General features: G+C 31.7%; 3 protein-coding genes and 4 pseudogenes across 4 annotated transcripts; 1 reads left to right on the top strand and 6 right to left on the bottom strand.

Annotated features, from left to right (window-relative positions):
• Positions 1-12,585: 12,585 nt before the first annotated feature.
• LOC146956662 (serine racemase-like) lies at positions 12,586-15,697 on the bottom strand (annotated as a pseudogene).
• Positions 15,698-25,221: 9,524 nt separating this feature from the next.
• LOC146956661 (ethylene-responsive transcription factor ERF098-like) lies at positions 25,222-25,864 on the bottom strand. The gene has a single exon (XM_085721064.1). It carries the CDS (start codon positions 25,830-25,832, stop codon positions 25,395-25,397), a length of 438 nt encoding a protein of 145 aa, XP_085577190.1. The 5' UTR covers positions 25,833-25,864; the 3' UTR covers positions 25,222-25,394.
• Positions 25,865-29,032: 3,168 nt separating this feature from the next.
• LOC146956660 (uncharacterized) lies at positions 29,033-31,968 on the bottom strand (annotated as a pseudogene).
• Positions 31,969-36,583: 4,615 nt separating this feature from the next.
• LOC146956659 (ethylene-responsive transcription factor 14 pseudogene) lies at positions 36,584-37,053 on the bottom strand (annotated as a pseudogene).
• Positions 37,054-39,949: 2,896 nt separating this feature from the next.
• LOC146956658 (ethylene-responsive transcription factor ERF096 pseudogene) lies at positions 39,950-40,703 on the bottom strand (annotated as a pseudogene). The gene has a single exon (XR_015020558.1). The product of XR_015020558.1 is annotated as an ethylene-responsive transcription factor ERF096 pseudogene (transcript).
• A 2,560-nt stretch (positions 40,704-43,263) lies between these two features.
• LOC146956657 (ethylene-responsive transcription factor ERF096-like) lies at positions 43,264-43,971 on the bottom strand. The gene has a single exon (XM_085730421.1). The coding sequence runs from the start codon at positions 43,863-43,865 to the stop codon at positions 43,446-43,448; it is 420 nt and encodes a 139-aa protein (XP_085586547.1). The 5' UTR covers positions 43,866-43,971; the 3' UTR covers positions 43,264-43,445.
• Positions 43,972-65,311: 21,340 nt separating this feature from the next.
• Positions 65,312-67,002, top strand: LOC146956656 (RING-H2 finger protein ATL16-like). Its single transcript, XM_085730409.1, has one exon. The coding sequence runs from the start codon at positions 65,745-65,747 to the stop codon at positions 66,813-66,815; it is 1,071 nt and encodes a 356-aa protein (XP_085586535.1). The 5' UTR covers positions 65,312-65,744; the 3' UTR covers positions 66,816-67,002.
• The last annotated feature ends 5,087 nt before the right edge of the window (positions 67,003-72,089 follow it).

Here is a 72,089-nt window from a genome sequence, read left to right as displayed (position 1 = left end):
TCTGTCCTTTTCTCCAAATCAAAGTGGAATGCAAAAAGGCAATTCATCAACTCCTCATCTCCATGTCGTTCAAATGCAGCAAAAAATAACTTTTGCAAATATGGCTCAACACTACTGTTTCTATCCATGGTGCTAGACTGCTAGTCTCATCCCTTGTGCTGCCTATTCTTCTACACCGCTTGTTGATGGTTATTGACTTATTGTTGTCTATATATTCTTCTACACCGCTTCACCTTCTGAGTTCTGATGGTTATAGCTGCCTTTTCCTCTCTATTGTTTCATTTTTTTCTTTCAAATATACCTTTTTCTTAAGATAAGATCTATAATATACCTTATAGTTAAGCATTAAAGCAATGCCATTGTAGAGTATTGTAAAAAAAATGCTGATTATAGATCTTATAGTAAAAAAAAATTGTCATTTGAAAAAACACAATGCTCGGGAGAGAAGAACTCCTATCATTTCCTCTCGATTTGCTAGTTTTAGTAGTATTATGATTTGTCACTCTCAATTTCATATGTATAGTTTTGCTCTAACTATAATTTATAGTTTCTTCATATTGTTTCAATGTCTTTATTTGGTTACTTTTTTTAAGTTTTTAAATATTGTTATGATCTTGCAATTGTGATTTTTCATGCCCACCCAACAATCAAAACACTTTCGAATCGAAAAATATCAATATCCATTTTGCAATTATACCAAAATATCATCTAATCTAAAACTACAAAGAGTAATAAATTGGGGTGGACCAGCGATTTATATTTTGAAGGATAAAAAAATGACATTTTTTTTTAAAAAAAATATTAAATTATGTGATTCGAGCAAACGAACTGAACCTAACGAGCTGAACCGAGCTGTTCACGAACTTGAAACGAGTCGAATTCGAGCTAAGAAAAAGATTCGTCACGAACTCGAGTCGAGTTTCGAGCCGAACCAATTCTTATCGAGTCGAGTCGAGCTCAGACAAGTTCGACTTGACTCGACTCATTTCCAGCCCTAAGATTGACCAAGTTTATCGATAACTTATTTGAACCCACTTATTGTTTCATTGAATTTAAGGATTAACTTATGTTGACACCGTTGGTCTAAGCTGACAAACAACGAGCACAACATTATTATTAGAATAGAAAACAGTGGTAGTAAAAACTAAAGTTTGGGCATAAGCCAAACATAGGCAGAAAAAATTACAAGAAAAATCCCCGTAAGCTTAACTCAGTTGGTAGGGATATTACATTTTATATGCAGGGCCGGAGTTCGAACTCCGAATACTCCAATTCTCCATAATTAAATTGTGTGAGCTCTAACTACTAGCCTACTTAACCAAAAAAAAACAAAAAGAAGACTATCCAAATTTTATATAAGATAAAGCTCCACCCATGTTAAAAAGAGAAAATCGAATATGAAATCTTAGAAATACAATATAGTGTCCAAGTCAACAATATCAACCAATTTATTAATGTAGATAAGTTTGGACCTCACAACAAAAATCATAACTTTAATCCGATATGAAAATCAAGCTCAATTTAGAGACAACCAATGTCATCAATTATATGTATTTTTTCAACAAAAATAATTAAGCAAATAATATTGTTATAGGCTTTGTTTGGGAGTTTGGAGGGGAAGGAAAGGAAAGGCTTTGAGGGGTGCAAAATATGAGGAAAAATAGAGAAATCTTTCAAAAAATTTTAAAAAGTAGTTTTTTAGAGAATGATAAATTAATGCATATGATTACTTTATTTTTAATTTTAAAAATATTATAACAACGTAAATTAAATTTGAAGAATTCTTATTAACCCTCTAAAACCCCCCAAAACCCTCCTCCAAAACAATTTTTTAGTTTCTCCAAATGAGGAGGGTTTTGTATTATGAAGAAAAGTTAACCACCCAAAGCTCTCCTTTCCCATTTTCCTCTATTTCTTCCATTTGCTTATTCCTTTTTTCCCAAGTTTTCCCCTCTCTTCCCCTCCAAACTCGCAAACAAAGCCACAATGTACTATGAGAAAAAAGAGAAGTGTTTTCATTTTTTTTTCCTATCAAAAAAGAACAAGAGAAGTGGGGTCCACGAATGGGGTTGATACTTGGTAACACACGTGGGTCAAATAGGTGGATCAGGATGGCGGCCAGGTCAGAAGTGCATTCTCAAAGGTCGTGGGTGACTTCATCATTTTGCGTCACTTTTGTCATTTTGCATTGCTTAAGGTTTTTTGTACGTTTCTTTGTGTTGTTTTATGTCTGCAGAAATAAAATAATTTAAAACTTAAATACGCTTTTGTCCCCTAACTCAAATAGTAAGATTTTATTCATTCAATTTTATACATGAGATTTTATTTTTAGTTTCATTTTTAGAGGATCAAAATTGATTTTAGAAAGGACAAATAATCATTTACTACCTCCGTTCCTTTTTAATTGTCACATTTTGACATTTTACATAAACCAAGACAATCAATAAATGTTGCTACTTTTGATACAATAATTTCTATTTTTACTATAATAACCTTATTTATTTAATGTCTCATTACATATATTTATCTCTCCACAATAATAAATAAGGGTAATATTAGTAAAATAATATTTAATGTTGCATTGAACTATGTAAAGTGACACTTAAATAGGAACAAAAAAATTCTCCAAAAGTGACACTTAAAAAGGAACGGAGGAAGTACTAGTAACACAATAGTCATAAATATAACCAAAGTAGTTTTTAACACTTGAGAAAGTCCTTGGTCAAAATAATCAATGATGACTTATCTATTTTGACTTTGTCAAGAGCTATTTTGAATAATGGAGTGCATCCATTAACTACCCAATTCGTCTCTATATTTAAGCATGTTTTGCATTGTTCACATATCTTAAGAAAAATTGTTAGTGCAATTAATGAATGTGTCTATTTTGTGTATTAATATTACCGAATTGTCATTTGTTTGTATATGTATTAAATTTGACTTTTCATATTTCAAGTCAAGTTAGTAGTATTACTTTGGGGTAAGTTTAGGAAAAATAATAATAAATGCATTTAGTAATTTGAAAAGGGATTTACATTTATGGACAAAAATAAAGTTAAACTAGATTGAAGACCCGTGCGCCGCACGGGTCCTACCGACTAAAATAGTCACCAACGTTAGTTCGGGATATTACATTCTCCTCGAGCACATATCTTCTTGGTTATGTTTACTTATGGATAATACTTCAGTGACATAATGTCACGGTGACATTAAATCTGGGTCACACAAAGATTTGTGTTGTGTGACTCAGATGTGTTGTATGGGTGACATTAAATCTAGGCCACACAAAGGTGTGTGTTGTGTGGCCCAGATTTAATGTCACGGTGACATTATGTCACCAAAGTGCCACCCGTTTACTTATAATCTTAATTTGTGGTTATGAAGTCCTGAAGCAATAATTGTGTTTAAGAATTCGGGGGTGTGAACATCATCAGTTGCATCACCGGGAAATCTCCGTGTAACAGGTGAATCATAACTTAAATAAACCTTTGCTTCGCCTGAAATCATTGTCTAACATGTATTCGTTGATTTTCTCAACAATAGAGTTTTTGTTGTTAATATAACTCTATTTTGAAAGTATAGCTCCATGGTGTTATAAATAAGGACAGAGGGGGTATTGTTTTTCACCCTCCAATAATTCACGTCTTTGGGAAATATTAATTAATTAAAATAGTTTCATAGTTTTGGATGTATGCTAACAGACTCTTATGCACCATGATGTTGTGATCAGATCAGCATTGTATTACATTTGTGCTTAATTGGCCTTTGCTTGGCGACTCTTGTGTTAAGTAAAGAAAAATGAATATAGTCGTTCTTTAATTTACGTCAAGTTATTGGTCATTTTTTAAATGAAAATCTCGTCATTTTTAAATCATTTTTCGTCAATCTTTAATGCAAGTTTTGGTCAAAAATGTCTGTATTTCGGCATCTCAAACTCAATCCAATTACTCAGCTCTAACACATCTAAGAAAATAGTGTTGTCTGATATGGATACCATCTGCATCTGCAAGCAAAATTCAAGTTCTCACAATGATGTTGGTATACATTTTTCTTTGGCTCAAGATTAATTTGTTTTCTTTATTTTTATTTATTCCATTAGGTCATTTTATAAGAAACAAATAGTATACTTTTTGTCCTATAGGTAAGAAATAGAGTCTGTTTGATTCGTGATAGAATGAATACACCTGCCATGTACAATATATATTTCCTTCAAAAAAATGTAACAATATATATTACAAACTTTTAAGTTATATGATGTTTGGCAAGACTACACAAATAAAATAATATAAAATAACAATATATCCCAATGGAGAATAGTACACCTTCACTCTGAAATTTTTCTACCTTAAGAAAAATTAAGAATCATTGACACACCCATACAATAATATTCTTAAAAAATAGAGAGGAATGAAGAGAAGATGGGATCTAATCCTATACCCAACTAAAAAATACAAAAAATAAAAACATTATATTAACAATTAAATAAACCCATAATCCTTCAAATTATTATTTTTTAAATAAACCCATAATAAGACTTCATTTTCAATACCTCATAAAAATAAAAAAGGACTCCATCTTCATGAAACATCCAATAGTGGCGATTTTGGTTTTGAAGAAATACGTGAAAAAACGTCCTCTGAATGGTATAAAGAAAGAAGGAATGTTAAAAACCCGAAAAACTCTTGCCACCATATCAGTCAAGCAAGCATGGGACATCAAGGTTTCCACTTTACGGCCAGCCATTGTACAGTTTGAAGAGTTTGAAGAAAGTTTTAAAAAAGGAGAGTAAAGTACCAAAGGACCGAATCCTGCATGTGTATTTATATAGATTGAATAGGTTGGATGAATGAGTTAATATGCTTGGGAAATAGAGGAGTAATAAGAGTGGATGGTTGTTTTGGTTTTCTAAATGGAAGACCATTGACCCTTAATTAATGTTGCTCGTTGTTGAAGCAAGGGAAACTTTGAAAAATAAATGCATGGAAAACTAAAGGGTTACAAACATCACGGTAAACAAAAATGACCACCAAATTTGCCAACGAATTTCACAAAAAGAACAAAAGGGAGGGAAACTTTTTAGGGTTAATTAGCTAGTAATTAATGCTGGATAATTAGAGGGAAAAATTAGGTTTAGTGATAAGCTAGACCTAATAAGCTTTAAGAGTAAGTGATATGTGATTAGATATAGGGACGGAGTTTGTACCAAAAAAAAAAAAAAGATATAGGGACGGAGGGAATCCTTTGTAATTTTGCTATATTGAGGAACTATTGTGTCTACTTATTACACAGAGACGAAAATGATTATTTGTCCATATATCGAATTGATTCTAACATGTTTGATTTTTTTTTTAAGTAAAATGTATTTCTCCTTAATTGATTATATTTGAAGTTAGGAGTTATCCTTTTTGATCCTATAATTAATTCAAACATAAACAATTTCACCATCAACTTTCTTTCAATCAAAATCAATTTTATAATATCAATTTATTCAAAATAAATTCTTGTCACCGCAAAAACGAACATATCTACTTAAGTATTTGTTTTGCTGTGCATATTTAGAGGCCTCATACGCTTTTGCTTGGTTGAAAGAGGATTCACCTTACTTTTCATGTGAAAGGTTTTCGTAAAGATCGCATATTGCTGCAAATTGATTTGAACTTCCTTAGTGATTGATTAGTGAATACCAAAATGAAAATGACCTTTAATTAATTTATTTTATCTTATATTTCACCAATCCATATGGTTGAATTTTCTTCAGGAATTGTTTGAGTGTGCCAAGAGTGAAGTCACCATCCTTTGCATACAAAAGCTTTCTATCACAGTTAGAAATTGGTGCATTGAATGGTCTCAAGATGCATGCCCCTTTGAACTTGTTTCCAATTCACCAAAACTAAAATTTTGGCTAAATGTTTCGAAAGTCCTCCAAAAAGAATGGACACTATAATTTTGATTAAGACTTTCCCAATTCACCAATATTAATTAATTAAGCCGTCAATACGCATCTTTGGAATTCAAGAGTTTCCCTATATATTGCAGCTTCTACGAAAGCTCATATTTGGTTTAATAATTTTAATGTCGTATTCACTAAATAGGACGATCAAAATTTAAGTCAAACTTTAGAAAGTGGCTTGTAAAGAAAAAGTTAATAGAGGACTAAGGTTTTGAAACATAGACCAACTCAGGAATATATTGTCAATGAAGTTAAAAAAAATTGACGAAGTAAATTATACTATAAATAAAAAATAATTTCGATAAAGCTTTACCATTCTTGAAAAATTTGTCGACGTCAAAAACCAAAAATGATGATGTTGGACTCAAGCATTCAACGCATAGTAAAAATTCAGTATTATCTTCATCAAACTTGGTGTTGAGCTCCTGCAATCATAAAAGTTTAGTATCTTTCTTTTATAATTTTAGGTTGGTATCGTTATAACCACATCGTGCCTTAAGGAGGTATGTTTTGAATTATACACTAGAAGTCCATTTTATCAAGAGTTCCATCTCAAACTTGTGTATGGAAGACTATATATCGAAAAAGATCAACTTTGTTAGATAAGATATTTAATTTTGATTCACTTGTCAATTTAAAAAGTTTTACAATATTAACACAGTTTACAATCATTCATATTTGTGATTTTAGAAACTTTAAGAATAAGCATTTTAAGGCTCGCATATGCTATTTTTTAAACAAAAAAATAGAAGAAACAACTCGTTTCAGACTCATCTTAAAAATAAAAATAAACATGAATGAATTTTTAGGGTTGGTTTAAGGAGTTTTAATTTAATAGATGTAAGAAAAATGAAATTTTGGTACAAGCGGACGGGTTCGAGAAAAGTTTGGGGTGAATATCAATGTCTTCATTTTCCGCTCTACCCTCGTCTTTTGAAATCGGAGAAAACATAGACTTAAACCTGAAACCAACCAATTCATATTTTCCCGGTTGAATTCAGTACGGATTCTAGCAGACACTCACGTATATAGATTTCATAAACCATCTAAGCATGTTGTGACAGAGGTCCTCCGCGCCACCCTTTATGTAGATTTTTCTAGTGAGCGGCCATGAACTGGTGGATTTGGTTGTTTTAGAGGTTTCTAAGGACATGTCTATTCTTTTTGGTGGCTTTAGCGGCAGAGGACGTGATAAGGAAATATTTGGTTCGCTCTTCAAACTCTCACGATTGAATCTTATACTTTTGCATATCATGGTGGACGGTTTTTGTGGGTGTTGGTGTTGGTTCTGGTGGTGGTTTGTGACGGTGGTGGTGGTGGTTTGTAGTGGCTTGTGGTGGTTCGTTGTCATAAAACGGTAAACCTAGTTGGGCTCTAAACCCCTCAAGGCTACTTTCATTCTGCTCATTAGTGTTCCTTTTATGGCGATGTCGTTGTCATTTGGTTCGCTGTGGATGTTTAGATCTGTGTGGGTTTGGTTCATGCTCAGTTCTCGTCAGGTTAGGCGTGTGTTCCTAAATCCCACAGTTCGGGTTTGCATTTTCGTGGTTGCTTCTTTGACGGAAGTGCTGGTTTGGTGTTCATCAATGGTTAGGCTTGCTAGGTTATTTTTTCCGCTGTCTTTCGTTGGTCTCTATACAATTAGTGGTGGAAATGGTTGCTGCTCTTTTGAGAGTATTGAAAGGGAGGAGATTAGGATTGAGTGTGTTATTTTTATTTAATGTGTGGTTGAAGAATGAAAGGTCCCATAAAGGATGCTGATTGTTAACAGAGTTTTTTTTTTTTTTGTGGTGTGGGTTTGGTTGAATGAGGAGTGTGTGGGTAGATGTTGTTTTTTAGGTTTTTCCTGCTTTTCTTCCACTGCTTGCTCGTGGTGATCTTAGATAAGGATCCATCTCCGCTTCCGCTATCTTGTGCAAGTTTGGGGTCTTCAATTGGCTTCTGGCTTAGTTTTGGGATATTTTCAAGCTAAGCCTCTTTCCAATCTGATTTGTTTACGCTACCGTTCCATCTGTCAATTGTCTTAGGGATTTGTTCCTTGAATTATGGTGGGCCGATCACGTTAAATTCGAGATCGGAAATTAGTGTCTAGTTCAATATTTTTTTTTGTTGGTTATGGTGTTTTATCCAGTAGTTCGAGAGTTGAGGGGTGCCTTAAGAATTTGTTTATGGAGTCTAGTGGGTCGATCACTTTTGATTCGAGATCAAAGTCAGTTTCTTTGACTCAAGTTCTTGGGTTTGTTATGATGTCTTCTCCGACGGACTGGGGGCCGGGTGGTAGTGGATTCCAATGGAATGTTAGAATACGTCATTGTTCGGGTGTTTAATTGATTTCCGTCGTGGTAATGTGAAGTTGAGGTTTTTTTTTCAGGGGTTTTGATCGGTTGGATGGTTTTTGGAGGAGTTTTGGTACACAACAATTGATAGATGATTGGATTTTATTTTCTATTATGACTCGCGAGGAATTGTCGGGGTTTAGCGTTGATTTAGGTGTTGACTTTGATTTTGATGTTAGACTTTTTATTGGTGTTGGAGGTGCAAGGAATTGTGGGGGGTTTAGCTTTGATTTAGGTGTTGATTTTGATTTTGATGGTTAGATTTTTTATTGGTGTTGGAGGTGGTTCTCAAGATACGAGGCGTCTCTATTGATGTTGTTATAGTGTTTATTTTTAGTGTTCAATCTATATGCGACTCCTTTGCTTTGTAATTTTTTTATGTCAATCCATGTTCATCTTGTGCTGGAACTTGATTATTAATAAATTTTGTCATTCCAAAAAAATACTCCATTTGTCCCTTATTAAGTGACATAGTTGACTCTGTCAGACATACCAATTCATATTCTTTATCTTTAATATCATTAACTATCTATTAGAAAAAATTATGAAAATTTAATATTTTGAAAAAATATTTATCGAGACAAATTCAACATCTTATGTGAAATTATTTATCTATGTATATTAGTAGAAAAATATATTCAAAGTATGTCAGATCAACAGTACAAATTGTCAAATAAGTCATCTAATACAAGACACATGGAGTAATTAAATGTACTCGTTTTTTATTCAAGGCAACTCAACTGTCACCCGTGTCTTCTTAATTCGTGTCCATGAAGCTTATTGAAGCCAAAGATGTTGCACCATATACCTTAGTAACGGTTCTATTGGTCATTAGAGCTGAATTATGCGAGGAAAGTTGAAGGAAGGTACCTTAATTTCGTCCTGCATGGCGACAAGGGTCCCATTGCAATTACAAATCAATTATTTATTTTAAATGAATTCCTCCTACTACAATGATCAAATTCAAAAGGACTTATGATTAAGGTTTTGACTATTCGTTGCTCTCATAAGACATGCTATTTATGGATACACCGTTGAGGAATTGCTTGTATTGTTATGCCTTTTATAGCTCTTTAAGGTAGGTATCATGCACTCACTTGCATGGAAGAGGAAAATGTACTAAGAAAGAGAAAAAAATAACCATGGCCAAACTTTTTTTAAAACTGCTCTCCGCTTTTTAAAATGAGTCACTTAGTTGTCTCTTTTATATATGTTAATGATAAAAGTTTTTAGGATTCAACCATTGATCAGTAGATACAAGTTATAGCATATCAGTATAAAAGAAGAAACAAGAATTTGTGTACCTTGAGTTATGTTGATGAAGGATAACTGCCAATAGATATGAGAGGGATGACTACCCTCATTCCGTTTAGGTTTGCACCGGCTGGTTAGAGAGTTTAACCGTCTGATGAGATGACGTTTAAATAGCTAAACGGCTGAGGGTAGAGACCTCTCATTGGGCTTGGCTAAATGGTCCAACCCATCACGGTCCATTTAGAAAGAATAGTCCAATCACACATATTCATCAACTAATTAGTGCTTAACACAATAGACCATAATTTATATTATAACATTAACTTATAATAATTGATTATTTTCAATCCATAATTGATTAATTGAATAATTAATCCAACAGTTAATGCACTATCTTGATCTTTAATATATTTATTTATTCATTAGCAAAAACGATAGAAAATTTACATAATAAAAATATGGGTAATATATGCATTTCATCGCTGCAATTATAGGCCATTTGATTTTTCATCCCTGAGCTTACTAATCCTCCCATTTTGCCCATGTAAAAGTTAATCATTTGAAAACTCGTCCCTCATCAGAGTTAATCATTGCCACGTCACGCGAAATGACCAAAATGCCCTTAGTTGCTCCAGTTAAACAGAAAAGGACAAAAATACCCTCCTTCATCAACTAAGGGCATTTTGGTCATTTTGCGTGCATATGAGTGATTAACTCTGACGAGGGACGAATTTTCAAATGATTAACTTTTACAGGGGCAAAATGGGAGGATTAGTAAGCTCAGGGATGAAAAATCAAATAGCCTATAATTGCAGGGATGAAAAGCATATTTTACCCTAAAAATATTCATCAAAATAAACTCAATAATATCTTATATGTTATTATTTATCTTTTTATATTAGTAGAAAAAATGCTCAAAATATATTATATTAATAGTGCATATAGTCAAAATATGTCATACTTTATTTTAGTATGGGGAATACTTATTTTCATTTTCATTTTCATTCTTTATAATAATTGCATTCTTAATTCTCGACTTATAATAGTCAGTTTGTTAGAAACTAACAATTGACTCGCCATGTTTAAATCCTTCTAGTAATTGGTGGCTCGTTATAGCTATCTCATGCAACTTGGATTTAGTATTACACATAAGTAAATACTAACATGGGTCCATGGTAATTAACATAATATAGAATGATTTATCTTTTTTTTTTTTGAGAGAATTATTTATCTTATAAGTCGTGCATTCAACTTTTTGAAAGTCAAAATATTATTTTATATCAATGCAAAATTAGTATTTTTTGATTCTTTAATATTTGCTCTTAAGACACAAGGTAGTAAGACCCTTAAACATATTTACAAAGTACCAAATTCTGATCATTTTTTATTTTTGAGGAAAATGCTAAAAATTTCCCTTAGGGGTAAGGACACTTTTTAAGAAATAAAAATTTCCCTTATTATATATATGTGTGCGCGTGAGCGCACGCACGCACGCTCTAAGATATATAAATATATTTTAAGATTTTGTAACTTACATTGTGCATTATCTATAAATGATTGACGATTTATTATGATTAAGAATATGAACGGAGATGTAAGGGATCAAACCACGTGCCTCACACATGCAAAGCAAGTGCTCTATCATTTGAAGGTATGAAAATGTTGGTTAAATAAATAATTATGAATAACAGCTTCAATCCAAAAGTCTAGTAGTTATTGAGATAATTCACACAAAATGTTTTGCTAAAAAAAACACAATACATTATTAATTGTAAAATAATATTCATCTGCAATTGAGTCATTTTCCTTTGTTCAAAGACTCCCAAAGCACGTCCATATCAACATTTCCTCCTGTATAGTACTATTCATATATGTTTGCAATCCTTCCAAGAGGATTATTAATGTAAAATTGCAATCCTCCTAAGTTTTAAATACATCTTTTTAATTTGATACATACATTTGAAGTTTTTTAAGTTTTTAGTTTCAATAAAAAGAAAAACAGAGAAGAAATAAATTGCAATGGGAGTAAATAATAATAAAACTAAATCATAATATTGCTCACATTAAAAACATATACATATACTTGACTCTCGACTTGACTCGTAGACCTTAAACTTAAACTTAGCTGAAACTACAACTTAAAAATAAAAAAACCTATACTACAACAACATAGACTCTTAGAAATAAAAAATAAGTATGACAACCTAACTAATAAGTCTTTTTGCTACAATGTCCCTCATCTCTGTGCTCATCCCTTTCAATCTTGGTATCGTAACGTCAGTCACACGGGAAAATTGCTTCATTGTGAACCTCCTGGTGATCAATCAGCCCCCCTTTTGGATTTGACTTGCTTGTCACATAAATGACACGGGAAGTTAGCCATGATAACAACTTACTTTGTGCCATACTATATTGTTTTCAAAATGGAACCTGGCTAAATTTATAGAGCAAAAGTCTTGGTTACATAAACTTATTTTTAGGTTACATGAACTCTTTTAGGTTGCGTAACTTATTTTTTGGTTACATAAACTTTCTTCATTTGAGACTCTTTATTATTTTTTGGTTAATTAAAAAACATTATTTTTTGGTTAATTAAAAAACACATATTCTAACCTTCTACTTTGAGACTCTTGTTATTTTTGACCACGTAATATACGCGAGTTACAAAAAAAACGACCTAGGATGTTAAAATATCGAATTACAAAACAAAAAAAATACAATTTTTCAACTATGGACAAATTAATTATGAATTTTGAAAGCGTCAAAAACTAAAAAATCAAAACAACAAAATCTTGACCTAGAAAACGAATTTCAAGATGATAGTTTGCAAAAATAAAAATGGCCTTAAACCAATTTGACCTTGGGGGTAAGGACACTTTTTAGGAAATAAAAATTTCCCTTATATATGTGTGTGCGCGCGCACGCATGCGTACGCACACGCGTTCTAAGTTATATATAAATATATGTTAAGATTTTTTAACCTACGCTGTTCATTATTTATAAATGATTGACAATTTATTATGATTAAGAACATGAACGGATATGTAAGGGATCAAACCACGTGCCTCACACATGCAAAGCAAGTGCTCTATCATTTGAGGGTATGAAAATGTTGGTTAAATAATAATTATAAATAACAGCTTCAATCCAAAAGTCTACTAGTTATTGAGATAATTCACACAAAATGTTTGGCTAAAAAAAAACACAATACATTATTAATTGAAAAATAATATTCATCTACAATTGAGTCATTTTCCTTTGTTCAAAGACTCCCAAAGCACTTCCATATCAACATTTCCTCCTGAAAGTACTATTCATATATGTTTGTAATCCTTCCAAAGCATGATTTTTTTTATTTTTTTAAGTTTCAGATAGCACAGCAGCAACGCCAATAGCTCCACTTGGTTCGAAGACAATCATATGAATTTGAAAACACAGTTTCATTGCTTTGATGATTTCAAAGTCTTCCACCGCGATTCCATCTTCCACAAGATCTCGTACAATAGGCCTTGCCATAGAAAACTCGACAAATTAATCGAAAGAGACCAAAAAACTTTATTTTAGTTCATAATATATATAATTGCTAAGGATTTGTTTTTACCATGTGTGTCTTCGAGAAATCTCGAAGCTATAGTATTTATCTCATGCAATTTTATTACCCTTCCGGCTGCTTTGGATTGAGGTGCATCGTCAGCTCCTTTAGGCTCAGTAGACAAAATACGAATAGCCAGATTAATGGCCTTGGCAGCAATTGCTATTCCTGCTATCATACCTCCGCCTGCAATTATCTTTTTGTTGCAAAACGGATAAGACAGTGGAATCTAAATGTTTTTGTGGGATTCATACCTGTTCCGATTGACTGATCTACTTTTATTTTATTCGATGAAATCTCATACTCTTCAAGATTATTTACACTTCTAGCATCTCCAGTTTTCTCATAATTTCTCCTTTTATACTTTGGCCTTGCACTTGAAGAAGCCATTTGATGTGAGCAAGTATTTGAAGTAAAGGAGTAGAGGAGATGAAACAAACAGGTGCCTCGCATAGGATTCTGTATAATGGTTTACTAAATTCACTTTTATAAATGCTATTCATACTTAATTTTATGAAGAAAAAAAATTCTTGTTTTAGATAAATCAATCTTATCATAGTTTCTCAACTGATTTTTTTAGCAATGTATTTTTTTAGATAAATCTTATCATATTCCCATTTTGGATTAAATGGGAATATGGAAATTCTAAATGCCTTTTAGTTTTAGCTTAGTACTAACTTCTTTGTTGCAAGAGGGTATGCGGCCATCATTTGAAGAAGGTATATAGATAGCACCTGTTTCTTGCCACACTTTATTCATAACTTCTTCCCTATGACTGCATATTAGCCTCAACCAAATTAACAATACCATCGTACTTTAATATTCTCAACTTTACAAGATGGTGCACTTTTCAATAGAGTACAATCAGGGGCGGATCTGTGCGAGGCTGAGTGTGGCTATTGTCACACCAGTCCAACCTATACTTTTTTATTTTATTTTATACAGGGCATAATTATATAATATAAATGGTCTATTTCGAAACATAATGTTACATTATTCTTCGGTCTAGTGGCGCGGCATTTGTGTTTGTGCCTGGTGGTTGTCGGTTCAACGATTAACTTTTGCGTTTTTTTGATAATATGTTCATGATAATATAAGCAACATACATAAATAAAATTACTTGTAAAAATAAACTCAGTGAGAGTCGAACTTGTGAACTCCAAACACATTGACTTGATTATCTTCCACTAAGCTATATGTGTGTGCGCGCGCGTGGACGCTCGCTCTAACATATATAAATATAGATTAAGATTTTGTAACTTAGTGCATTATCTATAAATGATTAGCGATTTGTTATGATTAATACATATGTTGTTATTTTTCTAATTTATTTCTCCAAATTTTTTAGTCTTACTTTCATAAAAAAAAAATTAGCCCCACTAATAATTCAATCCCAGATCCGCCCTTGACACCTACATATTTCAACGGATATGAAAAAACACATTAAAAGGTGATTTTTTTTTCTTATTATAATTGAGATTGGAGGAAGTATAAAACACATGACTTTGCCTTATGATATGTTTGCACGTTGCACACTCTAAATCCATTCCACCCTCTGTTGTCAAAGCGGAAAAGCGGCGCGGCGCGACCACCCTAAAAATTGACGCGGTGCGGTATGCGGGCGCGTAGCGGCCGCTATTACATGACGCGGTTACTAAAACTAAAAATTATATTATTATTTAAGGATTAAAAAAGTATGAAAAAAATATATTTAGTATCAATATAAATGCATATTTAAAGATGATTAATTTTTTTATTATTAAATACTATTTTTTTTGACAAAATTATTATTATATATTATTATAAAATGTATTTAATGATTAGTATTAATATCAATGAAGCATATACTTATTAATCTAAATGAATATTTATTTTGTATTAATATTTAGTATTAATACCATTGTTTTTTGACAAGTATTAATACCATTGTTATTTTACTCTAAATTTATGAAATATTCATAATTGCAAATAAAAGCCACAAGTCTTAATAAAATTGAATAAAAGAACTATAAGCAAGTACTGTAAAAAAAAGGTTAAAAAAGAAAGTACTGTAAGGCAAAGTACCGTAAAAGCCACAAAAGAACTGTAAAAAAAGAAAAAACTGAAGGCAAAGTACTGTAAAGTTAAAAGGAATAGCACAGTTGTACCCCACCACAAAGTGGAATACAGCTGTATTCCACTTTTTATTCAGATCTAAATACAACTGTTAGATTTCAATCTCAAAAATTCACTTTCCTCTTCCTCCCCTGTCTTTCCTCTTCCTCCCCTTTCTCTCTCCTGAAACTCGCCGGAAAACACTCGAAACTTGCCGGAAAACCCTCAAAACTCGTCGGAAAACCCTCGAAAAGCTCAAAACACAGTAATTTTGTGCTCCGACCCAAATAGCGGCCGCTTTGACCCGATGTTAGCCGCCCCGCTCCACCGTTTCGTGGCCGCGAAACCCGCTTTCTCCAAACGCGCTGCGCGGTGGCGTTGTGACGCGGCAGTCCAGTTTTGGCCGCTCCGCGCCGTGATAGCGCCGGGAGCGGCCGCTATTGACAACAGAGATGCCACCCATTCTTCCATTATGATTTTTTAGAAGCTACAAAACCAAACTTCTCTTAGAACAAGGAAAATTACCATAACATGAAAAACTCATTTGTACAAATAAAGAGACATTTAGACTTACGAAAAACTATTTTCGTGAATTGAATTTAATCGTATGTGAATTAGATAAAGGAGTTTCATGAGAAAGTCTTGCATGAATACTGAGTATTTGAATATATAATATGGAGTCTGGTGTTCACAAAAGTATATATTCTTCAATTATTGTAATTTTTTTCTCTTTCTAATTGTTTTTAAATATGTAAGTGTGTCCAAATAAAAACTCAAATATTTATGACCAATAACGTTTTTTTTGCTCTAACTAGTAACAAGATTGTGAGAAGGCTCCAAAATCACGTGACATAGGAGATGATATAGAACTCAATCAATAAACGTCCCAGCCATTTGACTAATTCGTTAGGCAGGAACGATGTTACAGGTTCATGGAACAATTGCTATATTTTCTATTCCACGACAAATCCTTTTATTTACTCCACCAAACTTTTCAATTGTTTTGAGTTACTATGACCCACACACACTCTCGTGCCCTTCCCACCAAACTGAACTTACTGCCCTTATCCAACATCAATACTTCTTCTTTATCACTTTACTGCACATGCTTTTTTTTGAAATGGGCTTTACTGCACATGCTACTTATATATATCTAGAATGATGAATGATATTTCTACAAACACTTTCCGTCAACTTTTTAACGGTTTTCTCTCTCATTTTCAACGTTATATTTTTATCCTCTCTATTGTTATTGACATATAAAAAGAGAGAAAAAAATTATCACACAAATTGTCTCAAACGGTTGTTTGAATATCACTATTTATATAATAAATTGCTTAAAATGGAGTGCCCCCCTTGCTAACGTGTTCCCTACATCCCTAGTATTAGATGTCACAATGACTATTCCACCAGCAGCGGGCCAATCCAACCAATTCTATTTTATTGTGTTTACTAGTTTAGAGACCCGGCGTTGCCCGGGTTAGATATTAAATAAGTTTTATAAGTTTGTGTACACGAATACACGTGTCAGTATATTAGATTGAATTTATTTAAATTTAAAATTATAATAATATCATAAAAGTAAATATAAATGATGAGATGAATGTCCAATGCAAGATAAAAAGTGTAACAAAATCAATAATGAATTACTCCTAGTGGTAAGAGTTTTGACTCCTTTTAAACATGTGGTCATGGGTTTGTTTCGTGGCCCATGCGTATGAGAGAGAAAAATCGATTGAAAGGAAAAAAAAAGGTTGAAATATATATATATATCAAAGTATATGTATGAGAAATAATAAAATTGGTGTTTGGCAAACCTGAAGAAGAAAAAATGTTAGATGAAAAGAAGGTTTGAGGTTTCTGCTTGTGCTCAAAATATGTAAATATGTGATTAACGAAAATTTATTTATTTATAGTTAACATTTGCATTAGAATATGCTGCTAAAAGATAACATAATAACTAATCGAACCTTTTTTTTATTAAAAAAAAAAACTAATCGAACCATTTTTTTCCTCAAACATAAAAATTAATTGAATGATATAGTGCTAAAAGATTAGTAATAATTAATTGAAGCTTCTTTTCCTAAAAACAAATAAACAAATTGGAGTCTTTTAATCATAAAATAAGATCATATATGTAAACTTTGTTGAAAGTATTATGTGTAGTTTGTTGAGATATTTCTGCTACATAAAATATTAGAATTTCAATAAAAATTTAAAGAAAATATTGAGTGGATAAGATCAAAATGTTGTTGAGATATTTATGTTAAATAAAATATTGGTTTTAAAAATAGAAAAAATAATAAAAATATTGAGAATGAATGGGGAAGTGACACGTGACATAAAAAACCTTACTTTATATATATATTATTGATTATTGATTGATATGCTATTGATTGATTGATATTAATAATTATTTAGAAATACAAACGACTGTAATTGGTTTGTTATTTAAAAACGACTTTGTGTTCCTATACACTATTGGGTTCACGGTGTCCGCTATATTGCCATGTACCAATTATGAATGGATGCCAATACCTATTGCTATAACGGCACACACCAATTATGAATGTCCACTATACTGGGTTCACGCACAAAACAACATAAAACATCAACATAAGCAAAAATACATATATTGCTAAACTACGGAACTGGTTAAATAATAATAAAATAATAATAATAAAATAATAATAATAATAATAATAATAATAATAATAATAATAATAATAATAATAATAATAATACAAAATAGGAATGGATGCCACAAACTCAATTATGAATTATGAATAAGAATGGAGAGAAGAGCGGTACTGTTGAATCGGAAAAAGAAAAAAAAACAATAGTATAGGTGTTAGTTTTCTTCAAAAAATAGTATAGGTGTTAGTCCAAGGACCTGAAACAGAAACAATAGTATAGGTGTTAGTTCAAGGACCTGAAACTCATAGGTGTTTGTAATGGATACCAGAAACAATAGTTCAAGGACCTGAAAGAAAAAAAAACAATCAGTAAACTCACTCGTAGATGTTAGTTCCATCATATATTATATATAAAAATAAAAATCTAAGCATAAGTAGAAGAAACGATAGTATAGGTGTTTGTCAAACATGAAGAAAAAAAAGCTTAGATCAAAAGAAGGTTTGAGTTTCGGTTTCTGCTAATAATATGTGATTTTGGTGATTAACAAAATTTCATTTATTTATAGTTAAAAAAAAAACCGAAGCCTTTTTTTCCTCAATGAAAAAACTAATTGAATAATATGGTGCTAAAAGATTATATAATAACTAATTAAAACTTCTTTTCCTAAAAAAAAGAAGAAGAAAAAAGGAAGATTTAATGGATAATATTGAAAGTATTATATATAGTTTGTTGAGATATTTTGGCTACATAAAATATTAGAAATTAAATATAAAATTAAATAAAATATTTAGTGGATAAAATCAATAGTTTGTTGAGATATTTATGTCAAATAAAATATAAAAAAATAATAAAAATATTGAGAATAAACGTGGAAGTGACACGTGGCATAAAAAACCTTACTTTATATATATACTATTGATTACAAAAGCAAACAAAAATAAAAAACAAAAAAAAATGATAGACGACAAAGTCCTTGTCTGAAGATGTTTTATGCAAAATAACAAGACTAGTATCATTCTTTTATCAGAAAATCAGCTGCACATATAGTGTGTCGTGCTAACCATCCAATTTATAAGAACAAGATGCTTAACAAGCATGATCAAATTTTTATATTTGATGCACATTCAGAACTTGAGGACGGTCCAACATAATTGTATACTCTTTTATGTTGAGTTAAAAAGCCCTCATTGTCACTAACAATGGATTGATCTAAATGGTAAGAGACTTTAACCTCTTAAACATGTGGTTAGGGGTTCGATTCCAACTCATGCGTCTAAAAAAATTTCGGTTGAAAGAGGAAAACCTACCTTGTGTGTCCCACATGTTCCCCAATGAAGATTAATCACTATTATGCGGCGGTGTAAACTTCGTACCAATATGTTGGTAAAAAGTGTCTAGGTAGCATGGCCTTTAACGACCATATGAAAAAAGAAAAAGGAAATCAGTCCAAAAAAATGATCTCCTTGACACCTAAGTCGAGGATAAGATAAATACCAATGCAAAGGGCCCAAGATTCGACACAGTTTGAACTACTTGAGTTGACTTTATAGTAAAACCCATTCTTAAAATCTATACTCTGATCTCGAAGAATGCCTCCACATACGTCAAGAAACTATCATGAATATGAGAATCATTAATGATAGAAAATCATATAGCATTTTTAATCAATTTTTAAAGTCATTTTAGAGTTAAAGTAGGTAGGTTAAATGCATTTTAGTCGAACTTTGTAAAGGAATCATTCAAAAGTTATGAAAGGACAAAAGAAAGAAAATAGTCTTGAAACCATTGAAATCCACCCGAACCAGAAACTTTATGACCGTGCTATGCTTTTTTATAAGTTTATAGCTGATGATTCTTAGGGCACAGTCGTTATGGATGTTCTGGTGAGAAGAAATGGAGCAAGGAGTGAAGAAACCAGAAGAATCAGGTACTGCCTATCTCGTGTCGCGGGCTATGAGCCCTGCATCACGAGATGTGAAGGACGGGCAAAGCGTTCACTACTGTCTAACTCGCATCATAGGCTATTAGCCCTACATTGTGAGTGTTGAGGGAAAGGCTAGGGTTTTGCATTATGTTAACATCGCATCGCGGCTCAACTTTCCTCAATATTTAGGGAAACTTGTGCCTATATAAGGTAGACCCTTAGTAAATGAAAGAAACACCTATTGTCGAGCAAACGAGGGCATAAATGCAATTTTGGCAGATTTGGAGCGACCATAGCCATTCCGGAGATAAGAAACCATCAACCGGTGATCCTTTTCCTATGTTTCATTATTCGTATTCATTAGTTCATGTTTAAGAATCAAGAGTAGCTAATTATCTCCAGGTTAGGTTATGAAAGAGGAACTTTCCTGTAATTGCTTGATCATGTAACTTTAAAACATTCTAAGAATTAAGTTGATTACTTTTGTATTTTATTCGGTTAATTTTATGCTTAATGTTTTTTTATGCATTTACGAATGTTCATCAATCGATCTAGGTCTCAATGATTACCAACCATACTTTGGGGCTTGACTTAATTTAATTGTTCGCTTGTTATTAGCTGTAGACATATTCTAATAATAATCTGTATACACCATGAAGAGTTATGAGCTCACCTAAGAAATTAGAGAGAAGTAATAATTAAAGGGTGATACTGACCAAGACAATGATTTAACTATTTTGATAAAATGTCTTAAAATTTAGTAAGAAGTCAATGTTTGTATTCATAGTTTGTAGTTATCCAAAGAGTTTAGAGAAAGGAATCTGACATAACCAGTCGCCTCTTAATCAACTTAACTTAATCGTATTTGTTAAGTTGAAATCACACAATCTTGATAGAGACAAACTTTTATAAATTTTATTACTCGTCGACACACAAGCAAACTTGCTAGAAAATTGTCATCAACCATCGACATTCACTTTTAGTACTCTTAGTGGTGGTCTAGTCCAGAAAGATGGTGTGGCCTTCATTCTAATTTTTTTGTATGGATTCAAATAATCATGTATATCTTCCACTTGATTAATAACTTTGGGCCAAAGAGTATTTACCCATGTAAAGAGTGTTGTTGAAATATAAGAGAGCTACGGTCTTTCCGCAACCCCAAACAAAAGCTTTCAAGGCCAAACTATATTTTCAATATCATTAGACGATAGATTCCATTTGAGCCAAGCAAAAGTTCCCAAACTTAAGAACTTACTCCAATGATAAATTTTAATGATATGGTCACAAAACGGTTTCACATCATCACACAATCTCTACGATTTGCATTATGTACCCAAGAATACTAGCAAGACATGATAGAGCTAAAGTAATTACACCTGCAAAAGAAAAATATGAAGTGTTATCGTTAGATATTTTTTCCTTCATTCTAGCAAGAATGTAGGAATAAGACTCCTTTGTAATGCAGCGGTGCAACATCGGTGCTCAAGGTACTATTTGAAAGAAATGAAACATAAGGTCCTGAAGCTCATTATCATCACATATCTAAGAGTCATCAAGATTCTGAAGAGCACTTATTTAATTCATGTGTTTTCTCTTCAAGGTGGAAAGGTGAAAAAAGTGTTGAGATCAATTTTCCTCCTACAACACAATAGTACTATATTTATTCCAAAGCTCATCACGCAACTCAAAGTCTTTGAGAAGCTGATTCGATATAGCATTTTTTATGCCTTCTAATATTTTCAGAACACGTTTCTTGCAAAGAGAACTATTACCAAAAAATTCCACATTCCACAAGACAAGAATAGTAATAATTATATTAATAATGAAATAATTAATTATATCAAAATGTACGTAAGAGTTATAGAAACAACAACCAATTTTTTTATTTAAAAAACTCGATATCCGATCGAATAACCGACTAATTCGAGGAGCCTCGTAGTTGGGGAAGAATCAAACCTAAGATATTGAAAATAACATTTTTAAGTGAACACACCATCAACGTACTTAACTAGTAGCTCAATCTTTCATCTAATAAAATCTTGATTTCTTTGTAAGCTGGATTAGGAATTATAAAAAGTTTTAAACTGCAAGATCCTATATTGGTATCTAATGTTCCTCAATGACTAAAAATTATAGATCCCGTTAGAATATATTACATGCTTTGAAAATTTGTCTTTCGAATCGATTTAGTTGATCAAATAGATATGTATCCACTAATCTCAAAATGATCTTAAATCTCGTACATATTTTATTAGAATATAAAAATATTCATTGTATAAATTAATTAGTATATTGTATATTAGTTAGAGATACTTGAGACCCAAAACAACATCAAGTATCTCTAACTTGAGCCTCAATTATCTCTGATTAATATTCAATTTACTAATCAATTTATACAATGAATATTTTATTCATAGACAACCCCAAATAAATATTACTAGGCTTTTGACCCGTGCGTCGCACGAGTTTTCTCGACTATAATAGAGACCAATAAATAATCTTTAACCATAAGATCATTGATAGGGTAGAAAATATTTTCTTCAAAAAAAAAGGCAAGCGGATAGGAATGAAATTGGTGTGCAATGCATTTTTTTAGATGGAATTTGTTAAGTTAAATAATTGCAAACCTAATAAAGCAAATGAGCGGAAAAAAATTAGGTTAAGTTACTGCAGACGTAACAAAATTAATAAATAAGGATGTAAAAAAAGAGGCATGAAATTAAAAAAAAAATCCAAAAAAAGTGTAAAATTCTTGACAAAAAAAACGTATAAAATAGAAGGATCATACGTGATCATAAAGGCAAGCGGATAGGAAAGAAATTGGTGTGCAATGCATTTTTTTAGATGGAATTTGTTAGGTTAAATAATTGCAAACCTAATAAAGCAAATGAGCGGGAAAAAATTAGGTTAAGTTGCTGCAGACGTAACAAAATTAATAAATAAGGATTTAGACACATTCACATAAAACTAACAAAATTAAATAAAAAATATTTAGTCTCGTCAATTGATATATTGTAATTTTATTTTCCTTTATTTTTTATTTTTTGGTTTTGTATAGTGTCCAAATATTTTTATTTAGGTTTGTGTCCAACCAAGTGTGCCTCCTAAATTGAACATTTTTCATATGAATGACGTGCTACGAATTTTCTATATAGCCAAAATGTATACTGGTTTAGAAGATCCGGAAGATCTACAAAACACAAAAATGTTCCTTTTATGTTCCGATCTCATTTAAAGGATATAAATTGGCATAGATTTTTATATCAAAAAAAAAAAAAATTGGCATAGATTAATACGAGAATATATCAATATATTCTATATGTTCTTCCAAAACCTTGGAAGATTTGGATGGTCTAGTCCAAGGGCGGAGCCAGGAAGTGGCGAAGTTCAAAAGATACAATTTCTTAAACAAAAATTGTAAAATTTAGGACGGAGGGAGTATATTTAGAGTGAAGATTCATTTTGAACTTTTAAAATTTTCTGACGTTCAATTCAGTCCCTGCAAAAATAAAACTCAAATTAGTCTCTGACATTTTTTTTTAAGAAAAATTAATCCTTCTATTATAATAAATTAGAGACTAAATTTGTCCTCAACATGAATATGGCAATGATTAATTAGTGGCTTCTATTTGCAAGTTTATTTTGACTCATTAATTGGGTGCTAGTGTTTTTTATACGTAGTACTCCCTTCGGTCCTATTTATAAGAAAAAGTTGATTTTTTAGATTCATTGAGTAATTGATGTATCTTGTCTAAGATATAGACCAAATACATCATTTATACAATGAACCAAAAAAGTCAAATGTTTCTTATAAATAGGACCGGAGGGAGTACTAATGTTTTATTTTGCCATTTCATCTATCTAAACAAAATGTATTATGTTTCATTTTCTTGTCAAAGAAAATAGTCTTATGTTTAATGTCAACTTTTACAACAGCATTAAGAGAATCGCAATCTCAAAGAGGCCAAGAGTGTAGTACACGAAGAATAAATGGAGAAACATGATACTATATACACCCTCCGGTCACTATTATAAGCAAAATTTTATATTTTAGGTTCATTCATTTAATGATGCACATGGTCTTTATTATGGACCACATACATCATTAAATGAATGAAATTAAAATGTAGTTTTTTACTTATATTAATGACCGACGGGTGTATTCATTTTAAAGTCAAAATGAATGTGTATGAATTAATTACAATAATGACCATACAATCAATTTCCAACCGGTGATTAATTAGGAACACTTTCCATAATTTTTGTACAAAATTTCACCCCTTACAATGAATGAATTTCACTTTTGAATCTTAATTCTTATACACCCTCCGATCACTAATATAAGCAAAAGTTTGATTTTTAGATTCATTCATTAAATGATGTATGTAGTCTTAAACCACATACGTCATTTAATGAATGAATCTAAAAATCAAACTTTTGCTTATATTAGTGACCGGAGGGGTGTATATTGCAATGTCTTTAACTATGCTCACGATGAAATTTTTTATACAGTCTTTATTTTCCTTTGATTGAGAATCGTATTATATATGAACCGTTTCCCTAAAAATCGAAGGATTTAGAAAACAACAGGAAAAGAATGACATGTACTCCTTTCATTCATTACATGTGGTAATCAACTACTTCAGAGGTATAAATGCACAACTTTAACTATTGGTATCTTTCATTATCTATAATAAACATTAAAAAATTTGATAGTTTGAAAATATTCATTGAGACAAATCGAACAACATATTTCTAACATTTGTATTTATATATTTGTTAAAAAGTTTTATCTGAGTAGGATATGTGAATACTGCACATTGTCAGGATGTGACATGTATTTAGAAACGGATGGAGTACTGATTAAACATTTAACGGAGGGGGTAATAAACAAAAATTGTTATAAAATTATATTAACTAAATAAAATGAAAATATAAAAACCCTCCACATTTTTATTTTAAATTAAGTTGTCTGTTCTCCATAACTCAATTAGAGTTTAAAAGCTCTACACATGCTTAGTTGGAGTTTATTATTATTTTTTTACTTGGAGTTGGAGTTTATTAATTATTGTTTGTAATTCTTTTCATGTTGGAGTTGATTAGTATTTTTTTACTTGAAGTTGGAGTTTATTAGTATTTTTTATAGAATGTTGATTTTGAACTTGATTTGAAGAAGGTGGTGGACTATTTCTAAAGAGATCATTATGCATGACATCACATAATTTGGGAGTATTTGGAAAGCATGTAAAAACTATTGAATTTACTTTCACAAATTATCATGTCGAGTTTAATCGAAGATAAGCAAATGAAGTCTTTCACGCTTTCGCACATATAGGCACATTATCAGCTAACTTCCACACTTATATTGATTTATCGGCATGCATTTACTCTTTGATTTCTAAGGAAGATAGTTCTATTAAAAAAAGCAATGAAATACAACACTTCCAAAATAATACTTATATATTCGATTTCTTAGCATATATGCTTTTGGTCTTGCGACTCTTGTTAGCATTTTTTTTTTCTTAAACCTTTAGTACTTAAAGCAGAATATAGATTCAGTTATTAAATAAAACATACATAGAAGTGATTTTGTACTAGTCACTCTCCTTACTTTTTCTTTTTCACCTCCTCTGACCCAAGAAGTTCCTCCAATATCTTATCATCCAAGCACTCAAACTCAAAGATGGGCCTGTGTTGTGGCCCAGAAGAACTACCACTAGCATGATGAGATGATGAAGTGGTGTAGGATGGTGGTGGTGCTAAATGAGGTGGATATGGTGGTGACCCTCTTATTTTAGAATAATACTCACTAGGAAAATTCAAAATTGCAAGATGACCCCTCAAGTTAAAAGCTGCTCGATCATAAGCTCTTGCTGCTTCTTCAGCCGTATCAAATGTCCCTAACCACATCCTTGTCCCTTGCTTAGATGGATCCCTTATCTCCGCCGCATACTTCCCCCACGGCCTCCTCCTCACACCTCGGAACCGGACCTCTTCCTTTCCTTTCTCCTCCTTTCCATGCTTTCCCTTCTGGTGATCCTCCATATAGTTTCTTCTTGTGTGTGCAAATTGTCTAACTTTTGATATGCTTTTAAATTTTGTGGTTGCTAAGATGCTTATATATAGATAAGTAGTCTATCATCTATATGCTAAAAAGTGTGGAATCTATAAGGTGAATAGTGATTCTCTATCTCAATCAAGAAAGCTACATTGACCAAGATTTGTTTTCAAAGAAGGTTCTCTATTGAAAGAAAATAAAATTTGATTCTTTCGACAATGTTTAAGTTTTGATCACGTGAACTGCAGCAAACTATGCATGTGAGCGAGTACAAATGATTCTTAACAATATGCAACTAGGGCAAAATCTTTTCAAACACTAAGACTGAGAATCAAATAGATTTTCAGATCGACATTGTATCCATATATAGTTCACCCATTAGCAACACTCCATTTTTGCTTTTAATCACAACACTTTTCGTGAAGGAGTATGTGGACATCTTTATTTTTTTCCTGAAACGATGTGGACATCTTTATGCCTCCACAGATTTTATAGAATCCATGTATAAATTTTGCTAAAAGAGGTATAGATATATCCCACATGCGGATTAGATAAAAGATTTAATGTCGTTTGATTTGCAAAATGGTAACTACAAGACATAAATAATACAGCCCTTTAAGGACGTATTAGACAACTTGTTCTTTAGTGGATAATGGACACCACAAACAAAATAAGATGAATTTACTATAATTTTTTTATGAATGTAAAATATTAATAGGAGACAAAGAGAAGGGGAGAGGGAGCATGGTGGGAGGGAGGGAGGGAAAGAGAGAGAGAAAGAGAGAAAATTTTGTTTGAGTAGAAAAAAAATGGCATTTTAGTACTTGAGATAGTTTGAAGTTTGGACAAAAAAATTGTTTAATAATTTAATGAGAGACAAGGATATCAGTTTTTGTTCAATCTCTTATCCCCATTTTGTCATCAAACACAATGTATTTGAAGTTGTGTTAACAAACCCTTTATTTTTTTTAGCAAATTAAATGCACGCTAATCAGTGATTACTAAAAGAATTTAATTACGGTGACGATGTTCATCTAATATACAAAAGAAAACGTATTATAATGGATTCAATCTAAGGGTAGTAATAGGCCAGACCGCTCGTCAAGGGCCTATGATCCAACCTACTGAAAGTCTGGCCCAGTCTAACTCGTTTAATAAATAGGTCAAGCATTAGCTTTTTAAAAAGTCTATTAATTTAAATGGGATAGGCATAGGCTCATAAAAAAGCCTATTAGGCCTATCAGACCGGCCCGTATATGAGTATATTATATTTCCTCACATTTAATATTTATATAGTAATACAAAAAAGAATAACAGTTCCTTCAAATTCTCATATTAAGTTGGTGATTTTTTTATCACATTGAAGATTTTATGCATTTTTTTCCTACTTAAGTGTTGATTTAGTTTTCGGTTTCTTATTGTTTGAAAGCTTGTTAAGTTATTATTAAATACACATATTGTTATTTGATTTGTGCAAACTTTTGAGGCTTGATACTAATATGCCTAAGGTTAAGTATGATTATCAAATTAAGTTTGAAATCATTTTTGTTATCAGACATGATTATTCTTGAGTTTCTATTCATCTATAAATTTTATGATTGTGTTTTATTAGTTTAATGTGTATCTCATTAATGTTTATCTCTACATAAAGTACGTTTCCCAAATTGAAAGAAAGAAAAATGGACGAATGGACTCTATTTGAAATTTGTAACACAAACTAGGCTTTTAGACATGCTAATAGGTCAGACCAAGCTTTTAAAAAGACCAGACCAGACTTAAAATAAGACTATTACATTTTCCACCCTATTGGATACTCGCGCGCCCTACTTTATTCTCAAAATGCCCTTCGGAAAATGTAATTTGAACTGCCACAGTATAGACAATACTGGACAGAACTGACAGTTTTGCATGTTTTTGTGAATTCTTAGTTTCTTAAGATAACAAATTAAGTAAAAGACAATTATGATAAAATTGTACCAATATATATATATATATATCATTATATCTAGGGGTGGGCAAATACGGGTCAACCCGAATTTACCCGACGAACCCAACCCTAGTTTACACATTCGGTTAGGGTTAAAACGGGTTACGGGTTAGACAGGTAAATTTTACGGGTTAATATGAGTATATTCGGTTCGGTTCGGTTTGATGTTTTAGGTCCGTCGGAACCCAAACTAACCCGACCAACCCTATATTTCATTATGTTCTCATAGCCCAATCTGTTATACTAGGCACAGTTCTACCTTGGCCCAAATCGGTTATGTATAAAAGCAAGGTTAAACAACACCAAGACACTTCACAAACCCTAGTAGCAGCCGCATAAAAAATTCTTCTCTCCCAAAATCAGATCTTCATTTTTCAAAACCATTTCATGTCTCGTTTTTAATTTTGTCATTTCTTCTCTCAATCTTCATCTCACATTTCTCAAAACCAATTAAGTTATATCAGTTTTCTTAGAAGCATAATTTCATCTCTCAAAACCATTTCTTTTAAGCTTTGTGTTCTTGGAAGAAGTCAAGGAAATTAATTTGTGAAATTAATTTTACGTTGTTGGTTTGAAAGGCCTTCTGTGCAACTTACCCTTATGTATAATGTTTGGACTATTTATCTGGAAGTTCCATGTTCTTCTTTTATTCTTCATTCATTATAAAATTAAATTGGCATAAAATATATACCTTCATGTTCAATCGCCACAATAGACATGGAAATAATATAATGCTAAAAGAAAGTCAAGCAATTTCAGATAGATGTGGACCAAAATATGAAAAATAATACTGGAAAAAAAGTGATTTGGATCAAAGTTTAAAATATGTATTAATATCTAACCCGAAAAACCGAACCGGTGAACCCGTCAACCCGAGAAACCGAACCCGAGAAAACCGAAATTTTAATAGGTTATGTTAGGGTCTTAGTTCATAACCCGGGGGTTGGCTCGGTTTGGGGGTTTGTGCCCGAATCAAACCGAACCGACGCCCACCCCTAATTATATCATTACACATTTTACCTAATGCTATACATTTCAACTAATGATATACAATCCCTCAAAAAACGATGATATACATTTAATGTAAACCACCCCAAGATTTATGTCAATATCATCAAGATTAAATCTATCTTTCTTTTCAAGCTTCACACCATCTTCAACCTTCTTCCCAGCAACAACCTTCTTCCCATTTTCAATAATTTACAAATCTTGGTCATCATCTATGACTTCAACACCCGCTGCCCAGCATAGTTCATTATAGTCGGCCATTTGACTGACATATCTATCAGGCCAGCTTAAGGCATCATCACGAGCATGTTGTCTCCATAATGGACAAGTGAGAGGAATATGACAATCATCCTTCAAATGTATAATCATGAAATGGTTGTCATTGACATGTGCCATACACATCAATCGCTCAACAAGTGGCGGTTCACCCCATAGAAGAAAAAAGGTTTCAGATCGCCCTTTTAGAGTGGACAGTAGAACAACGACGTGGTTGTATTTCTGTGCAACGAGAAAACCCATATCCGGCATGGTCATCCATTTATCCAGTGGTGGAGGACCAATACCGAAAAAGGTTAGAGCGCTTAAGACCTCTTTATACTGCCTATGATCATTAATTATTCGTCGATAACGAGCATTTCCTTCACCGATTAGCTCTTTGTGTAGCTGGTTATAGATCATTTAATGATCGTCAACACTCAAGTTACATAGACCCGCAACTGCACAGAATCCACAATGACCATCACCACCTACATCCACCACATTTTGAATAAAGTCATGAATCCAATGCGGGATTTGGTCTTTGTGTGGTATGTGGACTTTAACCGAAATTGGCTTAGGATTTTTGGGAATTGACTTAGGAGGATTATGAGACATGTTGCTTTTCGTGCACTCTTTCTACTTGCCCCTGTTGAATTTGTCTATGAAGCATGTGTCTATTGTTCTTGAGAATCAACAATCTCCCAGAGCAAAGGCGATCCTTCGTAGACCGAATGAAATGTTTATTTTTCTTTGGAGCTCCTTTAGTGGTGACCTTTTTTGGCGGTGCACGCATTGAGGTAGTCTCCAGCAAAATAAATTGTCGGAATTGTTCTTTAATATGCACATTCCGGATTATGTATTCTGAATTAATACAATACATCCCATGCGCACGTCCTAGTTCATGTTGCATGGTGCGTAAATGCTATATTTTCGGATTACATAATCTGGAATGTGTTAAAGCATTCCGGATTACATAATCCGAAGTTACTCAGTACAGAGGCAGAAAGTAAAAAATTTGGGCAAAGGCATATACAGTTTTTATAGAAAATACCTGAAGCAAATCCCATTCCGGTAGCAGGGAGATGTCTTCCGTCCTATCCTTCACGTCACCCTCATACTCGAACCTCAACCTCTTCCAGTGATTGTGGATTTCATCCAAACGGACGGGGGTGTTGTTCTTGATCTTCAATGTAATCACACATGCACATGACAATCTGAAAGTGATCAAACTCAAACAACCACACTTCGATTTATCCATTCCGATATCAAGTGTCGATCAGCCTCATCTACGAGATAATGCAAAGCTTTCATTGATATGTTTTGAATCAAGCTAGACCACAAACACTTTCCTTTGAATCTATGTTCAAGCATGATAATGCTCGTCTGGAAGGAAGCGTGTATCTAAGTATGTTGGGACTCTAGCATGTCGTGAGCTTGTTGCCAGTTTGTACTTAAATCACTCATACTACTAGTCAGGTACTTTTTCAATCGGCTGTGTGCAAATTCAGCTCTGTCGGTTGTAGTATTCCCCATATGCATGACTTTATTCACCCAAAACTTCACAATCTTCTCCTTCACCGAACCTAAAATTGTACATTCAACATATTCCACAAACTTGGGCCATTTTTCGCAAACAACTTTGAACTGGTTGTAATTATCAAAATATGCTTCTTCCGTATCGGAATCCACAATATCCTCCCATGCACGCATGATCGTATTCACCATTGAATTTGGCTTTATATCTTTGCCATCCTTGACTTTGTGATCCTTCACTTTGCAATCCGTCTTAAACTTTGCTCTTACATTTCTTTCAATATACGATACTCACACAACAGAGCAGTAGCCTCAGGGAAAACGGTATCCCCAACATTCATCAAAGCATTGTCCCGATCCGTAACAACTACTTTGGGGTAAAGATTTTTGGAATGCAATAGTTCACGACACCTCTCAAGAGCCCTAGTAACGCTATCTTCCTTATCATACATCATATAAGAAAATCCAATGGAGAACGTCAGCTGGGTAGAAGTGTTACCGACAAAATCAAGCAACGGAAGACGTTACTTGTTGGTCTTGTATGTGGAATCCAACACAAGCACCGTAAAGAACATGTTAAACAACTTGAAACCATCTGGATGCGCCCAGAATATATCACTGACATCATCAGAATCATGATAATTCCTACAATGGTACGCATACTCATTCTCAACCAACGACTTCAAGAGATGTTGCATGTCATTTCTCAAACCCTTAATGGATTTCCTAAACCTGTGACAAGCATTATAAACATGCTTAATTGTAGTTGAAGTGTTTATGTTCCTCTTCCTTAAGTTGCTAAGCATTTACCTCAGAGGAACGTTTGACTAAGCCATCTCATAAAGGTGCACATGTTCATTTGGGTTTAGATGTCCGGCAGTTTTATGACCTTTCAACACATTTTCCATGTCATGGTTGTGTTTACCGTCACCAACTTTGAGGCTCCAATCACCATCAATCAACAAATAACCTCTCAACCGAAACGAACACTCCCATTTAACCGAGCAATCAATTTTGCACCGAGTCTTCCTCTTGTACTCCTTGTATGAACCTCCTCTTTCACATATCACGGTAACAAATGCACTTCTTCCATTGCCACCTTTATCGGATTTACCAATGATGGTTGTAAATCCAAGCTTCTTTACTTTCTCTCGAACCCACTCTAACAAATCATTCCATGTAGCAAACTTTTGCTTGGTGGTAAAATGTTCTCCATGATCAATACAAACAACACGAGGAATAGGAGGAGGAGCATCATCTACTTTTGCATCACTTAAGGAAATATCATGTATCGGTGGTAGTGGGGGGATCCTCGACTTTGGTATTTCCGGGATCATCTACAACTTCAGGTGAAACCATTAGCAACACAGTATGAGGTTTAATATCAGGTGGCAATTCAATGAAGGCATCAACGTGAACATCCATTACTGAAACATTGCAAGAGCAGGGTCAGAAACATGCTTACAGTTTCTGTACTGGTGCAGTTTGGATTACACAATCTGAACTCCATTGCTAGTTTTCGGATTTCATAATCTGAATTGCTCGAGTACAAATTTGTTAACGTGATCAAAAGGAAAGCGCCTAGAAATCAAACGTGACCAAAATAACCCGCAACTTTTCCCGCTTTTATTTAAAAGTAGGGCTTTCAGAATATATAATCTGAAACATGTATATTTTGTTCAGAATATATATTCAGGAAGTTCTTACATCATTCTCTTGTCCAAGATTGAACACAAACATTGCCCAACACATGTTATGTTTGGTTTCAGATTTCACAATCCTAAACATGTCCGGATTTTGTAATCCAGACAGAGGGTATTTTGGTAAAGTGTGTAGGATGCGCGAGAATGGGCAAGGGTGGGAAAAGTAATAGTCTAAAATAAAGTCTTTGACAGATAAAATGTCAAGGTTTCGGCCATAGTTTTTTCATCTAGGCCAGACCTTTTTAAGAAAAGTTCGGCTCGGTCCGGCTCATTCTCACTTCTAATTCAATCCATTCATTTGCCCATTTTTTCCATTCTAAATCTATTGCATCACCTTAAGTTAAAATCATCAAATGTATTAGATAAATAAAAATATAAAAACAATCAATCAATTAGGGTGAGGGTTTTGTTGGTGGTCGGCTAAGAGAAGTGTGTTTATAGTTAATTCTGCTTATAAACTTGTTGTAAATAGTTTGGTTGGTACTCCTTGTTTGCGTGTGCGAAGTGATTGATTGATTGTATGAAATGTAGAGGTGTCATGGGTTGTTATGAATTTTGTATGGAGAATGTTAAGAGATTGTCTGGCATTTATTTGTTACATGTCCACTTGTTGTTATTGCTATTTGTCACATCTATTGACAGGTGATGGTGTGTTTCAATTTTTTTCAGTGTTGCAAATCAAACGTCTCACGTAAAGCGAAGTATGAGGTGCATAACTATACTTGGAGCTTGTGGAAAAGTCCCAATTTGAAATTGTGGAAGGATGTAGATGAGACGCAGGGCCGGCCCTAGGCATAGATGGGGGGTGCGACGGTCTAGGGCCCATGATCGTAGGGGGCCCAAAAAAATTTAGTGACAGGGTGCATATAGCAAAACTTGGTTTATCAGGGGTATTTTTAGCAAATTTCATTAAGAGGCCCAAACTTTGACTACTTAGTTTTCAAATAAAAGATGATGGGCTGATCTGATTAATGTTTTGGCCCTTTTAGTGTGATTTGCTATATATACCATGTATTAAACATAGATTTCTATATACACCCTCCCTATAAAAAAAATTGTATTTTTTTTTTCTTCTAATTATGTGTCAAGAAATTTATTATTCAAGAAATTAATGAGATTTTTTTGGGCCCTTTGTTCCTAATAATGTGTCTCACTAATTATAAAAATATTGGTAGTATTTATTATCAAAAAAATTGTGAGAATCTTCATAACAAAACAAACGATATTTTAGAGGATAAAATAAATAAATTATATTAATATAATAGTGTCAACATTCTTAGATTGATTGAAAAGATTGCATAATTAAATTTGATAATGCAAGATCATATGAGACACACATATGATCATGTGGTCCATCCTACTTTTTTTGTTTACTTTTTTTTGCGCTATTATTCTCAAGTGCTATTTCTCAAATGCTAAAATTTCAGTCTACTTTGCATGTGCTACAATTCTCTACTTTTACTATTTTTTTTTTGTTTTGTTTTGCTTTCTATTGGGTATTTGATTTACAATTCTCTACTTTTACTATTTTAAGATGTAGCCTAAAAAATATTTATCTGGTAGTGAAAAGAAAGAAAAAAAATGAAATGAAGAGCTAAAAAAGCTATGTAAGGGCCCTTTTTCATACTATGCCTAAGACCCCTAAAATGCTAGGAACGGCCCTGATGAGACTGTCACTCTAATCTATCAATGTTCAACTATGTTTCCTCACCAATGACAATGCATAAAATTAAGCAATACATCGATTGCCGCCACTGGTTGTGGCCAGGGTAAGGCCTCCTTTCAAAAAATCGCGGCTTTCATAAATATTTTATCTGTTTCAAAATACGTGTCATAATTTTACAATGTGCACTATTCACATAGCTTACTTTGATCATATTTTTTAACTAATATATAAATACAAATGTTAGCATGTAAGATGTTGTTTGATTTGTTTCAATGAAATATTTTCAAAATATCAAATTTATATAATTTTTTACTATGTATAATTAAAGATATTAATGATCAAAGTTGTGTATTGACATGTATGCAGTGATTGACTGCGACATATATTTTAAAACGGAGGAAGTGATAAAGTGGGTTTCGGTATGTGTCTTAGGGACCATCATGAAAATTTTACTAAGCCAAAAGTACAAGTTATATTTCGATGTTATCCATCAAAGGAGAATCGCATGGATTATTGCAAGCTATCAAGCGAACATCATCGTTGAGATTGAATAATGTTATTTTTGAGTTAGGTGCAAAAATAGTGGTAGATTTTTTTTTTAATAAGTTGCTTAATTGTGTTTTTGTCCTCTCAAGTTTCATTTTAACTTATTTTTGTTGATTTAACTTATTTTTGTTTCATTTTAATGGATTGTATTGCTTTATTGCAATAACTATGTCCAAACTCGTCGGTAGAGTTTTATAGAAGGCAGACCCTTCACACATTATCAACATGCACAATTAGTACACCAAATGACAGATTATGTTAATCATATTTTAATTATTTTAATCTTCAAATTTTATATTTTACTAATTCTTCTCACAATAAGTACTGAGAAGTGAGAAATTGTGGATTCAATATCATGTCTCTATTTATCAAAGGTCATGCAGTCTCTTACTAGTGTCATTTAAGCTATATGAGGCAAATTATTGCCTCTCACTTTTTTTTTTTACTTCAGAAAAAATAAAACAATTAGTTACCCTTAATTTTTTGAGGATAACTCTTAAAATTTATTGTAATTTCTTTTTTATAAATATTCATAATATTTTATATTTTACTTTGTATCAAGATATTTTTAACAAAATATGATAATCTTGTTTCTTAATTTATCATACAATAAATACATATAATTTTTGTCTCAATTCAGAAAATTTAATGGCGGGTACGAATATCTCCGGATGCGGCCGATACCATCGAATCCGCATCTGCATTCATTAAATAGCGTGTAGCTAATATATCCATTAATTTTATCCATGAATATTCATTAAGGTATCTTCTCCCTACTCATGATGGATATTTTACATCTCTTAATCAACCATTGTTCATTGTGTTATAAGAGACTAGCACCTTCGACAAAACTCAACCCTCGTATGCACTACTTATTTTATAAATTATTTTTATACAAGTAAAGTTATTAGGGTTTTTAATTAAATAATATATGTATCTCGCAATTTAATTATTAAAATAGTGAGATATGGTCAAATTATTTTTTTTTATTAAAATAGTGATATGGTCAAATTAAAGTAATAATATTTTTTGACGCATTAATGTGATAATAATAAGCCTAATAATAAATGTACCCAAAAAAATAAGACTAATAATAATGTTTTTAATTAAAATAGTGAGATATGGTCAAATTAAATTAACACTATTTTTTTACGCATTAAAGTAATAATAAGACTAATAATAATGAGAAGAATATAAAACTATTTACCAAATTTTCATATGGAAAGTGGTTAAATGTCACAAAATCCAGACCATATAAAAAAATAAACCATATATGGTCTATTTTTTAATAATAAAATAAACCGTATCCGACCATATATTATTGAAATAATTAAATCTGGTTTTATAAATTGAAAGAAAATGCTCGACTATAGTTTTGGTTCACTCATTTATGAAATTGGTCTTTAAATTTTAAAATAATTCTGTTTTCGTCCCTTTCTCATCTTTTTTGACTAAATGATGATGATGATGTAACATATTTTAAATGATGTGTCATGCAATAAGATGATTTGAAATGATTAACAATCATGCAACTACAAGAAAACCCTTTAAAAACTTCAATCTAAATATGATATATATTTTTTTAATATTACATTAAAAAAAGAAATCAACACTTATTTAGAGACAATCATTTTTTACAAGTTTAATCTATTGTGCACAAGTGAGATATATCTTGTATAATGTATAAGGAGTGATATAAACACTCTCTCTAACACTCACTTTTTTATCAGATAAAGTTTATGTACGTCTCACACTTTGTAAATGAGTTCCAATAAAGAGATGAAGGTCACATAGATTTCACCCAATAACATCCAATAAAAGAGTAAGTGTGTTCAGGAAAGTAGAGTCTAACGTCAAATTTAGAATAAAAAAACAACAGTGAGAGGGAGAGGAGGACAATTGCATAATTCTTTAACACAAAACTTTGATCTGTTAAAAGGAAAAGTGACGTTAAACATGCAATCAAGCCATAACTAATTGAATGAATGCACTATTAATAATTAAAAGTCACGTGAACATTAATATTTGCATCAACATTCAAAATCTCAATTTTTATTACGCACTTTAAATCACCATATCAACTAGGTCAATTACACACACAGACGTGCATTATTTCATGAGGTATATTAGATTTTCAGGGTGCCCTATTATTTTTCTCCGCATGATCAACAACCACCTCCAACAAGTCCAACCAGTTATCGAGATCCAAGTATTCAAACTTAAACACATTGCTTGAAGATGTTGAACCAGCATGAGAAGCCATATTGTACTCATTTGGAAAATTAAGAATTGCAGATGAACCACTCATATTATAAGCAGCTCTATCATAAGCTCTAGCCGCTTCCTCAGCAGTGTGGAAACATCCAAGCCACAGCTTTCGACCCTCCCTGTTGGGGTCACGAACCCCGGCGGCAAACTTTCCCCAAGGCGTGTAGAGAACGCCTCGGTACTGGACAGGTCCGCCGTTGTTCTTGGCTCCTCCCCTTGATCCACTCATGGTAGCTTAATATTTTGTTTTGCTTAGTTTTTCTTGGTTTTGTTGTTTGAAGGCAAAGGTTATTTATAAGTAAGTTGATTAGAGTTTTTAATTAAATTATATGTGTATCTTTACTAATTTTTTGAATAAAACAGAGAAATATGGTCAAATTAAAATCATAATAATAATGAGAAGAATATTTAATCCTATTTTACCAAATTTATATATTTTTTTTGACTAAACCAAATTTATATATGGAAACTGTTTTTCACACAATCTAGATATTGACCGGGTCAAATCACTACGTTTTTTTTATTTTACAAATCCAATCCCTACATTTCATTGAAATACATTTTAATCGGACAATAAATTTAGAGAAATGATATTTGAACATCCATTTTTCAACAACTTTTGTGACAACTCTCTCTCTCTCTCATACTCTCATTGTACTTTTATTCTCTCTTTTCCTTTTTCTCTCTCTATTGTTATTGTCCAATAGAAAGAGAGGAAAAAGGTTGTCACCAAAAGTTGTTGGAAATTGGTTGTCAAAATATCATTCCTCATAAATTTAGGGCGAGAATGGCAACAAGATGTACAATAGGAGAGATTCTATGGTACACAAGTAAAATTAAAATATATGGATATACTTATTTCATAAATTTATAAATTAACTATTATTTTTATGAAATTAATATTATTATTTTTTTAGGGAAATTAATATTTTTTTTGAAAGGGGAATAAAGAATTATTTGACGACTTTTTATTTGAGGAAATATTGTTGGGAGCTTATGTACACTTGCTTCATAAATCCATCAATAGATTATCATTTTTACAAAATAAAGAATTATTTATCAATTGTTATATTTTAAAAAATGTCATTTTATAAGTAAAAACATTATTTCATTGTTTATAAAATAACCGATATTCACTTTTATGAGTCATAAAAATTCATAAAAAATTAAATTTTATCCCGCAAATACTTTTTGTAAATAGGATTAGTTATTATAATTTCAGATGATAGAAAATAAATATTTTAAAAAAATCGTTTAATTATTAATTTAAAATTTAGGTGTACCGATGCACTCGGTTTTTTGAGTGCCCAGTCGAAATTGTCTTCATTGTTGAATTTTTTTAGTGTAGTGATGGATAATAAGAATTCAGAAAAATCATTTCAAAAAAAGAATTCATAAAAATTAATGATCGGGTGTGATTCAAAATAATAAAAATTCATGTGAATAAGATTTGTAGTTTTTTTTTAAGAAAAATAAGATTTAGTTATTGTAATTGTAAATGATTGGATTTTTTTTCTGCAAACAACTCATTTATCTATCATAATTTTCGATTGTACCATTGAAATTGTCATAAAACCGCTCTCGCGGCCCGCGCCGAAACAGTGCTTTACCCCTAGATGTCCAGTCAACTGCTGCGCCTCAACGCGTTTCGGGGAGAACCAGCACACACATTTTGTTGAAAAAAAAAGTTATTAAGTACTCATAAGCATAACTCAGTTGGTAAGATCTTTGTGTTATATATGGAGGGATTGATGTTCAAATTGCGGATTAAATAAAAAAAGTTATTGAGTACTCATAAGCATAACTCACACCATAAGACAAATAACGTCACACAAAGGAAAAACTAAATAGATGTAATCACTTATTTAAATGAAAAGAAAAGAAAAAACCTGATTGTTTAACATAAATTAAATAGTAATTATAAATAAATAAAACAGTGATTATAAAAAATAAAGAAAGAGAATATAAAATTTACCCAATTAACCGATATTAATGTATCCACCATCATTTTGACATGATAGTGACTGGGATAACACTATTTTTTTTTAATTTTTTTTTTTTTTTAAATTTTACATTGAAAAAAGGCTATAACACTAATTTTGACACAATCGTTCTATACGACGTTAATTCTTTGGCACACAAAGGATATATGTATTGCATCATGCACATTTGGTTTTTATTATTGGATCGACAACTTACTATTAAATCAAATGAGAAATGACATGACTTGTTGATTTAATGGTATTACATTTGTGCATGATTAAGGACAAATTTTTTAACAAGTCAAAATAAAATATATTAACCAAACGAAAGGCTCTACCTGTTAGCACAAGAGTGCAAGGGTAGAACTTTTTTTTTTTTTTTAGGGAAAAGTAGCTTATAGCTTTTCATTAGAAATCAATGTCGAAATACAAGAAGGTACAACATTAAAAACATGGGGACTAGCTAAGAAAGTGATCTCTCGTGCAAGGGTGTGAACAAGGGTGCAAGGTAGAACTTAAGAATTCACACATTCAATTACAATATAATACAAAACACGGGAACAAGAAAGTTATAACTAAGAAACAATTAATACCCAAACTCATAAAAGGGTTCCCACAACCAATGATGAAGATCAAAAGCTGTAAGTGGGTTTTTTGTTTTCAACCAATAGTTTTACTTTATCAAACATATGTTGTATTGAGTCTTCCTTTTGTCAAAAGAAGCGACAATTTCATTCCTTCCAAATCACCACAAACAAATTAGCTAGATCACATGTATTAACAACCGATTATTTATTTGGGAAGCCTCTAAGGTAAATAAAATAAAAAAGATGATCAATCAAATAGAGAGACGAAAGAAGTATCTACACATCATTTTTTTTACAAATATGACCATCATTGTGAGACGAGAGAAGTATCTACGCATCATTTTATTATTGAAAAAAAAAAACAACGAGAGGGAGAAGAGGAAGATGCTTGATCAATTAACACAAAATTTTAATTTGTTATAACAGAAAAAATGACAGGAAACATGCAAACAAGCCATAAGAATGAACGCACGGGAGAGGATCCTCTCCCGTGCAGTTTTTGTCCTGTGAGATCTCAACCCCATATTTTCCTTGTAATCAATGCAGTTTTAATAATTAAAAATAAATTAATGGTGTGGATGTACACTGGACATACTCCAGTGAAAACTTCACAGGAGAGAATCCATGCCCTGAATGCACTATTAATAATTAAAAGTCACATAAATATTAATTTGCACCAATCTTCAAATAATTTATTAGTTATTACGCACTTTAAAGTACCATATCAACTAGGTGAATTACACACACAGATGTGCATAATTACTAGTTTGTATGGTAGCTAAGTAACATTATCTTCATGAGTACCATTGATTATGATGTTTATTACTAGTATATTAAATTTTCAGGGTCCATTATTCTTTTTCGCCTCAACATCAAGAAGCTCCTCCAATAAATTATCATCAAGGTACTCAAACTCAAACACTCTTCCATTGCCAGCATTTGCAATCCTTGAAGATGATGAACCAGAACCAGAACCAGAAGCAGCATCAGAACCTGCACCAGCAAACTTATTGTACTCATTTGGGAAATTAAGAATTGCTAAAAAACCCCTCATATTAAAAGCAGCTCTATCATAAGCTCTGGCCGCTTCCTCAGCAGTGTTGAAAGTTCCTAGCCACACCTTATTCTGACCTTTCCTAGTAGAGTCACGAATCTCAGCCGCAAACGTTCCCCATGGCCGGCGGCGCACGCCTCGGTACTTGACATATCCGACGTCGTCTTTGGCATCTCTCCTTAATCGATCTTCACTCATGGTAGCTAAATTTCTTGTTTTTCTTACTTTTTCTTGGTTTTGTTGTTTGCAGGCAGGTTATTTATAAGCAGGTTATTAGAAATTTGGGTTAAATATGTTTCTAGTCCCTGTAAAATTGGGACCTTTTAAGTTTAGTCCTTACTTAATTTTAATAGTTCTTTTAGTCCCTAATTTTTTTCCTTCACTGAGTATTAGTCCCTACTCAATTCAAATTTGTTTAATTTATGCTTAAACTCATAAGTTTTTGAACAATTTTTTGCAGACATGTTTAGAACATTACTAAAAGTTTCTCCGCAAAAAATTATCGCAAAATTTGATTTCTACATCCAGATTTTATTACTTTTTATCTTTAACTTTTGTCGTTTTAAAAAATTCATATTCAATTCATTTTATGTTAGAAAATTCTAAATTTTAGTAAATGAACCTTTCATAGTGTTCTAAACTTGTCTCAAAAAAATCGTTCAAAAATTTAAAAGTTTAAGGATAATTAATCAAACTTTGTTTTAACAAGGACTAAAACTATAAGTAAATTTTTTTATAGGGACTAAAAAAGCTATTAAAATTAAGTAAGGACTAAACTTAGAAGCTACCAATTTTATAAGGACCAAAAACATATTTAACCCTAGAAATTTTTAATTAAATAATATGTGTATCTTACCACTTTTCTGATTAAAATAGTGAGATAAGGTCAAATTAAAATAATAATAATAATAATAATACTAATAATAATAATAATAATAATAATAATAATAATAATAATAATAATAATAATAATAATAATAATAATAATGAGAAGAATATTAAATACTATTTTACCAAGTTTGTATATGGAAACTGTTTGAAGCACAATATAGATATTGATAAGGTCAAATCACTGAATTTAATTGAAATACATGAATAGTTTGACCAAATTTTTAAGAAATAAAAACTTTTTAATAATAATAATAATAATAATAATAATAATAATAATAATAATAATAATAATAATAATAATAATAATAATAATAATAATAATAATAATAATAATAATAATAATAATAATAAGAATGAGAATGAGAATGAGAATAATATTAAAAACTATTTTACCAAATTTGTATATGGAAACTGTTTGTAGCACAATATTAGATATTGATAAGGTCAAATCACTACATTTAATATAAATACATACACCCTCCGGTCACTAATACTCCCTCCATTTAAAAAATTCACTTTTTAGATACATTCAATTAATGTTGCATGCGATCTTTATTATATGTCACATACATCATTAATTGAATGTATCTAAAAAGTGGATTTTGCTTATATTAGTGATCGGAAGGTGTATATGATTAGACCAAATTTTTAAGGTGAGAACAACTTTTACTGTACACTCAAAAATTGAAGTGTATCGATACATTTCTTTTATAACTTAATAAATTAACCATTATTTTTATGAAATAAATAGTTGTTTGTCGACTTTTATATTTTCAGCTATATCATTAGAAGCTTCTATGTTACACTTAGTGACCAGTCCAAAAGTTTTAATAAGTGAGGTCAAGGTTATGTCACAAAAATTTATACAAAACTATATAAATACATAAGCGTGAAAAAATTATATAAGTTATGTTTATAATTGCTTTGAAATGTTAAATTTTTTAAAATATTTTTTCATTTCTAGCGGAGTATAAAAAATATAACCCTAATTAATTATGTTTTCAACCACCAGCGTCAATCGCGGAGTCTTTACAACAAATATAAGAATAATTTAGAATATAATAGTAATTTTATTATCTCACTAACGATATACTCTAAAAGAATTGGTTAAAAATTTCATAAAAGAAAATTTTATTTTAAAAATAAGCGTTATTTTTATCAATGTGATAATTATAACAACTTTTTATAAAAAAAATAACTTCTTTTGATTTCTTAACAAGTGTTCTTAGAGCATCTACAATGGAGACCCTCAATTTGAAGGTCTTAAACGGGTCCCACTTGTACACATAACTTTTTTATTATTTTTTAATAACAGTATCTAATAGGTACTCATTCACTCCAATGGAGACCTTCTTGCAAAAAGTCTAAATGGGTCCCACAACTAACTCTTCCTCATTTACATTCCACCACTAACATATTATTTTAATAAAAAAAAAGTGTGTTGGGATCACTAAAAGATGGGGGTCTTAACTTAGACCCTGGGTCTTAGAAGACCCTCAAAAAAAATTCCCACAATGAAAGTGCCTACTCCCTCCGGTCACATATATAAGCAAAAATCAACGTTTTAGGTTCATGGAATAATTAACGTATCTAGTCACATTTATAGACCAAATACATTAATTATTCAATGAATCTAAAAAGTTGTGTTTTGCTTATAAATGTGACCAGAGGGAGTATTAGGTGTTAGGTCTTAAATGGTGAAGACCTATGAGAACACTCATTATTAGAATTCTTCTTAGTTTTTACAACTATGACCCTCATTGTGTGACCAAAGGAATATACTCCACATCTTTTTTCTTTTGTGGTGAAAAAAAAAATACAATACGAGCGGGAGAAGATGACAATGCTTAATCCATTAACACAAAATTCTAATCAGTTAACATGAAAAGTGACAGTAAACATTCAAACAAGCCATAACTAATTGAATGCATGCACTTTAAATAACCAATCTTCAAAAACTTTATTAGTTATTACGTACGCACTTTAAATTACCATATCAACTAGGTCAATTACACACACAGACGTGCATAATTGCTAGTTTGTATAGTAACTAAGTAACATTATGTTCATGAGTAGCATTGATTATAATATTTATCACTAGCTAGTATATTAGATTTTCAGGATCCTTTATTCTTTTTCTCCTCAGCATCAAGAAGCTCCTCCAATAAGTTATCATCCAAGTACTCAAACTCAAACACTTGTCTTCCTCTTCCTTCAGCATTTGCATTCCTTGAAGATGATGAACCAGAGCCAGAGCCAGAGCCAGAACCAGAACCAGAACCGGCACCAGCAAACATATTATACTCATTTGGAAAATTAAGAATTGCAAATGAACCTCTCATATTAAAAGCAGCTCTATCATAAGCTCTTGCAGCTTCTTCAGCAGTGTTGAAAGTGCCAAGCCATATCCTTTGACCCTGCCTATTCGAGTCACGGATCTCGGCCGCAAATTTTCCCCATGGCCGGCAGCGAACGCCTCGGTACTTGACTTGTCCACCATCATCCTTGGCCCCTCCCCTTGATCCATGTTCACTCATGGTACGTAGCTTGAATTTTTGTTTTGGTTAGTTTTTCTTGGTTTTGTTGTTTGCATGCATGGTTATTAAGGTTAGGACACGATTTGTGTTATATAAGGTTGAAAAAATGGAATTAGAGACACAATCTTAATAGGCACGTGAGCATCAATGGCACGTGCTAATTATTAAGAAGTTTCTAAAATGGAAAACTTAATTTATTGACCATGTTTGAAAAGTTTCAACGTCCATTGTATCGGGATGGTCAACGTGGTGGCTTTGACAAGCTTTGAAATTCAATTTACATTTCTGACCTCACATTCAAGTACTAATAAAGTGTGTCTTTTCCACGTCGCTATTATTTTGAAATTCATTTCACTAATAGCCGCACACAGAAAGAAAGACTACTTAATTTGTGGCAAAGAAAATATACTCACTCTGTCTTAAAATGGTGTTTCTTTTAAGTTTTACACAATTATTAAGAAAATGATGGATAAAGTTGCTTTCAATGGTGGAAGTATAGGATTCATTTATTAAAACAAACAGATTAATTATAATTGATGGAGTAGCTAGAAGACTGAAATGCAATAAATAGAGGTATGTTGATTAAAAAGAATAATAAATATATTAATATTGTAAAATAAACAAATAATTTGAGACATAGAAAAATAGTAAAAATGACATCTATTTTGAAAACGGGAGTATAATATAAGGAAATTCATAATAACAAAACTATGGCAAATGCTAACATGTGCTACAAGGGCATATGTTAAGAAATTTAAAATTGAAATAAATGTCTTATAAGTTGTGTATTTAACTCTATTCAATTTTTTAAAGTCAGATTTTATTCTTTTCTACTCCCTCCGTCCTTATATCTAAACACCCTTTTATTAGAGGAAAATGGTACTTACATATAAGGACGGTGAGATTATATAAAATTTTTAATTTTAGATTCTTTAACTTGTGTCGTAGGGCACAAGATGGCAAGACCCCAAAACTATATACTAGAAAACATTTGATGAGTCAAAAAGTCAAAAGGTGAAATCAACCGTTGTGAGTCATAATGTGAAAGCAAATTGCTTATTATTTTTACTTAGGCAATCAATATTCCAATGATCCCACGTTAGTATAAAATCGTATATTTCATATGATACAATATATTATCCTCCACTAAGATTTAAGAATTTTCTGTATATAGTTTTTCTAGAACGAGGTTACGTTTTTTTTCTAGAAAGAACCTGGTTCCAGCAAATGACCCAATTAATAAACAAGTAAAGACGATGTAGACAAGGAAATGGGGGCCTTAAGGTTTGGTTGTCTTCATGAATCCCCTACCTATATAACTGAATATGATTCTACTTAAATGGTGCAAGAATCAGAATGAGATTTGCAAATTATTATAATTTGCAAATGAGCGAAAAACGAGACCCTTTAGAGTAAAGAGTACTGATACATACACACTAATGAATCCAATCTTACACTAATTAATGATATCACCCTAATTTAAAAATTTTGGTTGAACTATACTTACTTCATGTTGAACTTCAAATTAAAACTCTTGTTTTTTTAAAACCAGAGGACTAACACACAAAATAATGTAGAAAAAAAAAATATATTAATATTATAGTTTAATTGGTTTGTGTAACTATAAAAAAAAGTTCACATATTTTTTTGAGAGGTACACATGCATTCAGTCATGTATTATACAAGGTGACCTTGAAGATGTACCGGGTGTGTGTGATCACATCGGGTCTCATTTTTTAGACGTGTGATCACATTGGGTCTCATTTTTTAGACGTAACACTTTTTTTTTTATTTAGTGTGTCAATATATACATATATATATATATATAGGGTTTTGCTAGAAGCCACCCATGAATGTGTGTCTTTTAACAATCCACACCTCAAGGAAATTCATAATAACAAAACTATGGCAAATGATACATACACACTAATGAATCCAATCTTACACTAATTAATGATATCACCCTAATTTAAAAATTTTGGTTGAACTATACTTACTTCATGTTGAACTTCAAATTAAAACTCTTGTTTTTTTAAAACCACAGGACTAACACACAAAATAATGTAGCAAAAAAATATATATTAATATTATAGTTTAATTGGTTTGTGTAACTATAAAAAAAAGTTCACATATTTTTTTGAGAGGTACACATGCATTCAGTCATGTATTATACAAGGTGACCTTGAAGATGTACTGGGTGTGTGTGATCACATCGGGTCTCATTTTTTAGACGTGTGATCACATTGGGTCTCATTTTTTAGACGTAACACTTTTTTTTTTATTTAGTGTGTCAATATATACATATATATATATATATATATATATATATATATATATATATATATATATATATATATATAGGGTTTTGCTAGAAGCCACCCATGAATGTGTCTTTTAACAATCCACACCTCAAGGTGTGATTTCCACTTTTTATTTATAACTTTGCTAAAAGACACCTTCATAAAAATTAGTTGGTGTCTTTTAACAAATGTTCATAGAATAACTTGCTAAAAGACACCTTCATAAAAGGTGTCTTCTAGCAAATCCCATATATATATATATATATATATATATATATATATATATATATATATATATATTATACACACACATAAAAATTATATAATTAAGAGACTCATTCATATCATATAAAAAAGATGTACCCGGTCAAATGTGCCACACACTTCTCGTACCACTATAATTTGATAATGGTTCTTTTAGGATTCCTTATTTTTTGCACATTGTTGATAATGTAATTTAACTCACTTAATAGAAGATTTGAGCAATGCACCACGTACCATGATATTTTGGAATTTTATTTAGTATCGAAAGACTTAGATCATTCTCTAACGAGACTTGAAATTATGTTGCTTAAATTATTAAACTGATTTGAAACATAATTCATATGTTCATGATAGTAAAATTATATTTGAAGTTCTAAAGGTCATCATATACATTTAAACAATTGAATCAAAACTGATCAAATTTCAAAATATCGATATTTTTTGACACATTTTATCGTTTTCCTAATGCATACATATTTTATAGAATAATATTAGCTATTCATGTTACAGTTGCAGCTGCTGTGATATTGTTGGCTGTTGCAAAGTAGATTAACTAATATTTTCTTGATTTAACCTCATAATTACGTACTTTTTGAAAATAATCTCTTTTTTTAGGTGAATTTTAAAGAATCTTGATCATAAACAAATTATTAATGATTTTGCGACAAAAAATGCAAGTAGGATGATATTTAAATATTAATAGGAGAATGCTACCGCTAGGTTGAGACGTTACTAAACAAAATATTTCGGTTGGTAGATGTGTATATAAACTACTTTTGTTATAAGGGAAATGTTAACTTGTGTCTTAAAGGCACAAGTTAATGATTCAAATATAGAAAAAACTTATTGGAATGTGTGCATTGCATTTAATATTTAACTTTTTAATCATTTAAATGCACAAAATTTTAGAGAAAATTTCTTCTTTTAGGTTTCTTAACATGTGCCCTAAGGGCACAAGTTAACACTACCCTTTGTTATAATAATCTATTGAAATTTTGATGTAATCTTAACTTTTCAACATTGATGTAATCTTAACTTTTCTTCCATACTTGCACTGTTGTTGCACATCTTTTATCTTATAAACTACTTGTATTTGATAAATGTGTGTGTTTTTTCTTTTGGGGTGTGTGTGAGTGTGTGTTTTTTTAAATCCACCACACCGGTGATTAGACAGTTGTCTTCGCTATGTTAGCTGCCTACATTGTCTTTAAATTCTAATCAATCTTTGTGATTGATTTTGGATTAATGTTGTGCTAGAAATGGCCGCGAATTTACGGTTGATTATCACAGTAAATTGTTGGTGTGTGTGCTTGTTACCGTGTTGATAATCGGCTTTATTCCCGTTATCAAAATATGGGTCATCTGCTCATCTGCTTACAATCTTCATTTTTTGGCAATTCGGTTTTGTATCTATTCGCGGCCTCGTTAGATTGTGCAAGTGATGCGTGATGGCATGCATGCAAACGGTTATTAATTCCAAGGAACTAAATGCTTACTAGATTTTCCTATAAATTATTAACTTTCTTAGGAATTAAATGCTTACTATATTTTCCTAGATAACACGCACAAGTGGTTAATCCTCTAATTCTAATCTTAACCTAATTGTAAGGTGTAACTCTAATACTATACAACCAAAAGTTATCATGAATGAGTTTGCATTACCTAGCATTTAATTCTCCAGCATGCATCTCCACAATAGACCAAAGTGTAAAAAAATCAAAATGAATGTTTCTTTACTCACTCTACTAATTTCTCACGCGCGATACGGATTTTAGATTATATAATCCGAAAAGTGTAAAATATGTTAAAAAGAAACCTAAAAAACCCTCAATTTTTACGGAGTTTTATAATCCAAAATAGGGTGTGCAAGAAGATCCGAGCGTGGAAAAAGAGATACTTACTCTAAATGGCATGGGCTTTGGACATTTAGCCTTGTTTGTATTTTTTTAAAAAAAAAAATAAAAAGAGGATTTCTTTTCCCACCCTATTCATTCATCGCGCTCCCTCTAAAATTCGCAAATTGCCCCTGTTTAGATTATATAATTTGAATCCTGTCAAAACTTTAAAATGTATTCTAATTAATATGAAGGTATCTTCTAACCATAGTACCATCCCCACAAAAACCGCACAACAATTTCAGGGATGGTATGAATGGTTAGTATTGACCATGACATCATAACCCACTTCCAAAAGATAGGTAAGAAAGAAAAGAGAAGAAGGAAAGATAAGGGGAATTGCAGTGAAAATGAAGAAGAATGCAAGACTATTTATAGCCATAACATCATCCTAGTGTTGGAACAAAATGTGTTTAACAATGAACCTTAAAGAGTTTTGATGATAACAAGGTATTAAAAATTGTAAATTGGACTAGCTAATATTTGTTCAAGTGTACAGGACCATAATTATAAAGTTACATCATCATTGGTTCTGAATGAGCAAATAAAGAGCTATGGAAACAACAAAAATTTGAAGCTTGGACGCTCCTGAAGGCAACTTGCTACTGAAGAGAAAAAGCGCTCCTGAAGTCAAGCTGCTCCTGAAGAAATAGCGCTCCTGAAGTAGGCTGCTTCTGAAGACAAGAGGTCCAGAAGCCACATCATCAGAAGCTGCGTCATCAGAAGCTGCAGAAGTCATATCATCAGAAGCTGCATCATCAGAAGCCATTTCACCAGAAGCTGAATATCAACTGGATTTGCAAAGAATCAAGAATTGAAGAATTATCAATGCAAAAGCTGTCTATTGGATTCGAAAACACAAACAAAGGATTAGTGGAGTTTGCAACGGTCATTTCAAAGGTGTTTGAAGGCGTGTGTTTGCAATTTGGACGAAAGCGTTGACATTGTACTTTGTACGAATTGTACAACCACGTTCTCCACTACTCTGTTTTGTGTCCGCGCTACAGGACAAGAAAACAGCTCCAGAATACGGCTTCGCCTGCATAGATGTTCCTTTGGATAAGGAATGGATTTCAAATTTGTTCTTCATAGGACAACAACCAAATCAGGCAAAAGATTATTGGTGAAAGATCAAGCTTCAACAACGACTCTTTGGTGTGCTGGCAATTTCACAACGTCTCTCTCACACCTCTATATAAAGGAGTGAAGACCTAGAGAATTGGTAATGCAAGAACGCTGAACGAAAGACTCACAAGATTTTCACAAGTACCAAACCTCTGCTGAAATTGTTCTGCATTCACTTAGAATTTCTGTGTCTCAAAGTCATATCTTAGAAATTCTTAAGTCCATTGAGTCTGTATCTGATTTGTATTGTGAGCACCTCTGATTGTATATCAAGTGTTCAACCTTAAACAATTTTCTGTGTAATTTTGTTTAGTTAGGAAGTCTCTTGCAGTTGTGCTTGAGCAGGAAGTCTCTTGATTGTGTTCTTGAGCAAAGGAAGTCTCTTGCTTGTGTGCTTGAGCATTGGAAGTCTCTTGCTTGTGTGCTTGAGCATTTGTAATCAGATATTACTCATAGTGAAATCTCCTTGGAAGTGCAAGGGGGACTGGACTACTTCCGGATTGTGGAAGGAACCAGTATAATTGCTTTGTGTCGTTCTTCTTCTCTCTCTCTGTTTTATTCCGCTGCATTTAGATTCTGATTATCACTTCAGAAGCTGTCTCGCTTAGCTTCTGATCAGTGTGTTCAGTTTTTAGGAGAAACGAAGAATTTTTCTAAAACACAATTCAACCCCCCTTCTTGTGTTTTTCTCACCTTCACCTAGACTATAACTACATGCAAAAGAAATATTTAAAATGACTCAACCGACCAAAAATAAATTAAAACATCATACACCCTCCAAACTTTGATTGTAATGTCATCGTCTACATTCTGGAATACTTTGGATTATATAATCCGAACACTTCTCCAAATTGTTTTTGATTATATAATCTAAAAACCTTTCTAGACTGTGTTAAAACTTAAACTTTGGAGGACTTGACATGTTTCATAGTATATAATCAAAATCGTGTTCGTAACACATAAAATACAAAAAAAAAAGTCATTAAATCATTCTACATTAACTAGAATAATATCATAAATTAGTTATAACAATTTCAGCAAGATAATTAAACAGCAAAATACAACAACATAACTCACAAACAAGATCATGGTTCACACAAGCGATTTCTTCATTGAGTTCCTCCATGCAAGTTCTGATTTCTTCGTAAGTCTTGAGCCCAATCATACTTGCCCGAATATCATGAAAATATTTGACGAATGAAGAGTCTATCTCGATTCGTTCATTCGAATTGGATTGGCCAAATATAAAGAACATGGTTCTTACGTTTCCAAATTGTTCAGAGCAAATCAGTTTATTGTTGATATCAATTTCTAAATTCTCTTGCTCTATTCTCCTGTGGGGTTAATATGACAAGTCTTCTCCCTCCTTCCTCATGTGCTACACATTTAGTTTTAGTTGCCACGCATTTTTTAATGCATAGTGTTATGTTAAAGCAATAGTATTATGAAATCATGTTCAAATAATAAAATGTGATGAATTATTAAATTATGTTGTCAATTTTACATTATGTCATAGTGTTATGCTTTTGGTCCCTGCAAATATAGCGAGTTTGAGTTTTGGTCCCTGGTAAAAAAAAATTTGAAAAACATCCTTGCAAAATTTTTTGTTTTTTAAAATAGTCCCTGGACCCATTATTTGCGATTTGGCGCATTTTTGCTTATGTGGCAGATGTTGACTGTGTAAACTTGTACATGTGGCATTTGAACTGTCCCACCTGACTTTTATCTGAAATTAAAAAATAAAATAAAAAATCAAAAAATGTTTTATTTTAATTTTAATTTTCATAATCCAAAAAACTAAAATTCTTCATTCCCATTCTACGTATCATCCACACAAACCCAGTTTATCCTTCATCATGCTCATTTTTTCATCCAGTTTTCCATCCACCTTTCCTTCCTTTTTTCATCAGTGACGAATCTGTTAGATCTGGTTGAAGAAGGTGACTATGGTGACGGCGGTGGCGGTCTGAAGAGTGAGATTGGATTGAGAGAGAGAAGAAGACGAAGGGGTTTTGAGAGAGAGAAAAAACGCCGGCGGTCAGTGTGAGAACGCCGATGGCCGTGAGTGTGTCTCCGTTGATAGAGTTTGTAAAGGAGTGTAGATTGAAGAAGGTGCAAACGCCGGTACACGATGGAAGTTTCAAGATCCTGTACCGACCCATGATGGATCTGTTTCCATTTTGATTTTTGTTTACAAGATTCAATTGGATTTGGATGAATTTCGATTTGAAGATGGATGAAGATTTGGATGAATATTCATCTGAATTTTGAACCACGTTCGTTTTCCAGAATTTTGATTTGGATTTGGATGAATTTGAGAATAAGAAGATGAAGATGCTGCTTGAAGATGAATTTAAAATTTCGTTTTCTAAAATTTCGATTTGAAGAAGATGAATTGACGAAGGATTGAATAGAATGACGACGAAGATGAACAAAGAAGAAGAGGATCTGCCAGAAGATGGGGTGAAGTAGAAGGATTTGTTGTTTTTTTTTTGGTCAATAAGGATTTGTTGTTTGTAATGAATTAGAAATAAATGTTTTTTTTAATTTCATAAATATATTTTCTGATTTTTTAAAATGTTTTTTCACATGAAATCTTGTACTTGACTAGTTCAGATTATATAATCTGAAATGAGCAAAACCTTCCACAACACAAGCTTTAACATGATTTAGTAAGGTTTTAGATTATATATTCTCGACATGTCTGGACAAAAGTTCGGATTATATAATCTGAAGTGGTTCTGAATATGGACAGTGTCTTGGTAAGTAAGGTTGCCCTTTTTTCCTATAAATACCAACTAATTATTCATAATTTCTCACTCCAACTCACATTTTCTCTTTCCCTTTCTGACTTTTTCTCCTGCTTCATTATCTTGTGGGAAAAATATGAGAAGCCTTCTCCCTCCATCTTCTTGTGCTACAAATTTAGTTTTAGTTGCCAAACATTTTGTACTACATCGACTAACATCCTCTAACACTATTTCTCTAACAAAGCAACATTAAACTTCCTCATACGTCTAACCCTTAAAGCTCCATTATCCTTACTAAACAAATAGTATTTCATCCAATCCAAGAAATTTTCCTAATATCCTCACTCCCTCCCAAAAAAATGAAAAAGAATGGAAATTTTCCTATATTATTAACTAAAAATATAAAGCAGCTAGCTAGTGTCACCTATCGGAGCTCAAACAACTAAATTTTTTTTGAAGACAACAAACAACTAAATTACTTTCATTTTTTTGGTAAAAAATAAATTACTTTCATTAACCAAATCAATTATTTATTTCATGCAAATATTATTTGTACATAGCACTAGTACCAATCTAGTTGCATACATTATCTCTTTAAAAAGAAAGTTGTATGCATTATCATTCATTGAGTCCAAAAAAAAAAAAAGTTATCATTCATTCTTTGTTTCTTTCTCCCCGGTCTATTACTATCTGGAAATCACGATTTTACTCCTCCTATGATTACTGAGAGCTTGCTTAAAAAGCTTAACTCGTTCCATTCATAATTATATCTTAGGAACATGTTGGAATATCAATAAAAATAATGAAAATTATCTATAAGTGCGCCACATTTGTAAGAGCATGAGCAACCTCGTTAACTTGTCTTCTAACAATTTAAAATGAGAGTTCCTATACTTGATAGAAAAGTTGTGCAAACAATCTGAAAAAATATCACGGAAAGTTGGGACGTGCAAACTATTCTATGAAAACTATCAGCCACTCTTTTGGAATCCCGTTAAAAACCCACTTCATCCGACGCTTCACCCATATCCACTTCAAGAATATACGAGAATCATTCTGATATAACAAGCACAAATTGACCTTAATCGTCCCGTATACAAACACCAACACTCACGCTATGATGTAAGTTTGAGAAGGAGGCATCAACGTTGTTATAACGACTGGCAGATGGTTTTGTCCATTGAAATGTTGTCCTAGTTTTCTGCACAACATATCATGTATAACATGACACAGTCCAATTTGCTGCCAACATAAAATGCTCTTTTAGCATTGAAAGAATAAGTGAAAACTTTCCTTAACTTCCAAATCACAAAGAGCACACGATGTTGGGCAATTAACTCCTTTATTAGTGAGTTGAAACCGTGTCTGGCAAACATTTTCTGCAGATTTTCCAGACTAGCCACCTTTAATTTCATCCATCATGGGATTTGCTTGACAAGGAGATTAACTAAGATTGTACCATTGTAAAATCCAAATACTCCGCCACACATAACTTCGATTGTGTTCAATATAGTTGAACTAAGATATTCACACTTGATAAAATATTTAGCTTTGAATAATCCAATGAAAAAATTACTTGGATTTGTCATTAACTTCTATGCTTGTTTATCAAGCATTGCATATAATTAAAAGTACCAAGTCTTTTAAAACATCTTTCACAAAAAAAAAAAAAAAAGTCTTTTAAAACATGTGCCACCTTCACTCTTATAGAAAACGGTCCTAAGAAATCTAATGAATAACCTTTGGAATGCTCGCATCACCTTGACTGATTAATATATTTTGAATGATGCTTTATGCATCATTTTTGCTTTAAAAAAAAAAAAAAAAGGGATGCTCGCGATTACGACTCCATTAAATGAAGTTCATCATGCTCTCAATTTCATTACTAAGGGATATATGACTAATATGAATTTTTGTGTGTAGCTTGCTAATTGGGGGCAGTTGCTCCCACTATATTGTATATTTATTTTTTGCCCCCATTTAAAAGTGTCTTGTCTCCGTTAAATGGAAGTTAAAGTTATAAAAAGAGTTTTTCTTGTAATTTTTTTTTAGTTTAATTGTGGTGGGTTGACAGTCCAAAACAGTTTTGCACACACAACCAATCAAAATATTGTGAATTGCCACATCAATTAATGATTTTGATTTATGTGGGTCAAACGTGACAATTCAAAATGTTTTGATCGGTTGTGTGTGCAAAACTGTTTTGGACTGTCAACCCACAACAATTAAACTCTTTTTTTTTTTTTTACAAAATTATCTTAGAAATTTTGTAACCAATCAAATACACAACTATATAGAGGAGATGCATTCATAGAGAGATTTTTTTATAATGTAAATTTAAAATATATATATTACAACACACTTGTAATGAGTATTTATAATTTGTAGAAGGAAAGTTATCTTCAATTTGTTGTCTATACAATAATATTTAAAATTTCTAACTTTTTTACATAACGGTAATGATGTTATTATTTTTATGGCTTAAAGGTTATTATTTTTTTTAAATAAATGTTTATTGTATTTGAGCTTGTCCCCATCGGTTTAAATTCCTAGATGATCCCCTTCTTTATTAATTATTGTATGTATAAACAATTCAATTTCTTTATTTGACAAAAAAATAGAATTCTAATTATCAGCATTGACAAAATATTTTATTTTTTGAAAGAAACATTGACAAAATGTTTTTTCTTGAGGGATTAACAAATAATATGAAACGAAATACTATTGTAATTGATTGATAGCATTGACCAATATTCATCAAATCCAAGTAACAATGTATTGTGACCAACTTCCTTAAAAAAAAATGTATTGTGACCAACTAACAAAGAATAAGAAGTCAATAAAGAATTAAGGTCAACTATATATTATGGCCAATTATATAGTAGAAAAAAAATCCATGACTAAAAAATAAAATTAAAAGTTAACTGCCAACCAGCCTTCAATTTAATCTACTTAAAAATGGAATATAAACAATGGTTTTTTGACTGAATAAAAAATCCATATAGTTTATTTATAGGGAACTTCTACGGTACACCTCACAAATTGAGGTGTACCGGTACTCTTCCTTCATAAACTTATAAATTTGATGATCATTCTATGAAATAAATAGTTATTTGTCAACATTTATATTTTAGAAAACATTATCTCATGAGAAAAAACATCATTTCATTGTTTATATGAATTATATTAAATTTTTAACATTTTCTCATAATAAATAATCAATATTCTTTATTATGAGCAATAAAAATTCAAAATAAATAAATTTTATTTCATTGACACTTTTGATAAAGAAGATTTAATTATTATAATTGTCAATGATAGAAAATAATTATTTTTTTCTTCAAAAAAACAACTAATTTAATGCTTTGGTGTACTGGTACACTCAAAATGTTGAGTGTACCATAGAATTTGCCTTATTTATATACGTTACGTGGAATATTTGACTGGTTTCACTTTCAAGAGTTGATTTAATGAGGTACAGAGTACAGAGATCTTAATGTGGAAAAATAACTAAATGGACGGTCTGAAGGACACGTGAATGCACGTGCACACTCTCTCAGTGAGTAAAATGTCTTTCAAAAGGAAAAAGGCTCTGAAAATGGTGTGAACGTACCAAATTAAAAAAAAAATATGCATTGCATTGCGTATTCTGCATCTTTGGAGATTCAGCAATAAATAAAACTTCAGTAATAATAAAATCAATTTAAATAAATAAACAACTCTAATATTGCAGCTTGATTGACAGGTTCCATGCAGTCACGTGACAGAAAATTTAGTAGCCAAATTTTAACCGGTTATATGGAAAAGTCAAATTAACAATATATTGTTGGAAAAGAAGGTTAGTTTATCATGGAGCTTAATTGAGGAAATATAGTATTTGAGAGAATACTTTGTTGTTTGCTTTACTTGTTTATTAGTTGTTTTTCTTAGGTCAAATGTATCTAAAGGTCCTTTAAGTTTTTCGTTCTTCCCAAAGTGGTCTTTTAAGTTTCAAAAGTCTCAAACAAGTCTTTTAGTTTTTGAATCGTTTCAAACAAGTCATATTGTAGATAGCATAGTTGGTAATTGCTTCCTTGAACTCATATTTGGTACCAAATCTGGCTCCTAACACCCACTTAAAATTAGTCATCTTTTTAGGTATGACAAATGGTGGATAATGCTCTTTGTTGCTATCATCTGAATCATCACCATCATCCTCTAAAATGACTTGTTTGAAACGATTCAAAAACTAAACGAACTTGTTTGGGACTTTTGAAACTTAAAGGACTTGTTTGGGATTTTTGAAACTTAAAAGATCACTTTGGAAAAAACGAAAAGCTTAAAGGACCTTAGATGCATTTGACCTTTTTCTTACTTGATTTATAAATGATAAACTCTTTCCTATTTATAAGTTCTAAGCGAGATTTCTACCCATATTAGAAGATAATCAAGCTTAGAACTTATAAATAGGAAAAAGTTTATCATTTATAAATCTCTTTGTTACAGCAGTGGATCAAGCTTGTACCCACGTTTTGGCCAAAGCTACAATTTTAAGCTTCACAAAAATCACAGTAGGTTAGCATTGAGAAGTGGTATTTGTGCTCCCACCACTATACCAAACAGGCACTAAGAGAGAAAGTTCTAACATTTCTTGTTGTTACATACAATTAAATCTATGTATTTATACTACACGTCTATTTCTACACCTCTAGAGCTTTCTTTGGACTGTACCTACTTAAACCTAAACGGACGTAACACTGGATCAGTCCAGTAAACTGAATCAAGTTTATAGTCTCATCTGAGTGGTTTCTTTTGGTAGTTTCTTGATTTTGACCAAGCTTCGAGCCATATAATAAATTTATATATTTTTCCTTCCACAATGTCACTCTATTGAGGGACTCTTACTCTTTGAAGATGAATTCACTTTATTAGTCCTTTCACAGAACTTTTATCTATCAACCACTTTATTTATCCACAACATATTGGAACTTATTAAAGGTAGTAAAAACATTTCATTTCTACTTCAGAAAATATACTCATGATTATCTTGAAAAATCTTTGATGAAAAGTAGAAAATAGTTGTTTTTAGCTAATGAGCTTGACTTGATATGCACAAAAACGTCAACATGTTTACGCTATACTCGATTCTTAGATCTTGAGATTGGCTCTTTGGAAAACTCGTTTGGAATTGTTTTTCAAGTAAACATTCTTCACGCGTTTTATCAGGATGGTTGATAGATGGCAACCTTTTCACTATATTTTGTTTCGACATCAAACTCAAGCCTCCAAAATTTAAGCGCCTCAATCATAGATGCCAAAGTCATGAGGCATCATTGCAGCAAGTTTTGATACATTTTACAACATCATTTTGGATATTAAACAATAACATCTTATTTTCTTGACGTTGGTACCTTGGTTATGAGAATATTTTTACCATCTTCCATGGAGAGACTTAAATCTTTCAAGTGAATATATATCCTATCTTTTTTCTAAAAGTTGTCCTAGGGTCAAAATATTATTCTTCGTGTTTGAGACACAATAGACATTTGAAATAAAATCATGTCTTCAATATTTCAAGTAAATTAAGATATTATCTCCGTTTTTCACTAGAATCTATGAATCATCCTCAAATGAGACATTTCGATTTATTGACTCATCGAGATCCACATGCAATCTCTTTTTCCCACATATATTGTTACTTGCATTAGTATCAAGATACCATGAGTTCTATCGACTTCCTTCATTAGAGCATCCACAATGGTAGTTCCCTAACAAGGACTCCTTAAATGGACCTCACGTGACACATCACTTATTTATAATTTTTTAATAAAAGTACCTATTAAAGACTCAATGACTCCAATGGCAATACACTAATAAGGACTCCAATGAAAAGTACTTAAATATGTCCCACTATCTTTACATATTAAACAAAAATAATTTATCTAATACTCATTTTTACAAGTGAGATCAAGTAGTACACATTTTATTACTTCTTTATGCAAGTGGGACCAAGTAGTACACATTTTATTACTTTTTTAAACGTGGGACCCGTTAGTTACTCAGGAGAGAGAGGGTCCTTATATAGTTGCCCGTTCCTTAACAGGGACTCAATTTTTCTTCCTCCAATGGAGGGTCCTTAACGGGGAGTGGTCCTTGTTAAGTAAGGACCCCTCATTGGAGATGCTCTTACTTCCATGTCTAGCAGCATTATTTCAAACTCCTCATCCTTTTTTTTTCATGTACTGGATCTCTTCTTCGACTCTACTCTTCGAGAATCTACATTTTGAAGCGTATTAGCTAAATTTTCGACAATTATAGCATTGAATTTGAATTATCATACCTTTCTCATAATTGTTGCTGGTGAAATTTGGACATGCTCATCCACGTTGTCATGTCCAAATTTTTGTTGACTACGGTCTCGTCCACGATCTCTACCTCGACTTAGTTGTCCTCACTCATTTGGTTGAGTTTTTTCCTTCTATTTAGCTGAGTTTGGAAGAGTTTCTCGGGGATCTGATCTTTTTTCTTCCTTAGATTCTCCACATAAACTTCCAATGGTTCTTGAAGTTGTTCTATTGACATAGTTTATAAATTTTTTATTTCCTCAATTGTCACAACAATATTCTCAAAATTGATATCCAACCAGCGGAATATTTTCTCCATAATTCTCACATCTACCAAAAATAGCAACAACACTAGACAATTATTCAAAGACATACATTATTTACGTTGTTTTTTTTTTTTGGACGAGGTTTGAAGTTTCTCCCATACCTCTTTGACGGATGTTGCATTTGAAATTTTCTCGAACTTATCTTTATCCAATGCTCCAAAAAGAGCTTCATTTTGATACATCAATTATGATAGGTGGTACTCCATTTTATTTTAAAAGTGGAACTTGGAAGGATGCAAGTCCATTAGTCGACATGACTACGAAAGGATTTCTTATTCGAACATATGTTGTGATGCCACATTGTTGAGAAATAAGAAGGTTATTAGTGAGATTTTGAGAGGAATTTAGGAGGAGATAGTATTTGACAGAATACTTAATATCTTTTTGTACTTGTTTATTACTTGTTTTTCTTCCTTTTACTTGTATAGTTTACAAATGATAAGCTCTCTCTCTCATTTATAGGGTCCAATGGAGAGTTCTACATACATTATGAGATAATTTTACAAATTTAAAAAGCCGAGAGTTCTACACTCTTCTCTCTACTAAAATTTAATGTCATGTATCCATACTACACATTTATTTCTACATTTCTCAAATACTTTCTTTGGACTATCCGCTTAAACCAAAATAGACCTAACAATTGATTAGTCTCTATTTACAACTGTTGCTTATTCCCATTTCCATGTGCCTCTTCCTCAATCCTTATCACACTAGATACATTTACTAATTGCTGTTTGTATTATTTTTTTTGTGGTCCAAACGTTCCACTATGGTTACACTAATTAGAAGCTGTTTGCTCAACCAAAAAAATTTGAAGCTAGCGTGTATATGTTCAACAAGGATAACACATGTGCAAAATTTTGTAAAATAAGAATAAAATAAATTACATTATAATTCAAGTCAACAAAGCTTGGAGACCAAGACTTTGAATAGAAATTTTAAAATCAGAATAAGAATTGCGATCATGTGTTATTCTAGAAATTGACAATAGTAAGTAGCTGTAGCCACTAACTACTGTTATATATTTAACTTCTCAATGAAGATACTGTTATGCAATCTGACTCTTTCAAGATGAGTCCCTCTCAGCCTACCTGGTCAAGAAAATTGGAACAGCACACTGTATTTTTGTATAATCAAATTGCTATATATCCAATTGATTTTTATTTTCGAAAATGTTTTATTTGTAATATCCTCAATGATAACGGTTTTATGAATGGATAATAGAACCCTCTCTCTCGGCTTTCAGAATTTTGGACCATTCATTGGATTTTGAGTTCGTTGTATCAGCTCCGTTTTAAATTATACACCCTCCGGTCATTAATATAAACAAAAGTTTGATGTTTAAATTCATTCATTAAGTGACGTATGTAGTCTTTATTATAGACTACATACGTCATTTAATGAATGGATTTAAAAATCAAACTTTTGCTTATATTAGTGACCGGAGGGTGTATGTCACTTTAACAATTTCACAAAGATTAAAATATGTAGTTAATGTTGTATAGAAAAGAGTAATTATAAGTTGTTTTACAAAAATATCATTCATTTATAGTATGAAAAACATAAATTAAAAGAATCAGAAAGAGATAAAGTAATAAATAATAAAGGATATGACTGTAATTGTAAGTTGTTTTACAAAAATATCATTCATTTATAGTATGAATTAAAAATATTGCTAAGCTAAAAAAAATTCATGGAATTCGAACTTGAGGATTCATCATTGTGTGAGATATTTTGTTTTAAAAAAGTTAGGTATCTGGGCTCAAGGATGAATTAAATCGAGGGGTCAAATCTTACTGTTCATTTGTGGAGACCTCATTTAAAGTCAGAGTGGCTCATCGAAATTGCCACGAGAGAATTGAGTCTAAGACCTTGAAGAAGTACACTCTGGTGTCTCAAACCAACACCATCAAAACAACTCAAATGGATTAATTGTGTGTGAGTTGTTAAGCTAACTAGTGAATTTTTTTTTAACAATTTAACTAGTGTCTTCAAATATCTATTTTGTATTCTTATATACAATAGGATAGGGGGATTTTACAAAAAATAAAAAAAATAAAAAATAACAAGGAGAATACTTCATCCAAACTTAAATATAAACAACTAGTTAAAACAAAGTTTATATTTTTTATCCAAAATTTAAACTTGATATATCAATTTTGTTTGATGGGTTTTTATTATATTTGTATAATTTTTCTTTATTTTATATCTCACGGTCACACTTGAATATTTTTCCCTCCGTCCCAAATTGTATGATGTTTTGGACATTTCACATATATTAAGAAATGTAATTAATATTGTATAGGAAATAGATATTATGAGTTGTTTTACAAAATTGTCCTTAATAAATGATATATGGGAAAGATAAATGAAAGAATTGAAAGAAGAAAGAGTAATAAATAGTTAAGGATATAATAGAAAAAATAACATTAATGTTTCATTGATATTGTAAAATGACATATAATTTGGGACAAATATTTATTTTAAAGTGACGTACAATTTGGGACGGAGGGAGTAGTATATAGTCAAAAACACATACTCCCTCCGGTCTCAAATATAAGAAAAGATTCCTTTTTTAGGTTCATTGAATAATTAATGTATTTGCTTTACAATGTAGACTAGATACATTAACTATTCAATGAACCTAAAAAAGGAATTTTTTCTTATATTTGAGACCGGAGGGAGTACTTATTTAACAATAAATGCATAATAAATGCAAAGATACTAAATCAGAGAATAAGTGATCTTTTGTTGAAATTTTGCCCAAAAAGTTATATGAAGTTTGAAGTTTCTTCATGCATACGCAACATGGTCTTCAACCTTTGACTAATGTGTGAAACACTTTTTGAAACTCGAAAATCAAAGGATTTGTGTGTCTGTATTTTTCTCACCTAAGTGAGTGGATAGTATCTTTCTACTCCTTTTCAACAAAACCAAAATATAAGTGCATGTGTGTCGGTTATGGATTGTATAGAAAGATAGCACTGCACACGGACTTGACTTTCCTACAAGGCACTGCACTGTATGAGGAATTTTGGACCCACATGAATTTTCTACCCTAATTTTTAGACCACAATACCCATAACTTTTCAAATAAGATGGGCGATGGCTAAGGGCAAAAGTTATCTCTAGATGGACCCATTTCTCTTACACAGGAGAAGCACACTATAGAGTTAAGAGATATCATTTGATGAATAGAGTTAAGGAATCAACAGTTTCTTAGCTGGAATCGTAAGGGTCGAACATTTACCTCTTTAAAATTTATGAATAGATTGAAGTTTTGAAATTGTTTGTAGTTTGTTACTTTGTTCAACTTTTCGAACGGTTTGAGTGTATAAATATGTTTGAGTATCTTCAATCTTTGAACTAGTTTTTGGGATGAGATCCAAGCTCATTTAACATGATATCAAAGCAGGGTTAGATATGTCTTTGTAGCTCAGTCGGTATGGACAATGTATAATGTATGCAATGTCTATGGTTCAAAACCGACCACCACAAAAAAGATTAAATATTGCAATGAGAGAATTGGACCCAGGCTCACGCTAGACATGAGGGTGCGTTTTGAAATTGTTTATAATTTGTTATTTGTACCACATTGTTCAAGTTCCTAGGTTGTTGAGTATATAAATATGTTTAAGTACTCTCATCTTTTAGGATGAAATTCAAGTCTATTTAAAAAAAAAAAATCTTGAGATTAATATGTACTCTCATCTTTTAGGATGACGTCGTGCAACTTTTTTTTTATGTTAATTTGTAAGAACTAGTTTTTTTAGAAGAAAGTACTTGTAAGAACTAGTTAGATAATAAATAATATATAATTTTGAGATTAATATGTTAGCAAGTGATATAGTTCTCAAACTAATTTTATAGTAAGTGAAATACAAATTAATAAAGAGATCAAGGTGTGGAATGTATTTAAAATTAGTCTCATTGCTTAGAGGATAAATGTCCGACCCTACAATTTTGGGGACAAATTTATGATTTACTCAATAAAGTTATGATTACTTGTAACTCATTTTCACTTAAAAATATAATTCAAATAGAAGTTTCTACTGTTTCGGTGCAAAAGAAATTAGGATGCCATCAGTCAAAAAAAAAAAAATTGTTATGCAGAAATAATGTGGACCATTTTTATTTTGGGTTAATTATGTTTCTAGTCCCTATAAAATAGCGACCTTGTAAGTTTAGTCCTTACTTAATTTTAATAGCATTTTTAGTCCCTAATTTTGTTTTTCTGCACGGAGTATTAGTCCCTACTCAATTCAAATTTGTTTAATTTATACTTAAACTCTTAAATTTTTGAACAATTTTTTCAGACATGTTTAGAACATTACTAAAAGATCCTCCGCAAAAAATTATCGCAAAATTTGATTTCTACATCCAGATTTTATTACTTTTTATCTTTAACTTTTGTCGTTTTAAAAAATTCATATTTAATTCATTTCATGTCAGAAAATTCTAAATTTTAGTAAACGAACCTTTCATAGTGTTTTAATCTTGTCTCAAAAAAATCGTTCAAAAATTTAAGAGTTTAAGGATAATTAATCAAACTTTGTTTTAGCAGGGACTAAAATTATAAGTAAATTTTTTTTATAGGGACTAAAAATGCTATTAAAATTAAGTAGGGACTAAACTTACAAGGTCGCTATTTTATAGGGACTAGAAACATAATTAACCCTTTTATTTTTGGGTATGAATTGTTGACTATTTCTTAGACCACAAGAAATTTTTTAAATCCACGTGGCTGATTGAAATTTAGGATTCCATGGTAGGCTGCATGTGGGGTGTGAGACTTTTTTTACTTTGATTAATGATTGACAGAGGGTGTATCTAATTGGGAGCTCAAGCACTCCTTATAATTATGTCATCAACCCCTCAAATTATACATCAATTATTCATTAACATTGTTCAAGTGTTTTGGTTTCTGTTTTTTACTATAATTATTAGTAGCTTTCATCACATTATTTCAACCAATATGCTTTGGTTAATAGTAATTCTTGAACTTTTTGGATTATTAGTAGCTTTCATCACATTATCACATACTCTAAAGTTTATATATTTTAATGAAAGTGTTCTTTTCGCTTGTGGGGACAAAAACTTTTTTTAAAAAAATGAACCGGCAAATATAATGGAATTTGTTTCGGTCCAAAATTAATTACCATGTCATTCTGTACACAATATGTGAATGGACATTAAATATGCAGTCAACTACTCTGTGGTAGCCTTTTGGTGGTTTAGCTTTTAGGTGTGTTATCAGTGCTGCTCCTTCGGTATCGGTGTTGACGCAAGGGTATGCGTGCGGTCTGTCAATCGTATACACCTGCGTCATTATTGTTGTATTGTTGGGTGGTTTTTTAAAGGGGTTTTTGATCGAGCCACGTTTATATGGCAACCGATTTCCCCTTCTTTGTATTTTTTTGTCCACCCGAGCTTATTAGTTCGTCTTGCACGGGCTTGTTGGTTAATAAATTTTGCCATTTCAAAAAAAAACTAAAATTTCATTAAAAAAAAAAACACTACTCGTACTATATCATAAAGTATGTCTGAAAAAACTCACACTATACGTAGAGAAGATGGACATTGTGGGTTGGCACATTTATTTTAACATATCAAATATTCTTATAGCATTTAATCATTCGAGCTGCACTTATGAAACAAAGTTTAAACCAATTTATTGATATTGTTTCGTTTATTCTTGTGTAAAAAATTCCATTCATGTGAGTAGGCATTTATCAACCAAGGAAAAGAGGCAAAATTAGGATTAAAATCTATCATTAGTTTCATGTTAAACATAAGTTAAGAAGAAATAGTTCATGCTTCATCTCTATTATTGAAGTTAAAGAGTTTGGTAAGAAAGGGACAAAACTTACTTGAAAGAAAGAAAAGTACTCTTCATGCTGCCCTACTCTTCATGCTGCCCTACAAAATAGAAACCCCTTTTAAAGACACAACGGAAATATTTGAATTCTCCTCCATCATTAATTATTAATTATGATGAAGTCCCTTCATATTGTATAGTTATCCTTATGTATTTATATTGATATTGATGATTAATGTAAAATTTTACACAAATTTGATATCCCATTAAGACACATCAAGATGAAGATGCGTTTTTATTGAATACCGTTAATATTTGTTCTCTAAAACTAATTTCGACCCTTTTAAAATTGAAACCGAATATACATTTAAATACATATGAATGTCACACCATATAATTTGATCTTCTTCATACCTAAAAAATTGAAAATTTATTTAATACTCTAAGATATCTGTCAATGGCAATGGGCAGTGGCAATTAGGTAAGTGGCACCTTGATCCAGTACTGGTCCTTATTAACCACCATTGTTATTCTTAATGGACCGCAATTGATTCTATAAAGTCTCCAATTATTAAATATAGGATGATACGCCACTGTTACTGATTTACAAAGTATATAATATAATAAAATACTCCTATATAAAATATTAAGCATTGATCGAGACACTCTTTGTGGAACAAATTTCTAGCCAGAAGTCTCTGAAAACCACTGAGAAAATTCACCAACAACTACGTAGTATCCACACTCCAACCTTAATAAAATAAAAACAGTCTTTCACAACATTTTAATGTTCTGTCTCCTTCCCCATCACCATCCTCATTTATACACCACCTAGGTTTCCTCACTCTTCTCTCTTCTCCATATATACACACATAATCCATTATTTCATTTCATTGGTCCAAGTAATCATTTTTACATTGCTTCAAAACTAGTTCATCCACTCCTACTTGTGAAAATCATAGCCTACCTCTAAATACTACACATGCTACTATAAACTCATTTTTTATTTTCATGTCTTGTGTATTTTTTTATATTCAAGATCTGAAATAAACATTTTCTATAGCATCTTTCTTCTGATATGGATCTTGTAAGTAGAAAATACTTGATCCATTTTTCATCACAAGCTCTTGCTCCAACAACAAGTTCAAGTTCAATTTTTCATCCTCCTCATATGCATCATTCAAGCACAAGTTTTCCAATCATTGCAATTGCTATTATAGGAATATTAGCTACAATTTTCTTGCTTGTTTCTTACTACATCTTTGTGATCAAATGTTGTCTAAATTGGCACCGTATCGATCTTCTACGACGTTTCTCTCCGTCTAGAAGGCGACAAGATCCAACAACGATACACTCACCGGGGATAGAGCCTCGCGGTCTAGACGAAGCAGTGATTCGGTTAATTCCGGTTATTCAATTCAAAGCAGAAGAAGGAAATAGAGACTCTGCTGGTTCAGAGAGTTTCTGTGAATGTGCTGTTTGTTTGAATGAGTTTCAACAAGATGAAAAACTTAGGATTATACCAAATTGTAGCCATGTTTTTCACATTGATTGCATTGATGTTTGGCTACAAAACAATGCTAATTGTCCACTTTGTAGAACAAGCATTTCATTGACAAGTAGATTCCATTTTGATCAAATGCTTACACAAGGGCCATTTTCAACTCAAGATCAAAATCCAACAAGTGAAAATCTCATTGGTGGTGATGAAGATTTTGTTGTCATTGAATTGAGTAATAATAATGCTATAGAGTCACCATTACCATTACCATTACCAAGACCAAGTCCTATTAGTCCTTCACCAAGGAAAATGTTGGAGAAAAGAAATGTGGAAAAGAAAGGAAGGAAAAAATTGCATAAAGTGACAAGTATGGGAGATGAATGTATTGATATTAGAGCAACAAAAGATGAACAATTTTCAGTTCAACCAATTAGAAGATCTTTTTCAATGGATTCATCAGGTGATAGACATTTCTATTTAGCAGTTCAAGAAGCTCTGCAGCAACAAAAGAGGCAAGTCAATGAAGTCAACAACACCATTGAAGGGTCTAGTGGTGGTAGTGGAAGAGTCAAGAAATCATTCTTTTCATTTGGATATGGAAGCAGATCTAGAAGTTCTTCTATTCAACCTGTTTATTTGGACCCCTGAAGAAAAAAAAAATTACTCTAGTTTTTCTCTTTTTAGTTTCAATTATGTTTGCAACTTGCAAGTTTCTTAGTTTGGTTTTTTAGGGGTGAGAATGTGATGTAGAGATTTTAGAGGTATGAATAGGTCATAGGATTAAAGGATTGTATGACACACAATTATTCAATTGGATTTAATTTTAATTTGAAAACCATTCTCTTTTTCTATATTTGGCATTTCTTAGTGTATGTTTGGAAAAACGAGGAGTTTGACAAAATCATGAAGTGGTTGTGATTTTTTTTTAAGCTCCAAAGTGTACCTTGTCCGAAAATCCCAATAACCCGTTGAGTTCATTACAAGTCCATACATTCAGTTAGAATTTGAGTTGGACTAACTCAACCTTACAAAATTAGCTTGTAAAGTAATGAATTTCTTCCATAAATTAAAATCGTGTTTAGATTATATCAAACGACGAGCACACCTCATCTCGTTAAAGACTAAATATCTAAAGCTTGACCCGAGTGACACAATGGCAAATGGTCCAATAAAATTTGTATAGACTCCGATATCATATTAAAGTTTTGAGTCTGGTATAACTCAACGGTACAAACTTGCATATAGGTGAGAAATATCTTCTACTTATAAACTCTTTTTCATGTTGTACCTTATCTATCTAATGTTGTCCTCTTTAAAAAGTATTTTACCTAATGGTATGGTCCATTTTGTTTAAAAAGTCAGAGAGCCATGATAATGAGCATCATTGCTGAAATCATCATATTGTTAACTTTTCTAAAAGCAAACGTTTTTTTCCCGCTATGGATCAAATAAAAGTTATTCCATTCCATGTCTTGCTCTAGTAGAAAATATCAAAAAGAGATAAAAGGAAATCTGGCTTTAAAGTTTAAAGAAAAAAGTACTATTAGGAATTGAAGCAAAATAAATTGAAAAGTTGACAAATCACCTAAAAGTAGAATCCAAGGATGAATAAAGTCAATAGCTACATGTCTCCCAAAATTGATTTTTAAAGAAAATGAGGGGTCCTTTCATATTGATAAACAGTATACAACAACCAAAATTATATTTCTGTACACACTGTGTCTCTGTGTGTTGTAATGTTGGTTGATGGAAGGTAAGGTTTGGTGATTTTTGGTTGGTTAAGGGATACTTTCTTGTTACACAGTATCATCTCCTTCCAGCTTGTAAGGATCAATTATTAATTCTGAGTTGAAATATTTTATATGAGTAATGAAAGAGGAGCCAAGATTTTAGGTTGTGGTTCATCATTATAGTTATTATTTTCTCAACCATAAATTTGTCTGCATATATATAGCAATTTATTTTATGTTTAGAGTTTGTATTTGGTTTTATTGGTGAAAACTAGAAAAATGTTATTTTGTCTATTAAACATGATTTTTGTGAGATGTATATTTAATTATGTCAGCCAAAATTGATTTTATTTTCAAAACTAAGTTTGACTAGAAGGGCTAAAAAAATATATTTTTTTGTATTTTATATAGTTAACAGATTTACAGCAAGTGTATGTTTGAAAAAACGAATTTTATCTGGCATCGTCGTAAGTAAGGTGTAAGAATCAAATTAATGTTCGATGAATAAAAAGATTTAATCCAAATCAATTAAATTGGTGTGATATTTGTCCAAGATCAATCTCCTTTTTCAACGTTTTGATTTTGTTTGGAGTTCGTAAGAAAATATTATAAAAGTCGAATCCAACAAAACCGATTATTTTTTATTGGTTTGGATTTTTCTCTTAGAAAAACCAAATTAAATGGAAAACTTACACAAGTTTCATGTCAAATTTAGAGTATATAAATCATAACTTCTAAGATAAGGTGTCTTATATGATCTACGGTGAACCATACTTAAAAAATTTCAGACATCTATTGATGATCGGTGGCCATTTTGGTAAGTAGAAATTCATTGAAATATGTGTCCTCACATTAAGACGGTTATCCAACAAGTGTCATTTCGATAAAGAACAAGAAGAATAAATTTTTTTTTTTTGGTCAAAAGAAGAATGAATTTTAATGCCTCAACTCAACTCACACATGTTTTCTCTTATTTTTGTTGAATCAACACTTATTGATCATTGTCTAGACATAAGAATGTGGCATACCTTTTAATTTTTCCTTTATCTGACGGAGACCATGAACTTCTACTAAAAACGAAGATGTCAATTATCGTCGAAGTTTCAAACCATTTTTAAGCATTTAGTCAGCATAGACCACATGTGACACTTCCTAACCCAACTATAGATGACTTCCTTTGAAATTCAATTTAAATTAAATCTGATTGAAAAATGTTCACCCAAACTTTAATTACAGATGAGTTTTGATACTAAAGTAAAGGACTAGGACCTTATGTCCAAAACATCCTTTGATACTATGCTTATGATAGAGTGCTCCCAAATCTAGCACTCTTTGAAGGCCATGTGCACGTAAGCATGGGCAGGGCTACAAGTTCTGTTGCACACTTCAGTGTAACTCGTGACATGTTGGCCGGTTTCATGTTTGTCATCAAAAGGAGAAAGAGCAAAACACAACAAAAAGTTCCAAGAAGCTAATCCACAAAAAGGGGGAAATTAATCGTAAGCGATATGGGGCCTCATTGTCCCTTGATTTTAGTAGCTACACAACAATTTCATTATATTATGATATGATAAGATGCCATAAATGTATGTGAGCTTCCTTCCCTTCCTATGATTTTTCAAAACCTTCTCATTTGAATTTTTCCATGCAAAGCAGGAAGAAATCCGTTTTGTTCGAATTTACCCTCTGAATGAGAGAATTTTTCCTTGTTCAAACGAGTCTGATTTTTAAGAAATTAGTTTAAGGTAAACGTGCACTTGTAGTTGTAAAGGGAGTGAATACGTGGGTTCACTTGGTTTTGTTTTGACTGTCTTCTAGGCCTTTTGTTTCCTGGACAATAAAGTTGTGGTTGCTCTTTAGTTAGGCTCCCATCCAATCATAGTTAGTTGTTTGGTATTATTGAGATCGAGTGAGACACATTTTAAATTGATTCTTCTGATTTAAAAAGTGTTTCGAATGATAGTTAACTACCATTTGATTTTTGGGTTAATTATGTTTCTAGTCCCTGTAAAATAGCGACCTTGTAAGTTTAGTCCCTACTTAATTTTAATAGCATTTTTAGTCCCTATAAAAAAAATTTACTTATAATTTTAGTCCCTGCTAAAACAAAGTTTGATTAATTATCCTTAAACTCTTAAATTTTTGAACGATTTTTTTGAGACAAGATTAGAACACTATGAAAGGTTCGTTTACTAAAATTTAGAATTTTCTGATATGAAATGAATTAAATATGAATTTTTTAAAACGACAAAAGTTAAAGATAAAAAGTAATAAAATCTGGATGTAGAAATCAAATTTTGCAATAATTTTTTGCGGACGAACTTTTAGTAATGTTCTAAACATGTCTGCAAAAAATTGTTCAAAAATTTAAGAGTTTAAGCATAAATTAAACAAATTTGAATTGAGTAGGGACTAATACTCAGTGCAGAAAAACAAAATTAGGGACTAAAAATGCTATTAAAATTAAGTAGGGACTAAACTTACAAGGTCGCTATTTTATAGGGACTAGAAACATAATTAACCCTTGATTTTTTAAATTTCTAAAGAGCAATTGTCCTCTAAATTTTGCTTGTTTTTGCTTTTGGGCCTTTTGTTTCCCAACCCTTCAGACTTTGGGCTTTGTTCCTTAACGAAGTAACCTATGTTGACAAAAAATCTCATCATTTTTTCAAGCTCAAAATTGTGCACTTGTAATTTCTTTTAGGAGATTGTTCCGTAGATCCTTTATGTTGATTAACTTTGTATAAGGTCGATCGAAAGATAGCTTTTGATAGATTTTTAACGGCAAAAAATATATCGAAAGATAAGTTCTTCTAATCTTTTAATTTAAGCCTAGCCCATTATCATGTATGACATCTAAACACTTCAACCGTTAATTTTACTAAACAATTTTTTAAAGGAAAACATTAATATCATTTCATTAGATAATAAAGTGTTAATACAAGACGATACATCAATACATAATCGGGACCTAACCTCTAATGGAGTTGCCCTATCTAATTGATAAGATACTCCATTTGCTTGCCTCAGACTAAATTCAACCTTAGAGTTGTTAAAAGATGTGATAGACAACAACTTACAATGGTGAATGATATTGTCGAACTCGTTGTTATTATTGTTGTAATCATTGAAAGTATTGATGACAATCTTTGTATCAAGAGAGAAATTTGTTATCGAAACCTAAATCAGACACCCATTGCATCGCTTAATAGAGTCCTAACGCTTCATCAACATCCACCGAACACAATGAGGAGAACCACATGGTTTTCGCTAACACAAATCATCTTTCAGCATCACAAATACACATGCCGATCATGGGGCAGATGCATTAGTAGAGGAGAATGATGCATCAACATTACCTTTAAATCTACCTCGGGCGAGTCGCAACCATCATGCACTGTGAATATTGCTCGGTCCTTGTGGAACAATGGTTGTTGTTGTTCTTTTGCTAGTGTAATTCTTGTTCTGTGTGGAAAGCTTAACATGTGCCTTAAAAACTTATCGTGACCTTTTTTAGTGGTAGAAAGCTTAACATGTGCCTTAAAAACCAAAAGTGGATTGGTTGACCAATGCATGGATAAAGGAGTTAAGATCATTTCCATTTGATGAAATAAATGGAGTTTGCAATTTGGAGGGAGAAAAACACAAAAAATAGATGATGAATTCCACCACGAGCATCTCCAATGGGGGGGTCCTTACTTAACAAGGACCACTCCTCGTTAAGGACCCTCCATTGGAGGAAGAAAAAATGAGTTCCCGTTAAGGAACGGGCAACTATATAAGGACCTTCTCTCTCCTGGGTAACTAACGGGTCCCACGTTTAAAAAAGTAATAAAATGTGTACTATTTTGTCCCACTTGCATAAAAGAGTAATAAAATGTGTACTACTTGGTCCCACTTGTAAAAATGAGTAATGGATAAATTATTTTTATTTAATGATATAAAGATAGTGAGACATATTTAAGTACTTTTCATTGAAGTCCTTAATAGTGTGTTACCATTGGAGTCATTAAGTCCTTAATAGGTACTTTTATTTAAAAAATCATAAATAAGTGATGTGTCACGTGGGGTCCATTTAAGAAGTCCTTGTTAGGGAACTACCATTGTGGATGCTGTGAATCACACCATCATTAACTACATTTTATTTTTTTTCAAGATTTTATGTGTCTTTGTGGAGTCAAGATCCTCTATA

Source organism: Medicago sativa, chromosome 1, assembly GCF_051527215.1.
Source record: "Medicago sativa cultivar Bolivia chromosome 1, Bolivia_mono, whole genome shotgun sequence".
NCBI classification, from domain to species: domain Eukaryota; kingdom Viridiplantae; phylum Streptophyta; class Magnoliopsida; order Fabales; family Fabaceae; genus Medicago; species Medicago sativa.
The sequence above is the reverse complement of the archived record's forward strand: the minus strand, read 5'-3'. Positions and strand labels throughout refer to the sequence as shown.

Excerpts from the sequence above, each read along its gene's own strand:
- LOC146956656 (XM_085730409.1), top strand. The coding sequence starts at position 65,745 with ATGGATCTTGTAAGTAGAAAATACTTGATCCATTTTTCATCACAAGCT.
- LOC146956661 (XM_085721064.1), bottom strand. The coding sequence starts at position 25,832 with ATGGAGGATCACCAGAAGGGAAAGCATGGAAAGGAGGAGAAAGGAAAG.
- LOC146956657 (XM_085730421.1), bottom strand. The coding sequence starts at position 43,865 with ATGAGTGAACATGGATCAAGGGGAGGGGCCAAGGATGATGGTGGACAA.